The following is a 72,089-nucleotide window of genomic DNA, read 5'->3' as shown; positions in this document are numbered from 1 at the left end:
AAATATTATGTTTTATTAGTTCAGAATAGTTAGCAAATATTAGATAGCAAATACCTATCCAATAGCCACAGCCATATGCCAAGTATTTAGCCATATAACAACTCCAAACTCCCCAACAAACAGGCAGGAAAGATCCCACTTAATCCTTAGGAGAGAAGACCTGTCTGTAGCTAATTAGAGAGGAAGGTGTTCCTTCCTCTCTTTCCCATTTCTGCTTTATAAGGTATGCCGTAATCATGGGGGATGAGTAACTAATATCTCTGAGTATTTGATCTTAAATCCTCTGGCTGAATCTTCCGATATTCTTACATAAGGACAAATTAGTAAGATTTTCCATTTATCCATTTTTGCTCCTTCTGCCTTGATTATTTACTGGGCTTGATAGTGTTGTCCTAAAATTTTGATTCGCTACCTTAGAGCAACCTTTGAGAAAACAATGCTATTAGAAATATTGACTTCATGTCATTATTGACTTAATGTCCAATTACTTTACATTATTGTGCATTTAACTTACATTAATAACTTAATGCAAATCAAACCATAAATAAGAAATAATAATAATAATAATAATAATAATAATAATAATAATAATAATAATAATAATAATAATAATAATAATAATAAATAAATTGTCTGTAAATTCTAACACATTGAGAACTTCACTGGGTGTTTTTATCTACCCAAAAGCTCTTGAAATACTATTTGCACAATAAGTCATTAATGTAAGTTAAGGAAAGTCAAGCCCTTCTTAAAATGGTGAAAACTCAGGCCACTTAGAAACAGCTACTTCAAAGTATTAGCAAAACCACTGATTTTTGATTTTGCAGCATCTATTAACAAAGATTTTAGCATGAGTCACTAAAATAAAATAATCAAAGATTGCCCTGCTCCACTTCTAACTACTGAAAGCTGTTTGCCCAATGTGTAATGCTTCAATGAAGAGAGTGCCACGAATAACTGAGACAGCACAGGTTTATATCAGTTTAATGATGTAACTTATTATTTATATATGGTTACTTTTCAGAGAGATAGTGCAATAAAAATATGATCGCACAAATTACTTTCAAGTTATGATCCTTAGAACAAATCAGCACAGATTATTCATCTAAGTCACAAAAGGCAAAGGCAGGGACCGGGAAAAGGAATAACTGCCCACTATAGAAGAAGACCAGACTTCAGACCATTTAAGGAACCTGAATGCACAATCCCATGGCATCGGATGAGATGCATCTGAGGGTCCTCAGAAAGCTAGCATATGTAGTTACTAAGCCACTGTCATCATATTTGAAAAGTCATGGAAGTCTGGTGAAGTTCCAAGTGACTGAAAAAGAAGAAAAACAATCCCCAGTTTTTTAAAAAGGAAAAAAGGAAGACTGGGGAAATACAGAGCAGTTGGTCTCACCTCTGTGCCCAGCAAGATCATGGAGCAGATCCTCCTGCAAACTCTACTAAGGTAAATGGAAAATAAGGAGGTGACTATGTACAGTTAACATGGTTTTACTAAGGGTGGATTGGGCCCAACAAATCTGGTGGCCTTCTATAATGGGGTTACAGCATTGGTGGATAACGGAACAGAAACTAGTATCACCTACCTGGACTTGTGCAAAAGTGTTTGGGCAATCCCAAACATGAATGGGCAAGGAGTGGATTGAGAGGCCAAGGAGCAAGACTGAGAGGACGAGGAGTGGATTGAGACCAGCCCAGCAGTCAACCCCACCTGGAGCTTTGCGTTCAGCTCTGGGGAGCCATCACAAGAAGGATATGGACCTATTAGAGTGAATCCAGAGGAGGGCCATGAAGATGATCAAGGGGCTGTAGCACCTCTTCTAAGACGACAGGCTGAGAGAGTTGGGATTGTTCAGCTTAGTGATAGGTCACTTAAGCTGATGAATATGAATTGGTACATGAAGATTTGCTAACTGTTTATGTTTGGTGACTATTTTACCTATTATTTTCATTTTAGATGATTATTATGCTCATTCACTTTCTTACCTTTGAACTTCCAGCCAAGTGACCTTTTTTTTACACACCTCAGCTGGAGGTTTCTGCCTCAACAGTTAGAAGGGAGACATAAGCAGTTCATTTACAGGCCTGGCCTGGGAGAGGGGAAGACAGGAATGGATGTAAACCTCTTCCAAGCACTTCTAGAAAGGGAATTTTCTTTGGTAGGAGAAGAAATTCTCTCTTCCTCTTTGGCAGTTCATTTCCATACTTCTCTCCAGATGTTTATATCTCTTGGACTTAAGTAGGAAAAATCAGTTGGGAGAAAGGAAAATCAAATTTTCATAGGTCTTGCTATGTAAAATAAATAATCTTTATTTGAAATGGAGGGATTGAGTATTCTGTGGTTCTTTCCCAGAGTTTAGTACCTTAGCACCTTTGGTTAATTATAGTATCTGATCCTGGAAATATCTGATCTTGTATGAAGCATGCCTTTTAATCACCAGCTTGGAAGTCCAAGATTTACATCTTCCAAGGTTAACTATACTATGACAGTAGCAGTAGAAAAAAAATCGCCTCTTCAATTAGCATTCAATTAAATCAATATATCAGTAATTATTTCACATAAAGCTATTTTATTAAAAGCTCTAGGGACATGAATTTATAGCACATATATATAATTAAGGATGGCATGTACATTAATCTCATAATACAAAACAGAAATGAAGTAACTCAATATGTTCCTCACTGAGGGATTAATAATTAGTCTACAAATTGAAAATTCCCATGAAGTTTCAACAGAGGCAGAGGTCAACAGAGACTGAAAAATATTTTCTGTGGGCTGTGCTTAAAGATTCAAATGTGAGGAAAAGCCAGTGAGGAGAATCAAACAAAATGAGACACTGAGAAAACTGTTGTCGTGATTAAGGCTATTAGCAGCTGCACATTGTGGGGGCAGGTGAATGGAGCTGGTGTGGAATTGCAAAATCACATCTGAATAAAATGAGTCAGTGCTGAATGACTGGGCCTGTGGTTACACTGACAAGGGACAGAATGTCACAAGTTAGTTTCACAACCCTGCTTAAATTGTGCTTCTGGACACTGACCTCATCTTGCATGAAAGGCTGCTGTGGTCCCCGTGGCATAACTCTAGCCTCTGGCTACTTCGTCATTTCTCCAGAAGGTTTTGTCCTCAGAGAGTTTTGTACATAAAGGAGCCACTGAGCAAAAGGGAATCAAAGAGGCTCTAATAGGAGGGGCAGATAAACTTGTATTCCACTCTAATAGGAGGGGCAGAGAAACTTGTATTCCACTTGTATGACTGAGATAGTACTGTAGTATTAAAAAGTAGATACCAGTATTAGACAGGTGAGCATGGACAAAAATCTGATGTTACAATGTCTATATATGTTACTAGGGGTTTAGAACAATGACAGCTTAAAATACATTAAAGAATTATCCTGGCATATCCAAAACATATGTATTTTAAGGTCTGTTATAAACGTATTGATCTAACACCTTTTGTTTTTAGGGTACAAGTTACAAAAATAAAAGAGAAAATAAATCTGTTAACAGATTTACCTTCTGTCTGTTTTTCATGCACTGGGGAAGGACTATCTCCTGGAATGAAATGGATTCTGTGATCTTTGATGATAACTTGTTTCCAAGTTTTACCATGCCGAGGATTACAAAGTCATTTCCTAAATCCTGTTTGCCAGTATAGAACTGGTTGGTATCTTTACAGTAGAGTTATTGTGCCTTCCTTTTCTCCATTCTCCTTACATTACATCATTTATTTATTTTTTTTTAATCATTCTTGCTGTTCTCTCCTTGATTTTCCAGTTTGCCTATACATTTCTTAAAAAACTCCTGCCAAAAATGGGGTACACTGTTCCAGCAGAGGCCTTTCCCATGACAAATAAGAAAAGAAAAATTATCCTTCACATATTATTATATGCTAATGAATCACAGAATTACATCTTTTTTTTTTTTTTTTTTTTCTTATCAGATTCATATTTGTTATTAATTTATTTTTGTAATCTTGTAATCCTCAAGGATTTGCATCCTGTTCTTCCACTCTTCTGTCTGGCCATGCACCTAATTCTTTCCTGCAAGTGTATTGGCCAGACTCCTAACATGCTGAAATCCACTAGCTTTATAAATATATGTTCTATATGTTCTATTCTGTTCCAAGTAGTTCAGGAAGGTGTTAACAAGCACCAAACCCATAACAGGTATTTATGGGATGCTAATAGAAATGTCTCTACTTCAAGAAGAAATTATTGCTAATGAATTTGAGAATCACTTTAAAATAGATATACACCTTGTTATGATTTCCCGTATCCCACATTTCCTTGGCTTGAGTATGGGAAATTCATTGCAACAGTGTCGAAAGACTTCGAGCCAAACAAGAACACATGTTGACTTTCTTTTACCCATCGGCTATGAGAGAGATTGTTTCACAGTGGTTGAAAAGCATAATGACAAATATGGTAGCACAACATCATAATTTATGTGTCATTCTTCATGTTTTGTTTAGCCTTGTCGTTAGTGGTCTGGGGAGGAGGGGGTGTCCACATTTCATAGACATATGTATTTATTTAACTATGGGAAACCAAAAATTTCAAGTGAAGGAAATATATTCCTAATGAGGTACAGTTACAGATATTACCCAGCATGAAGCAGTGTAATGCTATTGCCTAATATGCAGGAGAAGCCTTTATTCAGCTAATTCTTGTTCTAAATGGGGGATTGCATATGGTAATACGTAATTTTATCTAGCAAACCTTCTGCAAATGAAACCAGAAAAGGGTTTCCATGCTATAACTGCAGATCTAAGCAGAACTCCACCATGCAGATGATCATAAGAAGCAAAGAATAATGACTGAAGGCTGTATGAGAGGATGTAACAATCAGAATTGTTACAAATGATGGCTAGGAAAGAGAAAGTCCAAAGGAATGTTTCAACCTAGAAGGAAAAGAAAGTGAACTAATTTCAGGTTTTCCTGTTATATAGCTTTTGTTCCCAGGTACCTCCAATCTATTAATGATTTCCTGCTGTCTCAGGCTCATTTCCTGGTGTCTCGGTGTTCATTGTCTACATTTCATCCCTATCCTCTCTTGGTAAATGGCTAAGATTTTCTGCAGGTGTTCCCCACCAATAAGTGAATTTCTGGGCAGCAATCTATATTATCTTTTACAAAATACTGTGACTAAATGCAATTATCAGCATTGTACAAATTTCAATTGTTGCACTGCTAATGACTCTAACATTTTTCATTTTAGGCCATGTTCTCACTTGCTCATTTCTCTTCCAATATGTTACTGCATCATAGTTGAAATTTTTGCTTTCATATATCTTAAAATTTTCTACTGTAAAAGAAAACATTTTTGTCAATAATAAGCATGTCATTTTGAAATGTTGCACTCCTTCTCTTACCATTTTTTAAATGTATATGAATAAAACCATAAGTTATATACATAAAACCATAAGTTAAAATAATGAATGAATATCAAGTTCTAGAACTATTTCAGCTTTACATTTGAAAGGAAGATTGCCTTGCAGCCAAGATTTGATGCTAAGGTCTGGAGTTCAGAGTTTTTGTGCAACCTTAAGTTTGTTAGATAGACTTGAATTAGTTTATCCTTTACTAGGTTTTCATCCTTTTATTAGTTTTGTGTGTGTTTTGTGTTTATTCTCTACTCAGTAGGAACATAAAGCCCTTCTTTACAGATAAAATCTTAAACCAAAGTCCATAACTAATAAGCAAAAATGGGAGATGTTCTATGCTACAGAAAGGAAGATGCTCTGTTCTACATTTAGTATTAACGTTCTGTTTCCTTATTTATTTTTTTCCCCTCTGGAAGACATTCAAACAAATCACAGATCAGCTGAAAAGACAGTTGGACTGTGGGTTATGCAAGCTAAGACTCTCAAAATGAGAAGAATTTTTACCAACAAAATCTCTGTACAAAAAATTTGTCTTTCACATACACATTTTGTAACCTAATATGCAGCAGAACAATCCAGATAAACTTTGCAAAAGTGACAGTTTGTGTGAGGCCTGCAAGCAAATGAGTAGACTGCTGACTAGGGCCTGGCAAGAAAACTGAGCAGGGTGTAGCGAGACGTACTGGGCATGATGTGAGAAATTGCCTAATATAACAAATAGCAGTATGAAAAGCTGTCAAAATTCATAGCACTATGAAGGATGGGTAGATCTCACAAGGGAGTCATCTGAGAAAACATCAAATTCTACTCCTAATTAAAGAGCACTATTGGGAATTTTCTGGGGAGTAAAATCTTGAAAGGATGACAACATGTACATAGTTTTCATTTTCATGAAAACTTTCAAGGCCAATATCACTAGGTAATGTATGAGGAACACCAGTTTTGAGTACAGATGTGCAAAAACTGGAAATGCTATTGAAACAATAATTAGACATTTTTATTAGTATTATCTGGGATAACAATAGAATAGACAAAAGGAGTTAGAAGAATGGAAAAAAGGGAAAAAAAGGTATGATCAGGTGTGCAAATTAAGTGGCCCAGGCTGTTGGGGGGGTAGATACTGGGCACTCCCAGCTCATTTATTGCCCCTGGGGAGGACCCCAAGCCAAACCCACTGTTCTGCCCATGGAGCAGAAGGAAGAAAGATATTATGGATATGGAAAATATAGCTCTCCAAAGAAATTAAACATTAAGTAGTTTTTTTTTTTAGTCTTGATTCATCATGTGAGATGTCGTTCTGTATGTATAGTTACTGTCCAGAGAGATTTTTCTTACTCAGTAGTCTAACATTAATATGAACTCCTTCCTGTCTTCTATTCTTTTGATCAGTTCAAGGCTTTTCAATACAGTTTTATGTCCAAGTCTGATTCAAACAAACAAAACATATTCATTTAAAAAATGTCACTTTTTTCAACGACAATTGTTCCTCTTGATGTATCCAAATGTCTTTCAGTTCAGTTTTCCTGTCAAAGTCTCGTTCAGTTTGCACATTTTCTTATCTCTAATCTCACAGTCTTAAACAGACAGAAATGAAAACTTAAGAATTTTAGAAGTACTTCACCAACATTTGCCTCAGTTCCCTGTAATCTGGAGATGACCATCTGGTTAATATTTCACAACTGAATATTCAGTAATTTACTTTAAATAAAAATCTCTTCCCCTTCATTTCATAATTAATTAATACCTGCTGAAAATTCTGCTCTCTGCATTTGTCTTGTGTGTGTAGACAGAGCAGTAGCATATTCCTTTGAAAACTAAATCATGGAGAAGAGAATATATTATATAAATTATTTTGACTCATCCCATACCAAACATGAGCTATTAAACTGAACCTGCATCCTTTCTCCAAAAAAGACAAATGCTCTTACATTTATGGAAGCTTTTATCTACTGAAGATTTCCAAAATGAAATTTTCATGAGTGTTGTCTGTAAATTGCTACAAATTTTCAGAAATATGCCATTTTTACCCATTTTGTGAAGGAACATCTTTCTTTCTCTTCACAAGTACACAGAGTATATGTTTGTGCTTAACTTGCTTGTTCTTTCTCCCTTGGAATGTGCTCTTTGATGCCATGGTTTTCCAACACTTTCTTAGTTATATCTCCTCAGAGGATAGCTACCATATTTTTGGGGAGAAAAATTGCCCAATGATGGCAAAACCATTGCTGTATACATGTTTTATATTGAAGGACTGTTTCCCCTATTCCATTAGTTATTCATACAAAATAGGAAAGAAGAATTCCAAGGCTTTTAGTAACATCTTTGAATCTAAGTTCATGTTTTCCCATAGGGCTGAAATTTAATCAAAGGATAGTACATCATCCTGAGGGAGAAAAATAGCAAAATAAAAACGTGTACAGATGTGTTGCTTGTACTTTTGCCATGATGGAATGTGTATTAGCACAAAAATTTGCATCAGTGACTGAAAGTACATTAATCATGGTATTGTGAAGTCAAAATGCTTATACCTCTAACTACCTCTTGTTAGGAATTATATATTGACTTCAGTGATATTGCTGGGCTAAGAAAAGGCTACTTCTGTGAAGAAGGGCTAGCAGTACTCTTGCTGACTCTACTTCTGTGAAGAAGGGCTAGCAGTATTCTTACTGACTAGCCAAACCCCATGATTTATTTTTTTTTCCTAGGCTTGGAATATTTTTATATTGTTAAAGGGCAGTTTTATTTTTGTATAACCACAAATGAGACATTTTATCCTTTAACATCCTGACTGTAAGTATCTACATCTATTGCTAAAGGCTTTATAGGTTAGAATCTAGCAAGAAAGTTAGATTTCTGAATTTTTCAACATTCAAGTTTTAGCATTTCTCAACAGATGTTAGAAAACTCCTGTACCAGAAAGAGTCCAAGTGTATGATGTACAGCAAACTCTGGCAAGCAACAACATTATTTTCAGCATTTGAATCTTCATCATTCAGGAAAGCAATATTATTAAATGACTATGACTCCAAATAAGTATGATGGTATGATGACAGTTATCATTAGCATCACAGATACTTTGTGTTTTACTGGAGTTTAGGTGAAATATAAAATGGAAACCAGGTCCAGAGCAAGTGCTCCAGGCACTGGATCTTCCTCCTCTTCTGCTGCATCCCTTGTCCGGGGGCAGGGAGACAGACATTCTTCAGTGATTACTTGAATAGGAGCCCCCACCCATTCACCATCACTTTCTGAAGGGGACCAAAGACAGCCCCTCCAAAGACCCAGATTGCCAAGATATTTAGACACTTGAGCTTGCAGATAAGTATGTAGGGATATTTACCAGAGCACCTTTCACCTAATCTCCATCTATCATAAATGGGGTCGACACTCTCAAAATTCCTGTGCATGCCTGACTGCATCTCTGGATGCTTAGGGCATGCTTGCAGGTACATGCAAATAAAGGCAATTCTGAACTTGCAAAATTAAAGCCAGTCCTGCTACCAAATGTGCATGGCATACAGAGCTGTGGGTGAGCAAACATATCCTGCCTCCGAGCAGCGAGGTGCCCCAGCACAGCATGTCAGCTAGGGTGCAGCAAGGCACCAACATAGTTTACTTAATCTACACCAAATCACCCTTGCATCCAGCTCACCACAACTGCAGATCCCAAAGGTCATATTTAGTCCCACTAAACATACATTGAAATACTTCCATAAGCAGGATTTGTGCTGCTGAGGCAAACATACTTCTGTTAGATGTAAGACCAATCAAAACACAACAATTTGATATCAAACAGTGTCTAAAACCGAGTCCTTTCATGCCTTTGCTTAATATTATCTCTCTTTTGCTAGCCCTGCTTTCTACACACTCACTATAATTACAGTGAAATAATTCCTCAAATGTTCCTCATTTATTTACAATAGTATTATCAATATTCTTCTATAATGCAATTCCTCCCAGTAACATGTACTGTATTAAGATATACCTTTTAGATGTATGCATGTATTTATTAATTTATTATTTTATTTTCCTGTTCTAAGGCTACTAGGAGCACTTCTATAGCAAAATTTAAGTTGAATATTTCCTAGACTTCCTTTGTTACGTAAACCTTTAAATTTGAGACTCCCTCTAATTTTCCAGTGATATATTGTCCCCAAAGCAATTCAAGTGTTCCCATAGAGAACAAGAAAATACTTAGTGTAACCCAAGCACAGCCTGCAATCAGGCTTTGCTTTGCATAGCAAATATCATGTTTCATTGGATTTTTTCTGTCCTTTACTTGATATATTCCAGTAGCTTGTTAGCCTTTTACTGTAAGCATGTGTTAGACTTTTTTTTTAATTTTTCTTTTTCTGGAACTCATCAAAGTTTCCACTGATTTGTAAAACAAATTAACAAATTACCTTTTGGGTGTTGTGAGGTTACTAGAGGCTAGATAACATAGTGGAAAGAGGCAACATGACATCAGGGAAAATGAGTCCGGTAGGCTATTGAGTATGGGAATGCAGCAAGAGGCATATTTGTACCACTGAATTCAAAGCTAGTGAAAGGGAAATCCCTGGGCTGGGTATGACAAAACCACATGAGATACAATAAAATTATCCTGCTATCTGAATTTGGTATATGAAAGTAACTGGGTTTGAAGTACTTCGTTTTTAAAATTTGCTATGTGTAACTTTTTCATCTGCATATTCTACTACTAGCTTGGGATTTAAGCAGTGGATTCCTAGACACTTTTCAGTTCATAAGTTAACACACTGGACTGGGTCCAAGCAAGGAATTTTTTCTGAGTTCAAGCCCAGTGCCTGGGAGAGCATTCATTCACTTTCTGGCCTCATACATCTAGCCTAGTGATACAGTGCTTCCAGGGGTCACCACTCTGGGGCAGTTCATGCAAGCACACAAACCTGTGCTTACTTTTCAAAACAGAGGTCTTAAGCACCAGGGTACAGCTTATTCTCTTTGATGACTCATGATTCATCCCCTCATTTAAAACAAAACATTTGGCAGTAAAGTCCTAAGGAGCTGCCATGCTAGATGACATGTTTGAGGGGAAGCAAGGCTGTTTAGAATGGCACCACGTTCAGCTGGAAAAGGAAGACCTTCTAGAGTCAATTCTTTATTTTACTCAACCTTTGCTGTATGTGAAGGAAATATATGTAAAATAACGTTGATAGAGGTGACCTGTGTACAGAACTCCCGTATTCCAGTGGGATGCTCCTCCACTGACAGATACAGGGTATTTTCTCCTCCTTGTTCATTTCCAGTATCCTGTGTACTTAACTCTCTGATGGCAAAGCTTCCACAAGAGAGGTGCTTTTGAAGCAATCCCACAGAAGATAAATATTGATATAAATCTCTTCAGATTGAGGAAAGATCCAGGTCTCCTCTTTCCTTGTTGAGGGCAGATTTCAATGTAAGAGATGGCCGTCACTGTCATAGCCTTTCCTGGCTTCTTCTATGACTTTTATAAGAAATAATGCCACTATTCCAGCTTAACATGTTCTAGCCAAAACACATTCATATTTTTCAGGCCTGACAGTTCAGATCTGCAAGACAGTTTAGGCAGATGAACATGTGGATTTCAAATGAATTATAAGATAGGTGTCAGTTTACTTAACTCTGAAATGTTTCTGGTAGCATGAACCTATATACCTGGAAAACTTAAAAGTAAAAGAAAAAATTACCAACAGAACTTGAATGTTTCTAGTTTTAGGTGATCTGATAGTTGAAATGGGGTTTTCTGAATCACACTTTAGGATTTATGAAGCTAAATTCCATTTAAGTGTCATGTTAGATGCGTAAGCCTTTTCCTGGATTTCAGCCAGCTTCCTGGCTAGGAAGCTATTTGGCCTCATGGTTTAATGGGTATCATACTGTGTGAAAGTTATCAGCACCCTGTAAAACAAAATAAGTAAGCCAAGATCTCTCAGTTCCACAGAAAAAATTCCTCTAACCTTCTGAAGCCCTTTTACTTTTGCACTGGTATATCTAGGCACAGATTTTTTTCCTCAGTTAATTAATTTCCTTTGCTGAGCTTATTTGTAACATTCCTTTGATAAACGTCAAGAGAAGAGCTAATTGCTATATTGTAATGATATATGGTCATGTTTAAAGAAGATTTTAAAATTTTAGGCCTTGAGAATATAAGAATGTGGGGGGAAAAAAGTAGTCTGTAAATACCTAAAGTCTGTCTCAGCATATTGCATTTACATGGCTCTGATGTATGTGTATGTCAGTGATCTGCCCAGATATAAACTGTAACTCCCCTGAGAATGCTTTCAGTGACGCACTCGAAGAAATGGTATCCCTTCTCAGAGCTTTATAAAGAAACTGTATTTAAGTTATTTGATTTCTGAGAAAGCACAGACCTCTCTCCTTCACAATGAGCTGTCTGGAGATTGTTCTAAAAAGAATGTCAGCAGAAGAGGCTTCTGACGTCATTCTTATACAGAGTTACAATTAGTCCATCTGAACCTTACTGTAATGTAGGTGAAAAAGACAAAAAATGAGGGGAGACTGGGAGAGCAGGAGGGGAGTGGATTCCTAATCTTTGAGCTTGTCAAATGTGACTGAGAGAATTATGTGTTATCATTAGGGAAAATGGTAAAAAGCTGGCTGTTTTGCTAGCCTTCTGCTTTGCTAGACTTGTTGAAGACTAGCAGTGCCTTTGTCTGATGGAAAGAATGCTTTTATTGTCCATAAAGTTATACAACATTTTGCAGTGGACTGGCATTCCCATTATGATTACGCAGCACAGTGTGCAACACCTGGAGACTTGCCTTAATTTCTGAAGTTCTCAGTGTAAGACACACAGAGTACAGAAGAACTATTTTCCTTCACAATAGGTCAGTCAGTAAGATTTGCAGTTGACAGCAAGTATATGATGAAAAGAGAAAGGTCAAGTCAGCTCTTTGGGTATAGGAGAAGGCAGGCATCTTCCAATGTAACTTGTGTATGGCAGGAAATGGCATCCTGGGAAGAGGAGGGCCCATACCCTGGATTTTAAACTGAAGGGAGGACCACAAGGAGCCATTCATAGTCAATGAGTCTGTCCCTATTATCCAAGGTCCTTTATGGGGTTAAATTTCCTGGCCACAGGATAAGACATTAAATATGACCACATTTATCAAGTGTAGCTGTGTTGTGATTTAACCTGGCAGGCAGGTAAGCACCACACAGCCATTCACTCACTCCCTCACAGTGGGATGGGGGAGAGAATCATTAAAAAGGTAAAATTCATGGATTGAAATAAAGACAGTTTATTAGGACAGAAAATGAAGGAAAAATATTACTAGCACTAATTAAACAAAACAAAACAAAACAACTGATGCACAATGCAATTGCTCACCAGCTGCCAACTGATGCTCAGCCAGACCCCAACCAACAGCAGCCTCTCTGGCCAACTCCCCTATTTTTATTTTTCCACATGATGACGTATGTTATGGTGTATCTCTTGGGTCAGTCTGGGTCATCTGTCCTGACTTTGTCCCTTCCCAACTTCGTGTGTACTCCCAGCCTCCTCACTGGCAGGGTGGTGTGAGAAGCTGAAAAGTCCTTGGCTAAAAGTAATCACTGCTCAACGACAACTAAAACATCAGTATGTTATCAATATTATTTTTCTCCTCAATCCAAAACAGGGCACCATAGCAGCCACTATGAAGAAAATTAATGCTATCTCAGCTGAAACTAGGACAAGGTAGTTTGAAGTTCATAAGGATCACAGACAAACCTTAGGTAGGTGAGATGAATGCTACTTCATCCCCAAGGTCCAGTTCACACTCCACTGAGGTCAGCTGTGAGTCTTTTTCTTGACTTCAGTTAAAACTGGACTGAATTATACGTATTCCTGTATCTCCCTGTGTCAAATAGCAAGGAAGTAACTCCTACCTCACTGAAATGATTCTTTGAAAATATGTGAATACAAGTCAACAAGAGATGACTCCAATGCAAAAATTTCAAATTTCTCATGATGTCTTACTTTTAGCTGAATCTAGACAGGATAAATTACACTCTTGCCAGTCAATTCCACATTGCCTGTAATGGGTATCAGAATGCCCCAATAGTACCAAGTAGGGCCCCAGCAACAGTTGCTTTTCTCCAATGAATACTGGAAAGATCCTGAGGCTTCATTCAGTACCCACTGAAATGTATTACAAACCCTTGGCTAAATACAGTGGGGTCTGGATGATGCCTCTGTCTACTGTGCTTTTCAACTAAATAACTTGTGGTAACAATTAACAGTACATGTGTAAGTCAATAAAAACTTAAACTTCTCAAAGGTTATTTGTTGGTCTTTTCACATATATAGGCTTAGATTCAGTGATGAATAGAGTTTGTGCTATTAGTGTGAACAGAATTTGGCCTCAGGGAATTAGACAGATGAACTCTGGAGTCTGACCTTTAGAGAAGTGAAAAAATTGCTAATATCTAAGCTTTTCACCTGATGTATACAATTCACTGCATTTTCTGCTAGTACAAATGAGGTGATTCAGTTCACAATCAAGAAGTCCTGCATTTGCTAACCTCTGGCACAAGTACTCTTCTGAGGCAAAGTTATAAAGACAACTTTGTTTAATCAACTACACCATCTGGAATGTGGTGTCAGCTTTTCTTTGATTTTTTCAACAGAAGTTTGCCTCTAGATTATTGCAAAGAATAGCTGCATTTTGAGATGGCTGAAATTTCAAACATTCTGCTTTTGTGGGAGTCACACTACAGAAAACCTTACTGTAACTGAAGTAAAAGGACAAGCATGAAAATAAGGTAGAATCAAAAAAAGTCATGTTGTTATAGTGGAATTAAAATCAGGAGAGATCAATCAGAATCAGAAAGCTGCAGTTACCAGTGAGGAATTCAGTTTGATGTGTCACATCATCTCAGAAGTTTGGCCCTTGGGTGTTAAGAAGAGACATGTCATTCCTGTATCACAGGCAGATTTAGTTGTAGGGTAGTTACCTTGCAAAGTCTTAGGCATCTTTTGACCTACTCAGAACTTCATATGCTGGAGGAACCATGTGTTTGTAAGGTCATAAATTGCTGTGCAATTTCAAAGCCTTCAGTGCTTAGCAGGAACTGAGGAGGGAAGTAAGAATAACAATTCTAGATTCAGGGACCTAAATTCTACTCAAGTTCCATTTTCCATAAATGTATTCTAATTAAAACCTCATTGTTGATGTTGCTCAGAATATTGGCAAACTTTCAGCTAGCATAGAGATTTCTGAATTATGTTGCTATTGTTTTCAAAAAAGCTGGGAGACAATGCCAGTAATGCAAATGTTGTTCATTAGTGTCATTACTTCATTTTTTCTTTGATATTTGGAATAGGGTAAATGCTATTTTTGTCTCTCTTTAGATGGGAAAGGAATTGATTTCCTTTCTACTAAGATGCAGGAGATGTGATACAATTTGTAAAAATATTATCTTACCAAAGGTTAGCATATTTATCTACCCTTGTAACTTTGCATCTATAAATTCAGGATATATTTTGAATTATCAATCTTGATTTATTAAGGGTTCTGGAAAATTTCAACCATGTGATTTTATTAATCATTGGTTAAACATTTCTGCAGACCATTTCAAATGAAAAAGAATTATGTCACTTTTTAGTGAAGTGACAATGAGATATCTTTACCTTTACCAACTTTGTAAACGTCGCCAGATTGTAAAGGACCTCTGAAACCTTTAGTGCTGAACTGAGGCCAATGTACTTAAAATGTGTTTATATAGCTTCAAGTCCAGAAATTTGCTCATTCTGTAGGTGAAGTGTATAATTAGACTATGATGGGACCACCAATGAATTCGTGGTGGGTGAGTGACTGAGTGACTAAGTTTGTACTTGCAGTCATATTACAGCCTAAACAGTTATACATACATACGTATATATATATAGATATATAATAATTATTATTATTTTCTCCAGGAGCCACTGAATGACCAGTTACAGTATAAAATTACAGCAATCAGTTTGTGCAACAGGGTGGCTTTTCACTTGCAACTATGGAAGTGGATAGGCAGAGATAATGATTTTCTAGTTGAAAAAAAAAATGGAGGAATGCATCAATAAAAAAATGTGGGGCTTTTGGTTTCTTTTCAAAATAATAAAAATAACATGTTCAGATTCATAAAAATATCTTATAAGAAAAATCTTCATTATTTAATATAATTTAATCAAATCATTTTTCATTCAGAAATCTCATTTTCAAAAATAAACCATAAAGTTCTGAAAATTCTGAAATAAATATTTCCTCTATGTTTTAATCAAAATCATTGTTTGAACTTGATATCACAGAATCATAGAATCATGTAATATCTCTAGCTGAAAGAGACCCACAAGGATCATTGAGTCCAACTCCTGGCTCCAAACAGGACCACCCACAAGATCAGACCATGTGCCTGAGAGCATTTGTCCAAATGCTTCTTGAACTCCAGCAGGCTCAGTGCCATGTCCACTGACCTGGGGAACCTGTCCCCATGCCCGACCACCCTCTGGGTGCAGAACCTCTCCCTAACCCCCAGCCTGACCCTCCCCTGTCCCAGCTCCATGCCGTGCCCTCGGGTCCTGTCGCTGTCCCCAGAGAGCAGAGCTCAGCGCCTGCCTCTCCGCTCCCCTCGTGAGGGAGCTGCAGGCTGCCATGAGGCCTCCCCTCAGCCTGCTCTGCTCTGGGCTGAACAAACCAAGGGACCTCAGCCACTCCTTATACACCTTGCCCTCCAGACCCTTCACCATTTTAGTAGCTCTCCTTTGGATACTCTCTAACAGTTTTATATCTTTCTTAAACTGTGTCACCCAGAGCTGCACACAGTGCTGGAGGTGAGGCTGCCCAGAGCAGAGCAGAGCAGGACAATCCCTTTCCTCGCCCGGCTGGCAGTGCTGGGCCTGATGCACCCCAGGGTACGGTTGGCCCTCCTGGCTGCCAGGGCACACTCTGGCTCGTGTTCAGCTTGCTGTCAGCTGGAACCCCCAGATCCCTTTCCTTGGGGCTGCTTTCCAGCATCTCATCCCCAATTCTGTACATATAGCCAGTGTTGCCCGTTCCCAGGTGTAGAATCCAGCTCTTGCTCTTGTTAAACTTCGTATTGTTGGTGATTGCTCAGCTCTCTAACTTGTCAGGATCTCTCAGCAAGGCCTCACCACCTTTGACGGAGTCAACAGCTCCACCCAATCTGGTATCATCCACGAACTTGCTCAAAACCCCCTCAAGTCCTTCATCCAAGTCATTTATGAAAACGTTGAAGAAGACCAGTCCTAAAATGAACTCCTGGGGAATCCCACTAGTTAAAGGTCACCATCCTGATGTAACCCCATTTCCAAGAAACCTTTGGGCCCAACACATCCAGCAATTTTTCACCCATCTTATTAGGCTTTTATCTAGCTGTATTCTGGTCATTTTGTCCAGAAGGCTCCTGTGACAGACAGTATCAACAGATTTACTGAAATCCAGAAAGATTACATTGACTGGCTTCCTTTCGTCAACTATATGGGTGATCTTGTCATAAAAGAAAATAAGTTTGTTAAACATGACCTTCCCTTAGTGAACCCATGTTGGCTGTTCCAAATGCATGTGTTGTCCTTCAGGTGTTTTTCAGTAACTCCCAGAATAATCTTCTCCATAATTTTACCACATGTGAAAGAGAGACTGACAGGCCTGTAATTACCAGGATCTTCTTTCTTGTCCTTCTTGAAAATTGGGACTATATTTGCCAGCTTCTGATCATCAGGGACCTCTCCAGATTCCCAAGACCATTGAAAAATAATTGAGAGAGGTCCCGTGATGACATAAGCCAGCTCTCTGAGTACTATGGGATGAATGTCATCAGGCCCCATGGATTTATGTACGTCCAGATGGAGCAGCAAATCCCCATGCAAGTTTGGGGTTGACTGTGAGTTTATCATTCTTGCAGTCATGGTCCTCCAACTCAGGGCAGCTGGGATCCCAGAACCCATCAATGGTGTTGAAAATATATATTTATATATAGGATTAATTTAAATCACATTTTAATTACTGTATTTGTTAGTCATCTAAATAATTTCCCCCCTCCTCCCCCCTCCCCCCCCCCCCCCCGGAAGAAATGCAATTTAATCTTCATGAATTTTATGTCCTTAGAAATTAGATTAGCTAATGTGACCAAAAATACATGGAAACAAATGATCACAATGTTTGTGAAGAATCCTCAGCAGTAGGACAAATGACTCATGAAGCTTATTATATCTCAGCAAAGTCCTGTATGGAACTCATGAGACAGAGCTGTTGGTCTGAACATTAAAATGGATCACCTGAGATTTTATGTTCTTTTTTTAGAAGGCAGCTAGTTTTTCATCAGTCTTCTTTGCATCCTCACTGCACTCCGTGCTTTTGATATAATAATTACAGTTTCTGTTCAGAAAGTTTAGCTTGATGAGCCCCATATGAACTAGAACACGTCCAGATTGGTAGCAAGGGAATTAAAAATAAAAGTCATATCTATATTTCTTTGTTTTCCTGCTTTCATTTTCCTTGACAGCATGAGTAGAGGGCGCATTGCTTACAGAGTATTCTGTAAGATGAACTTTGTCTTTTAAATGTTTCTGTCCTCTTCATCCAACAAATTGTCAAGGAATTTGGGAAATATGCTGATAGTCCAAACCGGTCAAAATGTACTCAACGCCAAAATGCTTGAAAGTCTGGTTCTTGGCTGTGATTAGAAGTTATGATGCTATCCCTCACTGGCAAAGAAGGAGCTTTGTGTCCAACCCCATGTGGACTAATAGGACTCCAACTGGTTTCCTGCTTGCCCTGTGTAAGACATAACATGTGACCTGTGTTTTGAGATGGATGTAGGGCTGCTGATGTATGTGTTGGGCCAGCAAACTATGTGCTCTAAAAGATGTCGCTGGTCCAGCCATTGGGTTTGTACCTCCAGAGTTATACAGCCCAGTGGTAGAAAGCAGCTCAGCACGAGCAGTTGGCGGGAGTCCTCTGATGAAGTATCCACCTGCCTACTTGTCCACTGAGTCTCCTCTGGATCTGCAAGTGCTGAGCTGAAATAACTTCCTTGTATTTGAGAAACTCCAGGCTCTTTAAATGATATATGGGATTATGGGAAGCTATAAATCTTTTTCTACAGCTAAATGTAACAATGTTACTGTTTGTATAACACTGTGCGTCAGCTTTTCTTGACCACATCTCTGTCAGTGCTGAATTGCTGAACTCTGGAGCAATGGCTGCATGGAGAGTGTGACTGAAATAGCGCCAGACTCCCAGGCCAGAGAAGGGGACTTTCCCAGGTTCAGCTGGTTCTCAAAGAATTAGCACTGTTTGTATAAGCAGAGACATCAGAACTTGAACTAACCTCTAGCAAAGTGACTTCCTTTGAAAAAAATAAAATACAAAAGAAGAAATGTCCATGAACAATGCCCAGCTGACCAATCCTTATGGCAGAATATTCCCCCTCACAGTGTGGAATTAATTTAATTCCCACTTGTGACCACCAGCACCTGAGCCAGTATGAACAAAAAATATCAAAAGCTAATTCTCCTTTTTCAGTGGCAAATCTAAACTGATTTTTTAGGGGTTTTAGGGCTAGAATTTTTCCTCTTCACCTGTGAATTTCGGATCAGTGATTAAAGACAAAATGCATCACTATTATAAAGTCTCTACTTCTCTGTTTAGCTTTTTCCCAGTTGAAACTAGAAATAAAAGTGCCAGAAACCTTGTAAGAAATATACGTTCTGAAATTTACAACCTAGTTCCATAAACTAATATATTAAGTAAATATAACATTTAGATAAGCTTTTGTTTTATAATAAAATATTTGGCCGATATCAAGGACATGTATGATCTAATGGTTGCATGGTAAGACTAGTCTTTGACTATGAATATATTTTTGAATGATCCATAAACTGCCCATATATCACTTAATTGGGGAAGCAACAGTGTAAGTATGATATTTATTCTGTTCAGATTATTTCAAAGGAGTATCAATAAAAACTTCTGCATAGCACGCAATCTTGGATTTATTTATTTATTTATGTATGTATGTATTTATTTATTTATTTTAATGCAGCTACAAGGCTAACAGGTAATGGGTTAAACCAAGCAGGATGGTAATCTATTTCTCTCTGCATCTGTCAACTCTAGAAATGGCTGTAACTCCTCTGTAAGAAATAAGAGCATTCTGAAGCATACAAATTCTAAAAAATCATAGCTCTAGGATAGCTTTTGCATACTTTGGATGCTTTTCCAAAGATGTTTTGCAGAAAGTGAGGTTCCACCATTGAAAGTGTACTTTCAGGGAACTGTGCTGTTTGTTGACTTCCCTTTGCCTAAATGGACCGCTGCTGTCAGAACAAGAAGTGATCTGTGCTAGAATGGTGCTGGGATTCTCTTACTCATACAGGGAGAGAAGCAATCCAGCTAGGTGTACTCCATCTGTCCTGGAGTTAGTAGAAGGAGTACGTGAAATCAGTCTTAAAGGAATGCAACACCAAAAATAACTATCTAAAACTAATTAGAGCTACAAATTAAGTTTAGGTCTCAGCACGGTAAGTTTGAATACCCAAGAACGGAGACATATCTCTATTAAAGAAAAAATTGTGCCATGTGAGCACTGAGACAGATGAAAACAGTAGCATGTTGATAAGGTATGTTTGCAGAGCCTGTCCATGGACTGAGTCCTGAAAAATTGCTTGCAGACAGAAGGGAACAGACTGAATGAACTGCCTTGTTCAGTAATGAGGCAGTCTACTGGCTCTAGGCTTAAGCATGAGACTCAGGCAGACCTCTTAGAAAATAAATGGGAACTTAACTGTACAGATACGCTCTGCACTTTGAGCATTTGCTTCCAAAATGATGTAATAAGATGCAGATATTTCAGATATTTATTTATTTATTATTTATTATTTATTTATTTTTAAAAAAAGTTTATTTTTTGAACCCAGCAGTTTTTTGCTGCCACATTTGGCAGAAGGCTATATGGAGGTGATTATCACATCAGACATACAGTTGCTGTTTTTAATAATGTGACTGTAGAATTCAACTGAAGAAATAAAGCACAGGGACAAGAGTACTTGATGGCAGTAAAAAATGGCACATATGAGAAACAGGGAAGGCAGAGAACATGAGGAAAGGAGATCCCCTATCTTTAATGACACTTGCATAAGGGCTTGTATAAATGAAACCTGACATTATAAATTCTTCATGTCAGTATGTATTTTAGGACTGTGATTTTCTGTAAAACTTCCTAATTGTAAAGGATAAAAAATTATATGTCTATCATATGAAAGGAAATAATTACATAGAAATTTTCAATCTAATTGGAAGAGTAAAATTTCAAGAAATGTAGTGACAATCTGTGTTTAAAATGCAGGGCAAAAATAAAGCTGCACAAAAACATTTTCTAATAGGAAGTCTCCCTTCCTTCCTTCCTTCCTTCCTTCCTTCCTTCCTTCCTTCCTTCCTTCCTTCCTTCCTTCCTTCCTTCCTTCCTTCCTTCCTTCCTTCCTTCCTTCCTTCCTTCCTTCCTTCCTTCCTTCCTTCCTTCCTTCCTTCCTTCCTTCCTTCTTTTCTCCCTCCTTCCCTCCCTCCCTCCCTCCCTCCCTCCCTCCCTCTTTTTATTTATTTTTTTTTTTCGGGAGAAAAACAGAGTAATTCTGCACATGCACAAAATATGTTGGCTGAGAAACTCCTATGTTGATGTCTCCTGGCAAGTGAATACAGCTACCTCACACAACTGTTCTCCTGAGCCAAATGAAGTCAGAATCCTAGACTCATACCAGCCACAATGCATTACAAAAACCCCCAACTTTCCATCCATAATTTTTGACTACTGCTTGTTGACTTCTCTGCTGAGCAATTCAATACTGTGAAGAGAGTGTGTTTAGCTCATTCTGCCTGCTGCAGTATTTACTGTTTTCTACACTGACAAGGAAAAACAGTCCTGGGGAAGTATCATTTTTTACACAATTGAGAGGCAAGATAAAGGACAGCTGTGTACAGAATTGAGACTACAGTCTGCTCAGGGGCCCCATAAAGATCCTGGAATCTCAGTTGGCTTTCATCTTTCCTAAAAGTTTTATTTTACATTCAACTTCATTATATGATTATGTGAAGAAATATTAATTTTGTCTCCAAATATGCATGGTATTTGAAGGAAAAGAAAAAGTTAAAAGCACTGAACTCTTTACCATAAAAAATTTCTTTAAAGAATGTGAACCAAAAAAGTATTTATTTATTTATTTTTTTAGTTTTACATAAACATGATGAAGAACTTTCTTGGGTGAGCATCAATTCAAGTCCTTATCTGTTAACAAATACTGTGCATGCATTGCAAAACCTTAGAGAGGTCAATTAATTTTAAAGAGGTATTTTCTCAGGACAGACAAGATGGATGACTATAAATAAGAACTATAAAAGTTAAAATTCACAAGAGAGACTTAGGAGCCGATAATTAATATTTAAATATAGACAGACCCGTTGTTCAACACAATTGCCCTGTTTCTTGGATAAATGGCTTCAATGTTATGCAGGAAATGAATTCAGTTTGGAACAAAGGGTATACTTCAAACAAAGGAAATTACTAGTCTTACTGCAGCAGATTATTTGATACAGTATGTTCGTTATTTTATGATGTTCATCTTTGCTAATTAAAGGTTCTGCTCTCCTGCCTTGGTCAGTTCTATAGCCGAACCAGCTCTGTTAACCTTGCATTGAAAAGTATTGTATTTACATTGCACACATAATATATGGATAATGCAGTATTATCAATGATCTCTAGCAGTCTTCGAGGCCATGAGGATTTATTATTTTTGTTATTATTATTATTTTTATTAATCATACTGAAGTTAGTAGTTCTTACTAGAAACAATGCTTTCTCTCCTATTACTTATCTGTACAGGATTTGCTGACTACCTTTCTTTACACAGTTTCAGGTTATGAACAGTCCTTTAAGCATTTTTACATTTTTACATCTAGTTAAAAATTGAGGCTGCCTAAATGTTTTGGAAATGAAGTCTAAATACTAGAGATTAAATCTGACACTGGATACCTTAAAAGACTTTAAAAAGATAGCTGAGTACACTGCACTTTGTGCATCAGACTTACGTTCATTACAAACTCTCTTCCTTTTATGGGTGAAGAACACTCACTCAGGCCAAGTGAGACAAAAGCAAATGCCCAATTTAGAAACATGAAATATCACATGGATAACTCAGGAGTTTTGCTGTTTACTGAAAAGGGGATTGACTCCAATGTAAAGAACCTCGCTCTTGCTCAGACTTAAGCATGACAGAAAGCCCTGTTACCAAAGGTTAGTGAGGCAAATGTCTCTTTGTGGGCCAGGCTGCCTGGATCTGCAGGCATAGTACACACATTGTGGTTGCACCAGCAGCTGCACTTCCGTCTTTTGTAAATAGTCAGAAGGTGTGGAAGAATGCATACATAAGCAAATCCATGATGCACTGAGAGCTGCCACTTCAGCTAGCACCATTTATAATGCAATTTCAGCTGAGATTACTTTCTGATTCAGTCTAAATTAACTGCTTACAAAAAAATATAATTATACAAGAAATTTAACTGTTTTGAGATTGGGCTGGATTAGGGGTAGGAGAAACCTTCCCTAGGGGAAGCAGAGTCTCTCATGATGTGAGCATGCATCATATAATATAACCTGTCATAAAGGATACGATCAGAAAATCTAGGGCAAAATATTATCCCAGAGTTTTCTGTCAATATGTTGGAACTATGCCTGCATAATGAAGACTGTACTGATGATCTAGGATGCTTGGTCTTTATTATGTAGCTGGTCAGAAGTGTCAGAAGAAGCACTGTAAATCAAACAGACATCATGTCTTCATGTCTTTTCAGGCAGGCTTATGGCATTTACCTCGATCAGGCCCTTGTCCCTAAACTGCCCCAGCTGAGGCCATTCTTTGCCTGCTTTTTTGTGAGTAGAGATGGATTTTTGACTGTGGGTGGGATCCCTGTTCTTCTAAATTGTCCTGGTCCCCTGCTTATTCACACCAGGTTACCTGATTCAGGGCAACACTGCTCCCCTTATGCACACATACCTGCGTTCTCTTCTACTGGAAAACCTGTGCACATGAGATGATGGTACATATCCAGGTTTTGTTCCAATTTCAGTAACAGCATCACAAAAGTACCATCAAGCCTGGAAGCAGGAAGTGCTCCCAGGTTCTCCAGTTCTGGTATACTTACCATATTTTCTATACCAAAATATTGCTTAGTTTTAATAGTAGAAAGAAGATCTAGTATATCTGAAAAGTGTTAAAAATGAACTGGATATGTCTAATGTGTTGAAAGCTGTAGTAGATAATAGTGTTTAACCATACAGGTCTCATGTGTGGCCCTTTGTAATTATCTGGACAAGCTTGTGCTGTTTTCTTATCAAGCCTGACCATCTGTGTTTTCTCAGCCTCTAGGCTTTCTGACTGCTGTTAGCTAGTAGCTATACACAGATGAATGAATAAGCTTCAGGGAGCAGTGATTCCTGAATACTGTGCCATATGATGGCAGCGTTTGTGCCCATGGTGTTCAGAGGGAGCTTCCCTTAAAGTGAGTTGGTTCATTCAGGTAGTGTGTGAAACCAAACCTTCTCTAAACATTGCAATTTGGCCTGTGCTTGTCAGTCCAGAGTGTCAAAAACAAGGTGAAATCTATGTTGCAGCCCAGCAGAATGATATGTTGTGAAACTGAGAGCTGAATGTTGTGGGGCAGGGAATGAGATCATATAAGAGGGTTTTAGGATGGATAGACCTTCTACGGCTGGCTCAAGTGTCCATGGACTGAGGCCACAGAGTGAATTATCAGCTGATGATAGCCATTTTTTTTTGTTCTAGAGGAAGCTCCAAACCCTAGGGGTAGACTAGCACTTCTATATGATGGAAAGTCAAGAAACTCAGAGGGAGATGCTTACATAAGTTGTTGATGACATAGACAAAAAGTGATCAGTCCATAGTCTGCTTACCAGTGGCTCTCCAGTTGTCCTGTGATGTTCCGTATATGCTTTCTGGAGAATGTTATATCATGTAGTATTTTTTGCTTTAATATTTGTTTTCAATAACACCATTCATTTAACTAACATAACACCAAAATAAAAAAAAAAATATATATATTTTTGTATAGAAAATAACCCGTTGTGTTTTATAGAAAAAAAAGCAAAAATAAAAAAAACAGAACAAGACAAACAAAACAAAACAAACAGACAAAAAATACCACCTTAATCAGGTATTTTCCACTATTTTTAAGTTATTACCATTCCACACCTGTCACATGACTGAAATCTGACAAGGTCATCTTAACCTCTTAAGAGTGTTTTTGAAAACATAGAAGTGACGTACTGCCAAGCTTCTAAGGATATTTGTTGTGATGAAAAGGATGATTTGGCTAAGGTCTAGAGGGTGGAAATAAATGCTAAGAGTGAATTAACTGGGTCTGTTTCAATGAACTCTGGAATGCATTTATCCAAAATGGAGATCTTTTCTTCCTTAGAAGCAACAACAGTAAATTAGATTCCCCAGTTACACTGCTCTTTCATAAAGTCTTTCCCTTGAAAACAAACTGAACATGAATGCTTTATATCGAGCTGTGTTTTGATTAACCATATATTAGACCATAACTCAAATGTTCACATTCACAATTTCTCATGCTTGTGTTTGAACATCAGTCACTTCTGCAGCTTCATGTAGGTGATATTCATAACTCTAGACCTCACGTTTTCCTGGATACTAAAAGGCTCAAGAGCCATAATCCATATACTGCAGAGCAGATGTCAGACTTAGGCACCTACTCAATTTCTAAGTCCATGAAGAGCGTGACATAGATCCAAACCACCCACCCTTTGGGATCTCTCACCCACAACTCCCTTTGTTGTAGTTAGCAAGTGCTGGCAGTAGGACTATCAGATATTTAAACCCACTGACACCATGTGTTTAAAAGCTTTATTCAGGTTCAGAATCACTGCTAATGAGGCTTGCATCCTCTTCAGGAAATATGATAAATTAAGATTAGAGGGAGTGCAAAAGGAAAGGAAAAATAATGTGATGTAATTCTACCCCCACTAAAATTAACAAAACTCCCATTGGTGTCTGTATGAATAGGATTTCTCCACCCAGATGATATCCACCTACTGTCTATAATGAACCAACTGGTAAATCTTTGTCCCAGAAACACCTACTGTATCTGGCAAATTAAATTTATGAAGTGACTTATCTTTCTGATACTGTGTGGCTTGGTTAATGAATGCTTCCACATCAGGCCTGGCAAAGGATTTGTGTACCTGAAATCTTGTCTGTTAATTGCAGTTATAGCTATTGCTCAAATAAAAATCTCTTGCTTTCCTGTAGATTCTTGAATGTGATAACTAAAAGAGAACATCAAAGCAATAATGGTATCATAGTGGGAAACCTAAATAATTAAATTACAGAAGTGAGGGTTTACTACATTGAATGCTACAGGGAAGAGAATATAGGGGAATCTCTGCTATGTATTAGGAAGGTCAGTTAACCTGTCTGCAGTATTATTCTGAGACCAGAAAATATTTCTGAGATGCTAGGATTGTGTATATCATGCCATCACCCCCATGTTTGGGTGAGCCTGGGTCATACAGGGATTTCCTCCCCATGCTGTGGTTTCCCTTTGGGTGCTGTGGTGACTAGAGCAAAAAGAGAAGCCAAGTCTGCTTCTGGTAGTGCCTCATCACCCATGAATGAATAAAAGAGCATAAGGGAATAGAAGAGATGCAAAAATCTGTTTTTCATCTTCAACATTTGTTACTTCTTACGTGGTAATTTTCCACTGCAAAATTATTTTTAATAGTGTTCACACAGAAACCACAGAGAGTTAGATCATAACCTCACAATCTGATTAGATGGCAATCTGTCAGTGGTACTAGAAGGAAAGTCACAAATGTCACCAGCTGAGCCCTGTCTTGATCCCTGTTTTTGGCCTGGAATTTTGGATAGGGAGAAAACTAAAGATTCAAAATAACTGCTTAGCACTGGGTCTGGGATCTTAGTGCTGAAGATGACACTCTTTTCAATGTATTACACTTTATCTTCTGAAACAGAATCTACCGTTCAAAACTAAACTGTTGAGCAGAAAGGAGGACAGTAAAAGACCAATGGTTTAGCTGGTTTCTTGGCATTTCTAAACCCTGGGCACATAGGCAACATCTGACACTACTTGTTTATATAAAATTTAGAGCAGTTTTGTTTATCTAGCACTTCAGAGTGGCTGGCTGTTGTCCTAAGCTTATTTGAATTACACTATAAAACTGGACTGTAAATTTTGATGTTTGCACTTGAATACACAGATACAAAATGCACAAAAATATGTTAATGTGAGAAATTCACTGTGACTGTGTACGCAGCTTGTATGGACAGATGAGGCAGACAGAGAAAAGATTCTTAGCGAACAAACTACAGATGCATTTACTTTGTAAGCATATACGCTGTGTCAGTTGCATATGCAATCAATAATGCTCCTTGGTGACTGTAGAATTTTATGCACAGAGCACTAATCCACTCCAGTTATGCCAATCCAGACCCAAAATAAACTTAACCCTAACCAAATTTTCTATCTGTGTCCTTCTCCAAACAGAGGTCACTCCTTACTAAAGAGTTTTGGACATCTGTGTTTGCCCTGACAGATCTCCACATCTCTTCTGGGCATAGTTTTCTATCCTGGGTATCACAGTAAGATGACAATCTCTAATGCCTTAGTTCATTAGAGATGCTTGGAGAACATCTAAGTAACAGGACTGGGCACCTAAAAAAACATGAAAACATTTTCTTCAGAGAGTGTAGTGATAGAACTGCTGACTTGATTTAATTGTCTAGTAGTAAGATGTCTTGTCCAAGAATGGAAAATCTGAGTTCTGTGTTTCCCCTCAATGTGAAGAATTTCAGCCTCTATTATGAGGCTGTTGCTACAGGGACAGATCTGAACAAGATCCAGTCCTAATGAAGGAGGTCTTTGTTCTGCCAAGTGTCAGATGGGATATTCAAAAAGATACATAAGAAGGAGGATACTCTAGGCTATGGCTGGTGCAGGCACATGAAAAAGATTGATTTTAGATCCTGATTGTGGCAAATTGTGGTAAACAGCAGTGAGTTACAAGGAGCATAATCCTAGCAGCAAAGTCCAGAACTGCAGAAGGTGCTTTTTGGTGACTAAGCTTCTGCTCTGGCAACAGTCACATTTTCAGTCATTAAATCCCTTCTTGTAATTTTCCCCACAAAAAGATTCTTTGTTTTTATAGATCTTTATTCTTCCTTGTGTATGAGGAGAAAACAATCACTTTTTCCTTACCCTGTATTTTACAAGGCTAAATAAACTAAACTCTTGCTCATTTTATCAGAAAATGAGTTTTCCACTCCTTCAATCATTTTTGTAGCCCCTTCCTGCACCTGTAGCAGTGTAAATTGGTCCTGGATGCCTGCATCTGGATGACCACAGTTGCATGACGTGTGTCTCATCAGTGCTCTTCACAATGGTGTTAATACCCCATTCTCCTGGGGACAGGTCCCTTGGCACATCCACACTGTACATGTGCCTTATTGTTTCTTTATGATCAACTAATACATCCTGATTTTCTCTTGTTATTTCAGTCAGTGGCACTCCTTTTTGCAGGCAGTTCTGGCTGTGAAATCAGGAGCTTACAAGCTTTCTGAACTTTGAGTCACAGTGTCTTTATGCCAAGAGCCAAATGGACTTTGAAATGGATTTCTGCTGCCTGATTCTTGGGGCAGCCCTAACATCCTGGCTGCCAGGGGGGTGAGGTTACTAGGACTTTCAGACCAGTAAATTTTTGAACGATGAAACTAAAAATGCTGAATTTTATAGTCTTCCACACTTCTGCTGACATAATTCTACTTGATTTATAAGGAGCGCAAATGGTTACATGGAATAATTCCTCATTGCACTGGTGTTTGAAAAATACATTGATTGTGGGAGAAGGAGGGAAATTATATATCTCATAAGATTATTTATTTATTTATTTATTTTAAACAAATGTAATTGATTCTTTAAGTATTTTTAGGACTGTAGATATCCCTGTTTGAACAGAGGGATTGGACCACATGACCTCCAGAAGTCCCTTTCAATCTCAACCATTCTGTGTTTCTATGAGGTATCCTAAACTATTATGGCACTATTGAGACCCCCCCCCCCCCAAAAAAAAAAAAAAAAAAAAGTAACAAACCTATGAGGCCATCTACACAGTAAATCAAAGACAATAGATTGTTCAACACCATAGTATATTTCCAATTGCAGAGGTGTTTCAGGAAAGTATGAGCAAGCTCATTACTGTCATAAACAGAGATTCTCATCCTTGTTATGGCTAAATCAGCTGTCTTTTTTGATGAAAGAGTACTTCATGGAATATGTCTCCCTAGTCTGTTGGCAGCTAAACTAGGAAGGAGAACAGAATATGGGAAAAAGGCTCTGAGACTAGTGTGAGAGAAAGACTGTGGGAAGATACCACTTGCCTGGGCAAAGCATTATTGACTGTAACAGTGGAGAACACTCCAGCCTTGGCTAGGAGATTGATAACATGATCTAGTAAGACTTTTCCATCTGTAATGTCTCAGAGTTACAGCTGGAGAAATAATAAATACACACTTGATGTACAGCTGTTTTCTTCCAGACTGCTTCTGTTTGGATTGTGGCATGACATCTCTCTAGCTCATGTTTTCAGAGTCCTCGCTGAGGACTGGAGGTGGCACACAGTAAGCACTCAGGTATTGTCTCAATAGAGTTAGGGCATTTTTGAGACACATGCCAGGAGACATGATCTTGGAAATGTTCCTGGGGCTTCTGCAGACTTATACAGGAGGTATGTGCATTGCAGTGGTCCCATGCTCTTTTGCCAAGTTCTCAGCACCACAGAATAAGATTTCCCAAAGGCATTGCCAGTTTATCTGTAGCTAATTTCATATGAAAATATAAAAGAAAAAAATATGCCAATATGTATCTTATTTTCGAATGTTCTTTTGCCAGCATTCCTATTTAAAATTTGTACTTATTGTATTCCCTGTGTCTAACCAGCTGGGACCAAGAAATGAGTTGTCCTTCCACCTTCACTGGAAAGAGCAGTCTTTCCGAATTAGATCATAGCTGATTCCTTCTAGAGTGGAGCAGAACAGGGAGACTTTGCAGTCTCAGTCACCACTGCATCTACATCTTCCACTGCTATGCGGGCACTTCATAATGGAAGTGTTTACAAAAGACAGACACAAGCGCTGTTAATTTCTTCAGAGGAATGGATGTAGGTGTCTGTAGAAAAGTGGATCTCTACTTGCTGCTGAGAATTGCAGGGGCTGGATTTGCCAAATTATGATAGATCTGTGGTGTCAGACTGACAGTGACAGGCAAGCCCCTTAGCTCTGAGTGTCTGCAGGGACAGTGAGGACCTTAAGTGATCTCTTGGACATCATTCACAGTACAGTCAACAGCCTGAAGGGCCTGGGATAAACTTGTGTAAATTATATCTCAAGTAACTGCTGACTGTGCCCCTGAAAATTTCCCCATCTCTTGACAGTACTTCTTGCACTGATGTATTTTTCTCACTTAATAAACATACTGTTTTAATTGTGTTTAATATCACGTTCACATCGCATGGCCCTGACTCAGGCCATGTGTTTATTTGCGGAAAATAAAGCTGCTGAAAAAAACTGCTAAATATTCCTTTGTGAGGAAAAAAAAAAAATATCTAATTGGACTAACAATTAGAGGGCTAACTGACTGTGATTCAAACCAGACATGATTGAAACAACCTTAAAAAGTGTCAGCAGGAGATATAATGAAATGCATGATTATAAAGCAATCATGGAGTAAGCAGCACTCCTCATAGTTTAAACATCTGATACATCAAGATCAGCAGAATCTTTTACTTCACATCAGTGTACCCCAGCAGTCACTGGTCGCAATATTGCTTAACAGCTTGGACAATGGGGTGGAATATATCCTGCACCCTGCAAGTTTGCAAAGACTAAAAAAAAAAAAAAAAAGGATTTATCAATATATCAGATGGATCTTCTGCCATTCAGAAGAGAAACTGACTGACACGGTTCCCATGCAGTTCAAAAAAGGCAAAAACCAAGCCCTGCCGCTGGGGAAAAATGATCCAGAGCAGGCTGTGAGCTAACTGGCTGGAAGGCAGCTCTGCAGAGAAGGACATTGGGTCCTTCCCTTCCCTTCCCTTCCCTTCCCTTCCCTTCCCTTCCCTTCCCTTCCCTTCCCTTCCCTTCCCTTCCCTTCCCTTCCCTTCCCTTCCCTTCCCTTCCCTTCCCTTCCCTTCCCTTCCCTTCCCTTCCCTTCCCTTCCCTTCCCTTCCCTTCCCTTCCCTTCCCTTCCCTTCCCTTCCCTTCCCTTCCCTTCCCTTCCCTTCCCTTCCCTTCCCTTCCCTTTAAATATTATGGTAGCTAACTTAAAATAGCTCAGCTGGGTTTAAGCATGAGGTATATTATATAAAAATATATAAAAAAAAATGAGTTCCAACTACTGTAGTCCATTGCTACATCTGTACTATAAATAGGATATGGGAATTAAGTGAAGCACTGGACACAATAGTTTGCTGTTAGAGCACTCTGTATCATGGCTTTGGCCCATGCCATTTTGCACTTTTTGAGCCAATCCCATGCATTAATCTGTGAAGAACAGGTTCCAGGAAACATTCCAACAGTTTAGAGAAGACTGCAGAGATGTGGCTTTCTCTCTTCCTCTAACCCTGACCCAGTAGGCTTTGCATTCTCAGTTAATTCTTGTGCATTTTACCACAGTGCATACCATAAAAATTTTCAGTGTCATGTAAAGACACAATCCACAATATACCATCTTATTTCACACACTCTAAAACAGGAGTTAAAAATGCCCTCTTTTTCTCAAGAAAATTAGGTCTTAGGAACACCAAGTAGTAAAAGAAGCTGAGGGCAAAGTGCTGTGCAGTGTGGATACAGACTGCATGTGCCAGTATATATAACTGTAAGAGCAAATTCTCTGGTTCTGTTTTTGTTTAGTAGTACAGATATGTAAAGTACAACCAAAAGTTAAGAAATCTGAGCTTGCAAGAGATGCATCAGACCAGAAAGGGAAGTAGGAGTGCAAACCCCAGCACCTTAAGTGGTACTGTAAAACTAAAAATACTGGGTGGTACCACGTATCTTTGAAATATGGTGGGCTAGATCTTCAGCTGCTCTATTTCCCTGCTACACAGAGGTGAAGAGATAATAAGACTGGGGAGGGTGGAATTTACACTCCCTGCGGCGACTGCAGTCTAAGGACAAGGCAAGCCCCCTACAGCACAGAGCAGTGTAAGAGACTGCCAGATCCATGGCATGTTTTACTTTGCAAATGCAGCTGTCTAAAGTCATACAAGCAATAGGATATCACAACATAGAGGATGGACAGTAATTTACAGCATGCTAATCTCATTGATCCAAATTAAGTTCTCACCTCTTTAGATTTTATTCCTGGACAATTTTTTCTGTGCCATTTCAGTATACTACAGGAAAGCACAAACTTTTTTTCTTGATATAAAATTTTAAGAATGCTGACCTTAAAAATATAATCTCTTACTTTTCTACTTGGGTGTCTCATTTATATCAGCAGGTGCTTCACATGAAGATGTCCTCCTAGAGTTTTCTGAACACATATAATACTGCATCATATAACTGTTAATAACTTCAGCTGTCATGACCATTTTATGAAACTCATGAAAATGATTGAACTTCATGATCCAAAGTGTTAGGGCTGACGTCATTCCTCTGGGTTGTACCTTTTGTTTAATGGGGAAGAAATCCATAACAGAAAGCTTGAGCTTTGTGGTCTTTAAAGGATGCCTTTTAAAGCAGAAAGAAAAGAAATATTTTCATATGATATGACATTAGGAATAAATTACTACAGCTGTAAAGGAGACTGCAAAATCTCCTAAATAAAAGCTTTCAATCATTAATGTGTTGTGTTTCCCATGGTGTAGTACCAACTTGATATTATTTTATTAACTATTTTTACCATAAGGAATTATCCTCTTCCCCATGTATAATCTGTAGTTAATATTTCTTCTGTGCTAGCAGTTAAACAAAAAACTCATGTATAACTGATTTTTTATTTAATACTGGTTAAAATAGAGGTAAACTACAGATGTGAACATTTTTTTTATATATTTTGTTCTTGCTATACTGAAAAAACAACACTTCACAAATATTTGCAAGCCTTTATGCTGTCATACCTGCATTTTCTTGAAATGTTATGGAAAATACATTTGGATAAAAGTGACAAGAAGAATATGACCTTCTGAAATCTTCAGTCCTGTGGCTTATGCAGAAGAGAAAGGGAGACCTTTTTTTTATTTTTCATAACTGAACAAGAGGCCCTGTGCTATCATGAATATCAAAAAGACTTGCTACAGCACACACAATCCAATTACAATGGGGAGGCCCTACTGTAAAATTTCCCTTCTCTAGTTAATATATAAGTGAATATATTTCTCACATTGAGTGGCATATAGAGGTATTTGTTTGTCTGATATCTACTGGCAAAGAACTTGTGAAAATTTAACTTCCTGGTTATATGTACTTGAGAAGATGGAATTCTGCTCTGGACCACTCTCAAGGCTACCTAGAAGAACAAAATAAAGAACAAAATAACAAGCTTCACAGTCTCCAAATGAAGTATGTGTACAGCCAGGAGGATGCCTTCTTGAGAACGTGGTACTTTGTAGTAGGCTTACTTGCTGTCATACCACACAAAGTACCACCATCAAAATAACATGATGTCAATTTTTCTTTGATGGCGTTTTGATGTCTGATGTTAGCTAGAGATGAGAAAACCATACAATACATGTGATCTAGAAAACACTGGAATGACCAGGAATTCTAAAGAGAGGATTTCATTTGTTTATTTATTTATTTATTTATTTATTTTCTGTGACTGTTTCCATCTGTAAAACTGAGACATTTACATTAAGTTTCTTTGTAAAACACTTGGGGATCTGATTTACAAATACTAATCTCAAAACACATGCTAAAACAGAAAGAACACCTTCTTGAGATTTTCATAATTTATTTAAATTCTGTTAAATCTCTGGATGGATTTTAGAGTGTTCTAACCAACTTTATTGCTAGTCATAAACACTGGCAAAAACAGCAGTGTTAAAGAAATAACTTTTTGTCAGTTTGATTGATACTAGTTGTTAACCAATCTGAGAGTCTGAAAGAAGAATGCAACTGTACCTATACAGTGTTGTTGTAAATAGTATTTTATTTTATCTTTCCTTAAATTCAATGTATAACCCGAAAATGTTCTGTCTGGTGTTCTCTCAAAATTTTTTTTTTTTTTTTTTTTTCTGGAAAATAGCTAATATCAAAAGTCTCCATTTCACACAAACAGAATCTAATAGAAATATAAAGCCTCTGAGAAAATGTAAACCATATTTCTTTACAAAATATCAGATTAATTTTTTTAAATATTAAGATTTTTGAAGATTTTCAATCTTTTAAAAAAATTGTTCACGGTATATAAAATATGGAGTTTGTATGAAATGTCACATTAGCCTTTCAAAAACAATTAAAAGAAAAAAAACCAACATTGAATACACATGGCTGAAATAGACTTTTAAATGCACTAATAAAAATAGTTACTCAAATATTGCTTTAGAAGAACATCAGAGATGACATTTTTATCTTAAAAGAAGCAGCAAAAGACTAAGAGAGCAGGATTTAACCCAAAGCCTGGTGTCTTTATAAACAGCAACGTTTACTCTTCTCACCCAGTTCCAAGGTTGGCAGGATATTATTTAATCTTAAAAATGTGAACCCTGACAGAAAAAGGTAACATAAGAAATTTGATGCTGATGCCCATGTGATTTAAAAATCAGGCTGCATATTGCAGTACTCCTGTTCAGCAAAGGCTGAGAAAAAGGGTGTGAAGGGTGTGAGACATTTACTGCTTCATATAAGGGAAGAATCAGATACTATTAAAATGTTGTTGTTGTTTTCCTCCTGTTTTTAGGTTTTCTTTCATTGTTTCCATGTAGTCATGTTCTGAATGGGTAGGGTACATCGATGGGAATGTGTAGCAGAGCATGGGGAGACATGCAGGTGGATGTCAATCATATATAAATTTTTGAACCTCTTAGTCACTTACAGATCAATTTGGAAAAGAGATATTCAACACAGAAATTAGAAATCTATAGGAAACAGAGTATCACTGATTTCTTAGGTATTTGATCATTTCTCAAGTCTCCTTCAACAGTAGTTGTGGTCAGAAGGTATTTTCTCAAAATTTCAGTCTTCTCCACTGGCATTAGGTGTCTATGTACTGCTCTGAACTTAATCTGAAAAACTTTTTATTGAACCATTTACTCATTAGTCTCCACTTACTGTTTTTGTGGTTTATTTATTTCACAGAATCACAGAGTCACACACAGAATCGTCTAGGTTGGAAGAGACCTCCAAGATCACCTAGTCCAACCTCTGACCTAACACTAACCAGTCCTCCACTAAACCATATCACTAAGCTCTACATCTAAACGTCTTTTAAAGACCTCCAGGGATGGTGACTCAACCACTCCCTGGGCAGCCTGTTCCAGTGCCTAACAACCCTTTCAGTAAAGAAGTTTTTCCTAATATCCAACCTAAACCTCCCCTGCCGCAACTTTAGCCCGTTCTCCCTCGTCCTGTCACCAGGCACGTGGGAGAATAAACCAATACCCACCTCACTACAGCCTCCTTTAAGGTATCTATAGAGTGTGATAAGACTGCCCCTGAGCCTTCTCTTCTCCAGGCTGAACAAGCCCAGCTCTCTCAGCCACTCTTTGTAAGACTCATTCTCCAGACCTTTGGGCTTTGTTGCCCTTCTCTGGACTGTCTCGAGCACCTCCATGTCCTTGTACTGAGGGGCCCAAAACTGAACACAGTACTCGAGGTGTGGCTTCACCAGAGCTGAGTACAGGGGTACAGAGTACAATCACTTCCCTAGCCCTGCTGGCCACACTGCTTCTTATACAAGCCAGGATGCCATTGGCCTTCTTGGCCACCTGAGCACACTGCTGGCTCATATTCAGCCGACTATCAACCAATGCTCCCAGGTCCTTCTCCACCAGGCAGCTTTCCAACCACTCATCTCCCAGCCTGTAGCTCTGCTTGGGGTTGTTGTGCCCCAGGTGCAGGACCCGGCACTTGGTCTTGTTGAACTTCATACATTGCATATTACAGTTTTTATACTTCAGTGACACTAAAAGAGAGTCTGTTGCTGTGACAACTGTGAGGTCCTTCTCTATCAACCCAGTGATTGTTGATATGATGATATCCATTTTGTGGCCTGTCACAATCTGAAGGCACTCTGTTAAAATGTCTTATGGATGAAACATATATTATCCTAGTCTTGGTGTATGGATACATATGCCATTCTAATTTCCTGGACCATTGTGATTGTCTTTCTCTCATTGATATGCCTCTCCTTTTTGGGTAGCAGAGAGCACAGACACATCCCTCCCCTAGCACTGAATCACAGAATGGTTTGGGTTAGAAGGGACATTTGGAGATAAACTAGTCCAGAATCCATGCCATGGTGCAAGAGCATTGTTCACATAGCAACATAGAATGATTTGACTTGGAATGGATTTCTAAAGTCTGCTCTCCAAAATATTGACTGAACCTCTTATAATGACGTATCAGTGAAGAGAACATAATAAAGTACATGATTTAATGACAGCAAAAGATCCTGGGGAAAAGTGACAGCTTTAATTCATCCTCTGGGCAGTACTGAGAGGCCTCATTCTCACCTAAAAATTCTTACCAGGGTTAGAAGCCATCCTTCCACCCAAGCGCTTGTCCTGGTTTCAGCTAGGATAGAGTTAATTTTCCTCCTAGTAACCACCACAGCACTCTAACAATAGATAGTAGGGTCACCTTATTGAGATACTCAATAATCAGCCCAGTAAGTCTACAAAACATAACAGTGCAGTGCTCAGGTATCTTTACCACTCATAAGGAAATTGAGATGATAGTGTTCACAGTATGTTATTATTGAATTAAGGGAAGTTTTAAATTCTTTTTAAGGAGAATGATGCAGTTAGAGCATTAATTTTTTCTAGGTGAGAAAGGGAAATATCTGCTTGCTTCTCTGAGGGCATATTTTTGATCTAAAAACTACACTAACAGTTTAAGAATATTTACAATTTGCTTTCTCATAAAAAAAAAAGATTTATTTACAAATAAAAGGACATTTAGACAAATTGTTTATTGAGTATTTCTTTCAAAACAGAAGTATAAAAGCACAACAGATAACTTTTCTTAAACTTTGGTCTGCAGAATTAAGGCACTTTGAACATGTTTTTTCTTACTCCATGAGTAATTGTTTTCCAACTTTAATTAATAAAGGCAAACAATTTTTATGAGTACAAAACTAGAGTTATAAAAATGACATAATTTACAGACAACATCACATTAGTACCAGACATTAGCAAAGCATGTTTTGATATAAAAGCTTTCAGACCTAGGCTCATTTTTGTAACACCTTTTTCCACGCAGGGATAGCTGTTTACATGCATTTTAATTATCCCTTCTATAATCCACTTTAATAGTTAAAAGACATATTTAGGGAGAAGTCAGAAAACATTTAAGGATTTCAGTATATATGTTGTTATAAGATTCCTATGGGAATTTTTTTTTTCATATAAATAAAGGTCAGCATGATCTCAAATACATTTTAGGAAGCTTATAACATTTTCTTTTTCCCTTGTTAAGAGTTTCCATTAGCCATGTTACCAGAAGGCATTTGGATATGTGATGTAGAACAAGAAAAGATACATTTGTCTGTTTAGACATATAATACTTGTCTATTTAGAAAAGGTAATGTTACTGGTGTCAGTATTACATTAAAAATACTATGAATTTTGACTTACAAAAAATATACAATACTACTGAACCAAAAGTGCTACATTAACACTATTATTTCCTTACATTACTTATTCTAAAAGTCATCTGAAGTGATTTTTTCCCTAGGAATGATCTAATTTCATTTATATTTCTCATTTAGTAGAAATAAAAATAATAATAAAAAATACATTCTGCATTGTTCCCTGCTATTTTTGAATCCAATCGTGCAAGCACTTACTAGCCAGCTTAAAAGGGACTCCTGGTTCTACAGAAGTTGATGGAAGTTTTGTTTGTGCCTTTATCAGTTCCAGGATCCCACCTTGCATAATGCTTACTATCAAGAGCAATTACAGCACCTTGTGTGAATTATGCCAGTAGTGAGCATCTTCATTTTCACATCTTTTAGTGGATTCATGGTTCAGTTTACATTGTTATCAAAACACATTGTTTTCTAATGTTCTTTTTTTTTTTTCAAAACAGTTTCTCTTCATCTCAAAGACCAGGCCGTTAATTTGTAATTCTGTGGATTTTATCTTGAAAAGCTTTTAAGAATAAGCTAGTCTTGTCCTCCTTCTTGTTGCTCCTCCTGTGGAAAAAAAAACACACCTATGTAACATTATATGTAATATAGTTAAACAAGATACTACATTTACTGGTGAAACAGATGTGAATAAGAAAGAATGATGCTGAATCTTTAACTGTCATAATGGCAGGTAGGAAATTATAGTGATCTCTCAGCTTCTTAATTGATCCAAATAATGTGCAAACAGTGAATAAAAATCCTGCACTGGGTAATCCCACAGTGCTGTTTTCACAGTATCAGATTCCAGAATCAGATCTCACTTTGACACCTTGTCCTGGTTTCAGCTAGGATAATTTTCCTCCTAGTAGCTGGTATGGTGTTGTGTTTGGGATTTAGAATGAAAATCATGTTGATAACAGGCTCACATTTCAATTGTTGCAGAGCAGTGCTTACATTAAGCCAAGAATTTTTCAGCTTCTCACACCTCCCCACCAGTGAAGAGACTGGGGGTGCAGTTGGAAGTGGACAGAACTGGGACAGCTGACCCGAATTGGACAAAACAGTATTCCATATCATATGGCATCACGCAGAACAATTAATATGGGGTGGCTGGTCAGGGTGGGGGGACCACTGTTAGGACAGGCTGGGCCAGTAGGTTGTGAGCAATTGCATTGTGCATCACTTCTTTTGTACACATTATTATTGTTGTTGTTGTTGTTATTTCTTTTTATTTTCTGTCCTATTAAACTGTCTATATCTCAAACCACAAGCTTTTACTTTTATTTATTTATTTTTTTCCGATTCTCTTCTCTCAGCCTATTGTGGGGGGAAGAGTTAGTGAATGGCTGTGTAGTGCTCTGCTGCCTGTCAGGTTAAACCACAACACACCTTTATTCTATTGTGAAATACAGTTTGAATGAAGCACATAATATAAGTTCTTTGCAGATAGAAACATATATATTAAGCTTTTTTTTTTTTTTTTTTTTTTTTTTTAAAGCATAAATGTAACTTTTCTTTATGGAACTCTGTTTTCTTAAGCTTCTGCGTACCCCCCACCCTTCCCTTTTACTTTAAACATATCTGAGATAAATATTTGATATAAGTTAAAATATTTAAAAATATGTTTTGCTTTTACCTTGTGTCCTCTTGTTTGCTTGTACTTTCCGTACAGGTGCTTCTAGAAAACAGAAATATTTCAGTCAGAATTTATTTTCTATAGCCTAGTTGAACTAAAACTCATTAAAAAAATTGGAAACCTATAGTAGACTTGTAATGTCTTTTTTTTTTTTTTTAAGGTTTTCCGATGAATTTTGATCCATTAGCATGTTGACTTGATCACCTGAAACATGAATGCTAATAACAAATACAGTTCACACATTTCCATGATTTGTATTCTTCCATCAAATATTACCTACATTTCAAAAATATTTTAAAATTTTAGTAGTATGAATTATTCATACTGATCTGTTGTAGATGGTTGCATGATGTAGACAGGGGCCAGGACATTGTGCCCATGCTCTTCACACAGCAAAAACCATCTGACACTGTCAGTGATGTGCAATCATGTTGATGTACTGCCCGGGACTCTGTCTCAAATTTTGGCAGAGGAAGTTCAGATTCCCTTGCAGGGCACACTATAGACATTTATTCAAGAATTATATATAAATTATGTACTTGAATCTCAGCCATTGTCAGTTACATTTCCAGCTGCATTTGGGCCTTGATATATAACTGCACTGTAAGTCCACAGTATCACTCCACATTTACAGGTCAGCTTATTTTCTCAGAAACTTCTGTTTTAAAGGGTACAGTGAAGCAAGGGACATTGTATAGGTACCACCCTCATTAGGAGATATGTCTGTTTTCCAGAAGACTGACTCTCTGAAACTACAGGCACTTTTTCCTTTTTTTCATCAAACCTTGATGTAATTTTTAAAACCAAGTGTCTCCTCATCAGGGGAGAAAACACTTTACAAACTTTAAAGAGAATTTTTCTCCCACAAAAATGTTACTGTAGTATATTTCCTTCTTTACAGACTTAAAGTACTTTTTTATTTGCTTAACTAGCCACATGCAGTTGCCTTTTCATCTTGAGGTACAGGGTATGTAAACTCAGTGCCCTGATATATAGGTTTCATTACAGCTGTGGTGAAACACTGGGCTTCTGCACCAAAGTATAAGAAACTTGCAAGTTCTTCACTACCTTAACAAGGAGAGAACATGGCCCATCCAAACTTGTATGTTTTCATGTAAAGCTCCATGGCTGAAAATCATATCCATCTCTCATTTTCAAGCAATAGTTGACTTCCCTGCATGCCTTGTACTACCCAACACTGAAGTTTACAAATGATTATGGTATACCTTCAGTATTTGGCATAAAATTCAAAATGCAAAAAGTAGAAACATACTTATTTATTAAACACTACTATCCACGAGCCATATTTTTATTATGAATTTGTATTTCAAAGGCTGACAGAATAAATACATTCTTACTCTACATCATTAGAATTAGAATTGGAAAAGGATGTATATTCAAATACAACAGGAACTCCAAGAAAGCTACTATTTAATTTGGAATAAAGACCAATAAATAAATAAATAAAGATTGTTAAACTTGAAAAACTAATTTCTGGCATATACCCAGGCTGAACTGAGGCTGAACTGTATTTGGCTCCTCATGTTGGACCTCCACACCATTCAGCTTTTTCAAAACCAAGAGTTCCCCTTATTAAATAGGATAACAGTAGAGAAATTCTAAGACCCCATAAGATTTACCCATTTCCAGAGATCATATTCCCTCCACCCCCCTCTTAGCAAGTTGATAACTCGACAGATCACATTGACAGGTCACATTAAAACTGACAAGAAATAACTCAAGTTAAAAACAACTCACGTGGTCTTCTTCCGGATGTGCTGCTTAGAGAAAATGCAATTCTTATGGTGCATGTTCTTTCATATGTTTTACCTAAGCTTTGTGGTTTAGACATTTCCTCTTGTCTACTATGCCTGCCAAATCTTTTAGTTACTTTTAGACACAAGACAAGCCTCAATATTTTTCTCTGCAACATCAGTGAAAGAATTCTTTTCCAAAATAATCAAAAAACTCTTCTTGCTAAAATATTGGCTTCAGAGTGAAGTAATTTTTGTGAATAAAAGCTACAAATCCCCACCTAGAATGATCACTTCAGACAAGTGAGGTCTTAGTGATACTGGATTTTTAGACAAACTAACCTTCCAAATGGACTTTCTTGATTTCTCTCTCGATAATCTGTGGCTCTCCCTCAATTACTTTAGTAACCTTGGTGTACTCAGTTCCAGCTACAATAGGCATTAAAAACAAATGAGTTAAATCTGGGATAGCATTTTTTCATATGCAAGGAACCATCAGTGGAAACAATGTTGTTTTGGGGGTGTGGGTATATGTAGGCCACTATGGCATTCATGATGTAAAGTCCTGCTGATTTTCTTGGCCCTGACACAGGTGATGCCTTCTCTAGGGCTGAAAGTCATTCATTGCAACCTTGGCTTGTAGTTTGTTTCAGCAAAGACTGCCAATTGTAATAAGCAGTGCTGGACATTATATGAGTTGAATTACAGCCCATATAAAATCTTTTATTTTAGACAATGGGAATACATCCATTTGTGTCTGGACTCAGATTTAAGTGCTTAGGAAATTTTCAGTAAAACAATCATTTTGATGTAGACATGAGGGCCATAAAGCATTATCACCATTAATGCTAACAGCCATAAAGCAGTGTGCGTATCTGCTTTTATTGGCTGAAAGCATGGTAAGATATTACAATGGAAAACAAGGGTATCTGACTGAATAAATCATGGGAAAGACGGGAAAAAATCAAATTAAAACAAGAGACAGAAATCTGCCTATTTATCCCATTCTGTAAAGCAGGATGCTTATGCAAACTAACATATAATAGCAAGGAAAAATAGCAAGAATTCAAGAGACAATATTGTCTTTTCCATATTTACTGCAGAGAAATTATTTCTTACTTTTCTATACAATGATAGGATCACTATAAGATTTATCTTTAGAGACTATATCTATTTAATTGAGTATCTCTGTAACTGAAGACCTTTGAACATTCTGGTATAAATTTTACTCCTGCTCTTTATAGCCTCGTTAAGACCACTGGAACATAGTCCAACAGATGGACGGATTTTTTTTTTTTGGGATATATTTTCTCATTTTCAACTCTCTTTTTAAATATTTGCTGCTGAAATAGGCAGCCCCAGAGAGCAACTCTCACACAGATACAATGAAAAACCCTCTAAATCATATTTCTCTCCAATGAGTACAGAAAAATCCTGGCTAAGATTTGATTGTTTAAAATAGCAGAGAGAAATATAGTCATATTCATGGCCATATCATGGTTTGTCTCTAAGACTAGCTGCATTATCAACTAACATGTTTTTGTTTGATGAAGAAACTGCTATGACATTCAGCCATCACTAAATTCTTGTGATTCCGAGGTTTAAGTTACATATACAGAATAGTGCTTGTGAAAAGCTACAAGATTTAGTTCTGTGTACACATGGTTGAACTTAGTATGAGCTACTTAAGTAGTATTTGAGTTAGTAACTTATGAGAGAGTGAACATTATATGAATTCGATTCAGCTAATTTATGCCAGGAGAAATATCCATGCATATTTTGAGCTTCTCATCAGGTTTACATTGACCTTTACTAAAAGCACAATACTTGAATTCTCTTTTTTTATTCCCCATTGCTATTATAGATAGTGATTCTAATTTATACATTAAGCAGAGAACATTCCAAATTCATAGATATATTAATTCCATAAGCACAAGTTTGTTTACCAGTTTTCTACAGCTACTGGTTATATACTGCCAAAACTGTTAGAATTAAGAGAGCAAGAAGGAAAGAAAACCATTATTTGGAACATTATATTTGAAAAGGGTTGAGGTTAATGCCTTCATATCTGTCACCTGTAAGCTTTGAAAGAGGGATGCTAAACATGCCTTTAATTATTAACTTGAGGGCAATGAATATTCATTTCTGGATGACCGGTAATATGGTGAATTTGGCCTATTACAATATTTTCTATTTCATAAATGTTTTTTCACAGATTTAAATTTGCTGAGTAAAAGGGTTCTCAGCTAGTGGAATAAATCTTCATTGCTCCCCTGGGTTTTAATTAGATAACTTTTTAAAGACTGAGAAAACAATTAAATTTTTATCGATTTTTCATGACTGATATCATACCAAAATTAATTAAACTTTGGCACTTGTTTACTTTTTATGTGCATCTGGCACTTCGTATATGTCATTATATTTATTTATTTATTTATTTATTTATTTATTTTTTCCAATTGAAGTTTCCTTTCTGGTAGATCAGTCTTTAAAATGTTGAGCTAGACAAATCTGAGAGAGGTTTCAGTTATCATAACCTGTTACAACAAGGTTAGTTGTAATACACTGAATTACCTCCCTGCAGAAGTCTTTTGATTTCCTCATCTTCGAGTAAATGACCATCACCTTCAATAAATTTGGTCACCTTGGTAACCTCTGATAGGATACAGGTTATGGCAAAAAAAAATTGATTGACAGAAAACATTTGACAGCATATTAATGACTTTATCCTGTTACAGCATTTTGCTGAATTACAAAAGTTATCTGTGTATGTTCCACGGTAAATACTGAAAACACCATATTGCATAACAAGCATAATTTAGTATTTATTAGACCTAGACAATCTCAGTTCTAGAGCTGACTGGAATGTGAAGATCAGAGATTCAAACCAGAATATTAGGTTTGGACATTTCTCAGTTTCTCAGGCTTAATCTCTAATTTTGCAGTGAGCATATTTGATGAAAACACATTTGAGTATCTGTTCAGTGATTACTTAAGTAATATCATGCTGGTTTTATTGTTGTCATTGTTGGTTTGTTTTGAAAAGAAAATAATGATACTAACCTTCTTCAAGAAATTTCTTTATTTTTTCTTCATTATCTGAACCACCAGCAGTAATTCTGGTATATTTTATTTCTGGACCTAGAAGAAAGATGTTTTTTTAAAACAAGGACTTATGTTAGATATAACTCTATTGACCTTTTTTTTTTTTCTTTTTTAATTTAACCCTTATGATGATTCTGTCTTTAACACGCTTTAATGAGCTTTTATGTGTTTTTTGTTGTTGTTGTTGTTTGTTTGTTTGTTCTGTTTGCTTGTTTTATATTTCAGTGTGTCCTAAACTGAAATGTAAGAGGGCTATTAATAGCTTAGAAGTATTCAGACAAGTAGGTAGGCAAATTTAACATAGTAAACATCTGCTCAATTTTAATAATTTTGTTGTATTAGGTCACAGATCAGGTATTTCCTCATTGTAAAATGGTCTGGATCCACTGTTGTAAAAAACTGTTATTAATGTTGTAACAGCTATGAGTCATTTGAGAGGTTAGCAGAGAAATTCTTTATCAGTTTCTATTACAGAGAGAAGGAAATTTCAGGAATGCTGGCATCATCTACATGATAATGACAATTTCATGTGGACTATTATTGAAACTTGCCGTTCAGAAATAAGAAAATAGTATTTTCTCTCCCAGAAATTTTCTGTGTTGAAAAATTGTCCCTGAATTATTCAGAAACTACTGCTATCTTTTTCACTGTTATAATCATTTCATTCAGTTGCTTTCACTGTAGTAAATAGTTGCATGAGAATAACTTGCCTGGTTTCTTATTTCTCTCTTGCTTGAGAATTTAATGACTTAAATTATTTTTTTTCAAAATAAACTCAATACAAAGACTTTCTGCTAAGTCAATATTTCTGTAACACTGTCTTTCCCTTGCAACTGTTTTTGCAGACAGTATTTTAACTACGGTGTACAAGATAGTATTTATAGTATTTATCCAAGGGAATCAAATGTGTTAGCAGAGACTGTTTAAATATGCCTCAATCTACTCACTTCAATTTCTGTAAATTTTCTAGGATTCTTAAACATAAAAATCTTCACAGTACATCAAATATAACTGAAATTGCCCAAGGAGATTGAAAGCTACTGTACAAAATGGCAAAGGGACAGATGCTCATTAATTTTATTCTACATTAGCATGAAAAAAATGTCTGCCTTGTGGATGTCAGAACAAGATAGTCTCGCCTTAAAAAGAAACATAGTATTTTTATTTTTATTATTATTGTAATTTTTTGTATATTGTATATTTTGTATATTGTATTTTTTTTTTTCCTGAACATGTTTTCAAGGAAACATGCAAAAGTAGGTATCTACACACTGAAGGGCTAGCATTGGTCAAATGAAGCCTACCTGGAGATATACAATGCAAGTAACCTAAAATTCACATACACACACACCAAAATAAATAAATTAATAAATAAATAAATCTAAACTAAGACAGACTGAAAAATGCAAAAGAACAGTGTTAGCCTGAAATAGTATACACGTATATGTATCAGACATATATAATTCTATATGTATATGTGTAGCAGACACAGTGAAAATCTGAGCTATACATGGCAGTGGGAAGTAGTAGGAGGAAAATTCACCTCCTCAGGAAATGCAGTTTAGGCATTAGGACAGGACTTAAGATGTTCTACTTTTGTATATAATGGAGAACTTCACTCAACATGAATTACCTTGAATAATTCTTTCTTCTGTTACTTTTTTCTCTGTCACTTCCACAGGTCGCCCGTCAATGATTTTGGTGTATGTTTTAATAACTGGTTCTACAAGGATTTTTAAGTTGAAGATATTAATAAAGTGATTAGCAGTGTTACACTTGCTGGTTTTGAGACACCAAAACTTAATGAATCACACAAGGAATGACCACAGAATATTTTAAGAAAAAATAAAAATGCTAAGAGTAGACCAGGAGCTGTTTGTCCCAAATTTAAGATGACTACATGCTATTTTATTTGAAACCACCCTAGATATGAAATCCTTGAAGCTCCTAGCAAAGCAGGAAACAAAGTTGATTTATTTGTCTCATAATGCTGCCTTTCTATCACAGGAATTACATCCTGCATTTTTGACTGCAGGACAACAATCAGCAGATAACTGAGACAGACATTATGTCAGCATGCAGAACATTTCTAACTGTCTTGACTGTAGCTATTAGGTACAGCTAAGGAAAAAAAATAAAATACAATTGCCATACTTCCAGAATGTCCTGTTAAAAATAAGTCTATTGTCTAACTATCATAGAAACCACCTGCACTCAAGTAAAAGCAGTCCAGGAATAATTTATATTTCAGATTTTAATTAATGCAAATTGAGTTGCTGAAAGCATACCAACCTCCATGTATCACTTTAGTTATTGTCTCCCCTTCCCTGACTATTTTGAACTCAGGTTCCCCTTCAATTAATTTAGTGAGCTGTGTAATAGATGGGTCTGTGACACAAGGAAAAAACAGCATGTTATAAATAGTCATAAAAATATTTACGGTATTCCATAGGACTGAGATGAAGCTAGCATTATCACCCCTACCCTAAATAAACCAGATGACCATAATGGAGAAGCCATAAATCTGAGATGGAGATGACCAGAAATCTGATGAGCCATCTGCAGCAGTGGCTGTACAATCTTGTACTTCCTCCCATGGTGTCTTAAATTTAGATCCTGTTGTGCACTTACTATTTACAAATTTTGTTTTTGTTTTTTTTTTTTTTTTTGTGTATTGGGTATTTTTAACATCTGTTGACAAGTGTCAGGCAAACACAGATCCTCGGCAGCTGAAAGGAAGCTTTCTTGTATGTATATTGGTAAAATGCCTAAAGTGAGGCATTGCTGGAATGTTCTGCTGGGTTTTCTTTCTTTCTTTTATTTATTTATTTTTATTTTAAGCTAGCAAGACTTAGGCAGCGGGCATATAGCCTAAAATAAAATAAAATAAAATAGATTGAGAGATCAGCTGTGTAGGTTGTAAGGATATTTGTCAGCCGTAATGGCTACTGCTCTCTGAGTTTCATGGGAGATGTCATCTTGATTTCAATGGCCAAAACAAATAATTTGGTAATCTCTTATTCTTGCACAATCCCCACAGATAACACTGATACAAAATGTTTGCCAACCTCTGTTTGGCAGGCTGGAGATAGACACCTAAAAAAAAAATGAAGAACATACCTCTGATGCAGTCGATTAACTGAATAACATAGTGTTAGTTTTGTAACACTTCCCCTATCCCTTGCTCAGAAATATAACACAGTCCATCTTTCACATGTTGTTGTGGTCCCTTAACAATATTTATTTAAAATATTTCTTTAAATTATATCATGTAGAAGTTGAGTCTGCACAGAGTTTGTTGTTGTTATTGTTTTAATAATCAGGATATAACAATAGCTTTTGATTATATATGCCTGGGATTGAATTGCTGAGAGCAGTATGATTGAGGCTTACTAGTGTCCTCCAACAGTAACAAATTGAAGCATACATTTTTGTTTGCTTTTGCAGCAGAAGATGATTGTATAGGTTAGAACTTAGAGCTAAATAAATCATTTATTTGCTGCAGATGTGATGATATGACAGGACCATAATGATTTCCAGTTATCACAGAACTCAATCTACTCTCAGTTTTAAACAGCTGAACTATTGCTTTTTGTTTTCTAAGGAGTCTGATTTTTTATGAATTTTTTATGTTGAGATATTAAATGCCAACATGCATTGAGAGAAATTATATTAGTGAAAAAATGTCAAAGATATTTATTAATATTTATAAATCCTTCACAAAACAAAACAAACTCCTGATTTATTTTACCTTCCTATGTGATTTATACAGTAGATGCATGCAGAACCTGTATTTTCCTGTATTTCCTAGTCAAGGACCAATCTTTTAAACATTCAATACACTAAAATTTGGGTTTCAACCAGATTTAACTGTTGAGATCTCTTTGAAGTTGTCTATGTATGGGCAAAGAATCTACTCAAGTAGATATTCTATTCTATTCTTCTATTCTATTCTATTCTATTCTATTCTATTCTATTCTATTCTATTCTATTCTATTCTATTCTATTCTATTCTATTCTATTCTATTCTATTCTACTCTACTCTACTCTACTCTACTCTACTCTAAATTATTTTTTTTTATGAAATCTCCCATCACAATCTGCTGGAACTTCTTGATATATGTTGCAAAAATTAACATGTAATGTTGCCAGATTTTTTTATACAGACAATTGTGGGCATATGTGGTCTTGATGGGAACTGCCAATCACTACTGTTACTGCTAGCAAGCTCAGAAGGGCCTAAATTGGCATTACTAGGATTATTTCTGAGTCATCAGCAGGAAGACTACTTACTAAAGATCATTCTTTGGACAGGGTGCCAAAGCAGAAATACTGGCAGTGGAAAGGAGTGACTCTTCAGTGCTCACTAACATATTATTTTTTTTTCCCCTCATTGGTGAAGAATGCTTAGTTGTACATTTGTACAGATATATACAAACATATAGCTCAGACAGTCATTTATCATTTTTTCTCATCTTCCAAATTCTATGAAAGTTGCCTAAACTCTCTGCCCTGTCTCTGGATTTAACCTAGAAGAACAGGTACCTCCAGAAAGTGATTCACCTGCATTTTATAAAGATTTCTAAAATACCTTGGATAATTTACCATGTGGAATCATCTGGTAATTTATATTGATTTGTTGCTCTGATTTCACGCTGGAGACTAGACAGCAAGGTTTTATATATATATTTTTTTATATATAAAAGATAGTATCTTGTGCTAGCTGGGACAAAGCACAGACAAACTGTAGAGCAAGCAAGCTCGTGACATTTCTGCTGGGAGAAAGTCCACACAGAAACATTTAATCAGTTTGGATAAAATATCTGCAAGATATTTTCAAGTGCCTTTGTTCTCAGTTGAACTTTACCAGATTCTTTTTTAGCATTTTCATTTCAGAAGAAAACTGGAGCACAGAAGTGGTGACACTGGTCTAGTGAAACTAGTGATGTTTTGCTTAAGATATGAATCACAAGTGTTCCATGGTCCCAGCCCAACTTTATGTTCTCTTCAATCCCACAACTAATCTTTAACTTTTGCAACAGAGAAATTGAAAAGAAATTTTGGTTAACTGTCCTTTCCAGGCATCTGACAGATATTGGTATTTAGAACCGACTGAAAACTGTAGAGAAATTAACAGTTTGTTTGTTGTTGTTGTTCTTGGTTTTTGTTTGCTTGTTTGTTTTTAACTTTAATGTATAACAATTCTACTTCATTTTTTAAAATAACTATTTTAATACAAAAACAATGGAAATGTTTTAATTATAGAATCCACCTTTCTATATACTTTATAGAAAATATAGTATTATTTGGGGCATTTTAAATACATTCTTCAGGGGAAAAAAATGATCATTTTAAAAAATGCATCTTAAAAATGTCCATAGATTTTTTATTTTTATTTTTTAAAGAAATCCAGGTGGGGAGAGCAAGCATGGGAAATCTTTAAATACAAAATATTTCAGCCAGTTCTAATTGCAATATTTGTATCTTTGCTTTTCCAGCAAAGTACAGAACAACCTGGAGCTGTTATGTAAAAAATACATTCTGTTAAAGAAGTAAATGCAATATATATTCTGTATATGTATACCTTTATGAACATATACAGAAATATATATTGGAAGGGCCCCATTTACCTTCCTTTCTGATGATGGGCTGGACGTTGCTTTCAATTATGTTAATTTCTGAAATTATAGAAAATGGAATATAAAACATCCCATTCCTACATTTTCTTTATGGTAATGATTGGTTAAATTAGGTCTGGTCATCAAGATGTAAATAAAGTCACAGATATTAATGGAAGGCAAAGTAAAACAAAAGGTGCTAGAGTATGAGTCTCAGTTCTGTTTCCTAAATGGTGCTGTACACACGAGTTACCTGCACAGTCTACTAATGTGCTATTTTCCTTTGTTTGTACTTCATGAAACACAGAGTTAATGAAATCCATGATAATGTAAGATACATAATAATAATGGCTTGTACAATTCCCTGCATGAAAATCTGTATAATTCCCTGTTGTATCTTAAACTTGAATTCTAAAGTTCTAAAACTTCTGAAACTAAACTTCTGTTTGTTTCATTGGGGAGTGCACCTGGTAAACAGAGGGCTTTTACTCCTTACAGAGGAAATGGCTGAAGCAACTGTCTCCCTTAGAAAACCCATATATGCATATATAGAAAACAGGTGGAAAAGGTACACTTTGCTCCTCTGGAAACATTTATGAAAAAGAAAGCAACTCAATGCATAGTTTGGTCAATCCTGGAGAGTCTGTGAGGCAGTACGACTGCTGTGCACCAAGCACTGAACCTTGGCTAAAAAATGAAAAAAAAAGTATTTCCCATACGTATCTTGCCTATCCCAAAGAGTAGAAATGGCTTACTTTAGGGATATTCCCTGTTGAGAATCTGGAAAGGGAAAAAATACATACAGTAGCACAATAACCAAAAACATTCTTCTTTGATTCTTTTCCTGTCATTCCTTTGCCCACTTTACTTCACCATAAATTGCTTTCTTTGTGATTAATAAAGATCTACAATTCAGATTGGAATTGACAGCATTTATAAATCATAAATCTCTTAAACCCATCTGGAAATATATAAAATGAACTTACTGTAAAATGTCAGTGGAATCTCTTTGAAGGTGCTGTCACGAACAAACTACAAATACAAAAAAGTAATTTCAAAATTTGAAAGAGCACTTGTGTTCTAATTTTCTAATGATTGTGCATAGAATTCACTGCTTCACTGATCTACAAGTTAGGTTATGCTATTACACTAGGTTCTTTCATTCATGTTTGAAAGATAATGTAAGCTCAAAAGGGTATGTAAATGAAATAGACAAGGATGCTTCTTTTTTAATCCATAGTCATTGAAGCTGATGGGTTAAATTGCATAGTAATTGAGCTAGTTTATATTTCCCTCAAAAAGGGATTGCCTCAAGTGAAGCAAAGAGTGGATTTAGGCCAGTTCACACTGGAGTTGCCCATATGCAAATGTTCTACAATTATGTGGTGCTGAAAAATTTAAGTCCTAACTGTTGAGTTGAGTGTATCATCCAAATTACACTTGGGTAACTGGGAGCTACTAGATGTGTTGCTTGCTGAAGAAACAGAGAGCCAGAGAACCATTTTTGAATAATGTACAAGGTTTCATAGAACTTGCCAAAAGGACAATGGGAACATCATTTAAAAAGTACCTTGATTTGTATGTACTTGATCAACTTCTTCAGGATTGTGAGCAATTGATCATTTCCAACAGGCAGGTCTAAGAAAAGAAACAGGTACGTAAGATGAAACAAACATCTCTATTCACTTTACTTTCACTTACAGTGCTAATGCAATGTAAAACAATCTCATAAATTCACACTCGTGTATGTGTACATATATGAGTGTTATGTATACATATACATTCTTCTGTATTGAGGGAAAGATAGCCCAAAGCATCTTGTCTTCCATATATTTGACTTTCACATAATTTCCAATAGTTGCCATGGTTTCAGGCATGGCATAAAATGAGCAGTGATGTAAATTTTTTGTTTCCTATTTCACATAGGAATTGTCTCTTTAAAGTAAATATCCTTTTAAAGTTCTTGCACCTACATAACATGTAGACAAATTCAGAAATGTGTGTAAATTCTATGAACTAATACGGACCTGCTGGATACAGGAGTTTATCAATAACATGAATGACACCATTGGTTGCCATGAGATCAGATTCTCTTGATTTCAGTTCATTAACCAGAAGAGTATCATTCACCTGGTAAAGAACACATATTATCAGAGACATTAAAAAACAAACTGAATCCCTTAATATCACTTTCAGATATATGCATCCCACTCTTCAATGTCAAATTGCAGACAGAATATCTAATTGCAGACACTGAATGTCAAATCTCCGTTACAGGGTTGTGTCAGGAAGACTTTTTTCAACACTTAACTGTTTTCAAGTAGAGCTTCCCTCCTTGGATAGTTTTAAGAATGTTTGTCACACCAGGCTCAAAGCCACTTCCAATGAAAACTCCTTGTGTCAAGTGGTAAAGGAGAATGTTTCTGAGAGCATTTTTGTCTCCTATTTGAAAAGAAAAATAAGGAATACAAATTAAATATAAATAAATAAAGTAAGGCATAAAAAATAAATTGTACCAGATAGTTCTTTTTTTGGGAAATACTAATGATTCCCATAGGTTTGAGACAGAATTAAGCATACTATGAATGAAACTAACAGAAATGCATATATATTGAACCTTTTTTCTTTTTTTTTTTTCCCGTTTTCGTAATTTTAACAATCTTATGCCAAAAGGGACTCAACATAATTATAAACATGCTATGAGAACTACTATATAAAAGAGTAGCATTTTCTTATTATTTGGTATTATTTGCTTTTCTTTGCTTGCCTCTCTAATCAGAATTTTTCATTCCTTTTCTAATTATGCTCTGTAAACACAAGAATTTCAGAACCGCTAAACAGTCTGCAGCATCAAGTATCACCAAGGTACTAGACAAATTGTAACCTTAACACCCTTTCAATTAAAGGGAACTGTAGCTAACTGCTGGCAGAGAAATTAATATAACTATTCTCTTGGGCGACTCCCTTCTGAGATGAATGGGGATAATTGACAACTCTCTGTACACACATATTTTCCCATCTCAGGCAGGACAAAGTTGCAGGAAGAACAGAAGAAGGCCATCTGGGATACTGGTCTTGACTATTCTTGCAGTCAAACTGTGAGAAGAAAAGTTGAGAAAGCGGAAACAACCCTATTGTGAGTGTGTTTTCTGTATTTCAAAGTTTGGTTTAATTCCTATTTTGGAAGAAAAAGCCTCTAGAAAGGACTAGAAAAGGACTAACAAAGCACATGGATTCTGGAGTCCAAGTTAGAGGGGCAGGGAACCGTGGAGCTCTGTATCCATGGAGGTTCAGAGTCTTGGATGGAATATCCACAGACTGACCAGGAGACAAGGTACCAAGCAGAGCAGTTTTAAAACACAAGTTCTTGCCATTATGTGGAATATTGACCATTCTATTGCATGTTCTTTGTTAATATTACATGTTGACATTGATTTTTCTTTCCAGGAGTTTCAACCTTGATGAAATGGCAATGAAAATACTGTGTGGTTATAATTGTTCTCTGGTGTCTCTCAGTGAACATTTTCCTTTTTCTGCCTTTGATTGCTAATATCAGTGCAATTCACTTCACTACTAAAGTTCAGTTAAATGATCCTCTTCACCTACTAAAATTAGTGCTGAGTTTTTGTGACTGGTTTACTCATAGACAGCATTAAGTTATATACAAAGTCTAAATACAGCCATTTGAAAAAGCTGGTTTCACAATCAAATTTCCTTTGTTCTTTGTCACAATGGCCAGTGGTTATAAATAATATTTGTTTTTTTTAATCTTTATTACAGATTAATATTTTTATAAATTCTTTGGAAAAAAATACATATTTAAAAGCTTATTTTTTATAGACAAAATAATATTATGTCTTAAAAGAAAGCTAGGGTAAAATTCCAAAAAGCAAACTGATATTAAAAAAAAAAAAAGAAAAAGGAGGTTAAAAATCAAAATTTCAGCTGCCATAGAAAGTAAGTAGAAACTATGTCACAATGGTAGGAAAAGCCAGTACATAAAAGCCCTTGAAAAGCTGAACATCAAATATAGTTGTATACTGGACTGTAGAAATAATCCAAAAAGACATAGGGCTAGGGTGCATCAAGTTGTGAACTGAAGACACAATAGGCCTGGTAAAATCAATTTCTTTTTTTCTTTCTCAAGAAAAGAGAGTCTTTAAGACAAAAATTGAACTATAGTGTTTACCTAGTTACTTCAATTCACAGCCCTGAGGTGAGCTTCATTTGATTTTATAGCTATCTAATGTTGGTCATTTAGGTTATCTGTTAATTTACCATTGATGACAAGAGACACAGCACACTGGAAGATAATTTATACCGCAATCATAACTTTATATGGCTAAGAGAGAATTCAAATTAACAGTGGCTCATTAGTGAGTTAAGGTCTGTGTAGTTATGCTAAGGAAGCTGATATGAGATGGACTCTTTGAAGCCATTAAGGATTCATGGGATTTGGCTCATATCTTTTAAATTTGGTCTGAACAGAGCAAAAACAAAAAAAAAGCTTTCTGGATTCAAGGTGACAGCTCTTCCCAGACCTGTGCGACAAGACAGATTCACGTTACCCTCAAATAAACTAAAAATATTTATAGTGTTGTGGCCACAGTCTAACCCTCTAGTGGGAAATCCTGCAGGAGAGATTCAAGTTATCGGTCTGCATTCCTTCTTTTACAAAAATGAAAGTGTAATGGCATACATTAAGATTTATATATATATTCAGGATCTTTTCTTTTTTTTTTTTTTTTTTTTAGCACAAGTGATGCAACAGATCACTGGGTGGCATCAGAGAAGGGAAAATACAGGAAAAGAAAGGACAGCACAGGAATGGTAATTCAATACTACATATTTTTATAATGTGATGGTTACAATAAGTATCTACATGAAGAACAGAAATTTGATGAGACTCTGCATTTTGATATATCTGAAGTAACCCTGAATGTTGTTATAGAAGTTGAAGTTAATTAAATGAATGCAGATTTTAACTTGGAAGGTAATTACACTTTGGAATAACAAATGAGGTTAAATTTAAATAATGAGGTTAAATTTAAATTAAGCTTTGATTTTAAATTTTATTTTATTTCCCCAAATGATACTTTCTCTATCACTGAAGAAGGAATTAATTTAGGGAAATACCATGACCTACTCTTTGCAGAAGGTTACCTGGTTTATCAGACATCTTTTGTTTAAGAAACACACTCGCTACCTTTCCCATTAATTTCATTCTTGTTTATACATGTAGTATTGGTATGTTACTTACTTATCAATATATCCTTATCATCATCGGTCAAACCTTTAAAGGCATCATTAGTTGGAACAAACAGAGTCCATTCTCCAGGCCGTGACAGAACATCATCTAAATCTGCAGCTTTCACCAGACTGAGGAAAACACTGTTTAAAAAATACAAACCACAAATACATTCTTGAAGTATAGCAGCTATTTTCAAGTCCAGGCACTTAGTCTCCTTATTTGTTCTGAAAGTACATCCATCTTTAAACACTCCTAAAGTTTACCAGAAATAAAGACAGTGGAGGAGATAAAATGAGAAAAAGGAAGACTGTCCTAAGAGTAGCAGACTGAGAAAAAAAGACTTGAAAAATAAAAAGCAATGGCAGCCTGGATCATAGAATAATTAATGGAATAAAAGCCCTACAGATCAAAGAGATGAAGGGAAGATGACAATGGTAGTTGGTCTCTCTGGAGGACTGACAAAGCTGCAGGTAGAGGACAGAAATACACACTGGGAATACAGTATATATACAGCCTGCAATCATGCTGCACTAATATGGAATTGTACTACTGGTTAATTAAACCTTCATACTCTGATGCATTTATAGCTCTGGATGTGTCATCCAATACCTTGTGACCCCTTGTTCCTCTCTTGCCTATTTAGCAGTAAGGAACATCATTTATTTATTTATTTATTTTCTTGAGGAGGTAATAACCTCTTTCTTGCCCTTCTTGCATCCCAAAAATCCAACATGGTCCACAACTATTTTTCAGACCAGTTGTACTTTATACCTCCCGTCCATATACTCCTACCGTATGTAGGAAAATCTCAGTGCTATCAAAATGTTAATCACCTGAAACGCTTATCATTTCTCAGCATTTCGTGCAATGTTTTTTCTGCTGGCTTGATGATCTGTCTGAAGACATGAATAAAACCATTCCTTCCTTCTTTACTTCCTCTGACCATGCATGAATTTTCAACACATACAGCCTGATTAAAAGAGAAATGAGACACCTAAGTGCATCTATTCACAGAATGATACACACTTAATCATATTTAAGGAATGAAATGTATATGTATTTCCCAACAGGCTCCTGAGTTTAAAAATAATATTTGTCTGGATTTCTGACAGTCAAATTTTATGTTTTTGCCATAAAATTTTATGTTTTTTATGTTAAGTCTGGTACGGCTTGAGAAAACAATAGTTATTAAAATCTGGAGTAAGTTAGCAGGATGCAAAGATTTCCAAACTTGATTTTCTGGTTTCCCTCTTGTTACTTAGTTCTAAAAACTAATTGTATGAATTTATAACTAATTGAGTGACAAACGCAGAATCTTGCATTGTTTTGCCAAAGAGTCTTCTATGCAAAATTCCCATAACAAAAATTGGATTTTCAAATTATTTTTTTTTCCTAACTTAAAAGCTAAAAGAATTTTCTTTGGCAGTGATAATAGTAGATGTTGAAAGTTTCATTCAACTTTGTCTGTCATTGTTTTATGCATCTTCATTTTCATAGTTAGAATACACATTGTTAAAATGTCCCATTCACTTACTGTGCGATACACAAAGACTCTGAGCAGTTTTCCTCCAATTGTCTCCAGCTCTTGTCCATTGTATAGTTCATTGAGCCCAATTTTCACTTTTATAATGTGATTCTGCAGGATTGTTTTAAGAAGGCGTTGATCCATCTGTAAGGTGTCATCTACAATGCCAATTAGATATTTATATATAGTTATTTATATAGTGAACTTCATTCAAGTAAGGTTAACTGTGGACACCTGTATTAGAAGACTGTGGAAATACTAGATATTTCATTGAAATGCTTGAATGACTTCCAATGACTTGGAAGGATCTGTGTAAACAAAAAATTAACAGTTTCTGTAAATTGTGCTTTCTCAAATATAGAAACAATCTTTTGACACACCCCTAATTATTACTAGAAATAAAATGCCAGATGATTTATATGTGTGCCTGCTCCAGCTTCTAAATTACTGCTGAAGCTTATTATTTCTGAATGTGCACCTGAAATCCTTCCCAAATTTGCTACTATGCGGGTGGTTAATACACAGATTGTTGAGGGAAGAGCAGGCTGTTCATGTGCTCATTCCTGCAGATATGCAGATGTGTTCCAATCATATTTGTATTGGTCTCTCTCTGCTTTAATGTACTAGAAAATACCAATCTCCTTGTATATTTTTTTTGGAGAATAATCAACTTGTGAATTTATGTAAGTAATGTAAAGATTAAGAGAACTGGCAATTCATTAGTATCTTTCCTTTCCCACAGCCTGCCCATGTGTATTTTGTATCTTATTTTACTGAGAATATCTCTGTCAACAAATGGTACCACTAAAAAAAATCTGTGCAATCTGATGATTGCATTTGTTTTGTCTTTCTACTCAGTGTGCATTTTGAAAGGATGAAATAATTCATTCTAATTCTCAATTACTCGTTTTCCTTGGGACTTAGAATCAGTACTGGGTCTTATTTGGAAGACTGTCAGAGTAGCATATATTCTTGTTTATTTTGATGTTCAGAGTATACTCTTTTAATGCTACTAACCTGAGAAAGCACCATTCAGAGGTGCCAGAAGAGTGTATTGGCCTTCTGGTCTTAGAGAAGATGCCAGTCCCAGCTGTGCCACCAGGTCTGTAAAAGTAGTCTGCTGAGCACCCCCAAGCTCAATGACCTGCTTGGCTGCAAATAAAGGAACAAAAAGTATTTTAACACACCTTTTATTTCTCTTCCTGATCTGGATTTTTCATGATTTCATAATCTTATCACTGGCAATACATGTGAGGCAATCCAAGTGAGTTCACAGAAAACATCTTCAGTTTAAGAAGGTTGTCATGGACATTACTAACCGGAATCAGGAATTAGCACTTTATCAATGAGGTGGATAACGCCATTGCTTGTCACAATATCCTTGCGTTTCACCATCTTTACTCCATTCACAGTCAGAGTTTCACCATCACAGCCAACTTCAAGCGTGTTTCCTTCCAAGGTTTCATAGACAGCTCCACCCATTATGGCTTCAGAGCACTGAAGAGTATTTAAAATGTGGAACTTCACAAGAGCTTCAGGGAAAAGAGCAAAAATTTCATACATAGGCGTTTGGATACATATAGTCATATAGTTCATATACAGGTGTTGTGGAACATTAAACAACTGATGTAGTTAATGAAGATAATTAGGTTCTTCAGATGATCTTGTTATTTCCCTGGCATATTCTTTCTTACTAGGTCCTCAGTAGAAGGCACTATATTACAGTACTAATGCAAGGAAGTCAACAAAAATATTGCTTTAGTAACATCAGGGTGTTAAGTACTGAAAAGTACTCATTCTAAGCAGAATTAACTTGGATAGAGGTTCATGATTTAAATATTTACTGATCAGAAGAAAGATGGATGACTGGAAGCAGGAGTGGCCTGCATTTTTGTTTAAAATGAGATAATCTCAGACTCATTTGCAGTAAAGAAACCTTCAGTTTCTGAATTGTCCATATGAAAAAGTTACTCATGAGAAAGCTACGAATGAACCCCCAAATTCAGATAGCTTTTCATTTCTAGAGGCAGGAATCTCTAATAGAACATTAGAGCTGAACATCACAGTTCAGCTAGAGACATTAGAGTGCCTGTATGTTTATAGTTTCCTTTAAAATGTTCTGGAAAGTAAATTTTCAGTTAATTTGTATCATTAGGTAACTGACAGTCAGAAGAAATAACTCCTCCTCCTGTAAAAGTACAGGTGCTGAATTTCAGGACTACAAGGATAATGTGGTTTCTACATCCTGATTTACTAACCTGTATTCTTCTTCTGCAAGAAAAGTTTACATACCTTCAGAGGCCACCTTGTCACCCATGATCCTTTCTAAGATTCCCCTTGGAAGACTCTCAAAAGCTTCATTAGTAGGAGCAAAGAGTGTGTAATGACCAGGCCTTCCAAGAATATCCAAGACATCTGATGTGATTGCAGCAGCCTAAAACATAAACATTTGTTATATATGCTGGTTATTTAAAGCATTAGCTTAGCCATGTAGACACAGGAAAAAAAATGGACAAAAAGCTCACACTTTTTATTCCCTAATTTAGAATTCTGACGTAGTCAAATCTTGCTCTTAAAGAGTAATATTGAGTTTATACTGAAAATTACAGATTTATTCATGAGAGCTCACAGGCAGCATTTAACATAAAGCTTCTCATGTGTTTTCACTTAGTATCTAGAGTTCTTTACTGTGACAATGAGATCAGTGTTATAGAAAGATGTGTTAAAAATGAAATGATGAACATGAATAAAAAAATAATTCTGTGAGAAAAGATGTACCTTGATATGATGAGTTCACTCCTTAAATTAGCACACACTAATCAATAAATTCTGATAGAACTGACAACAGGGCACAAATTATTATTTCCTAAATTTTTAAATGAAAAATGTGAACATGTAGGTTTTGACACATTAGATTAATGCAATGCTCTATCAACAAAATTAACTTCTACCTGGAATAATAAAAAATGTGTTACAGTTGGAATAATAGGAAATAATAATACCTGAATAATAAACCTGGAATAGTAAAAAAAAATGTGTTAAAGTGTTTTTTTTTTTTTTTTTTTTTTTCCAAGCAGAGTTAGACAGATATGTAAGTAAGTAAAAAGTAACAGGTAAAATGTCATCTAGGATTAGGTGAAATGGTCTTGCTTAGAGTTCATGGAAGTTAAACACAAATAGAACACGTAGAAGAAAGAATGCAGAAGAAAATATAGAAAATGTAGGAAAAAAAAGTTTCTTTTTTTCACCTGAAGAGTAGAAAAGACTTGCTTTAGCCCCAGTTTTTTAAAGGATTTAAATGTATATGGTTGCCTGAAAGTGCAATGGACTGGGTTTAGAGAATTCAGGCTGTCTTTTCCACCTTTATGCCTCTGCATTTGAAATAGTTTTGTATTTTAAGAGGAGATGGAGAAGGGAAGAGAACAAAAGCTATTTGCAGAACTATAACATATTTTGTTAAATGTGCAGTGTGAAATCCTATTATGCTAAGAAGACACATCTTCTGGAAGAAGAATAAATTAGACAGAATAAATTGGACAGAAAGTAAGCTGGTTCTCTCCTGCAAGAAAAATTCATGTTTTCCATGGTGTTCTGAAACTTGCTATGAGCAGATTCTGGAAAAAAATATATTTTACCATTTTCTGTCATGCATTTTGAAATTGTTCTTATTTATCTAGCACCAGACACTGCAACTTATGCTCATACGTTGCATTACCTCACTACTTGAAGAAAGGGCACACTTTTTAGATACAGTGACATGATTTGTCCTATTGATGAGGTACAAGATCCACAAAAGAACACAAGAGGACTCCTTACATAAAATGCACTTTCTCTTTAAATAGCTAGCTTTGCAGTATTAGTAGGAATCCTTTATTTGATTTATTTGTCTTTCTCTGTTATTGAATACTCTTCTTACTTCCAGGCCTCATACACAAATAGAAAAAAAAAAAGAAGAAACTACAAGACCAGAAAAGTGTTTCTATTTTTGTCCACTTACTCTGAGAGATGAAAGATCATCCTCTACTTCAATGAAATCTTGAATGGTATTTCCAACCGGAGTCAGGACACGGTCAATGACATGAACAACACCATTGGTAGCAATCTGGTTGCCATGGATGACCCTGGCACAGTTAACGGTAACAACCTATGTTTGACAAATAAAGCAGTAGATGATTAAACATTCACTTGATCATACACTTGGAATCGGATTCTTACAGACTGGCCATACATGTATTGTACATAATGTGTCCACTGATGTTCTTTCTGGTTTTATTTTAAATATCAAGTAAAACCTTGCAGGATTTAAGCGGCTGACTGAACTCTTCTGGAAAGCACTGGATAGCAGCAGATTAGTGCAGGGTACATTGATTTCATGTTTTATTTGTCATTGCAATCCTTATTCTTCAGACTTGCTTTCCATATCTGGTTAATATGATGATCGTATTGGTTTTTACTGATGTAAATTGTAGGCTAGCATAAACATTTCCATGCATTTTAAGAAAAGACAGGTAACATGACTGGGAGATTTTCAACATTTATAAAAATAAAATTATTTCTGGAAAGTAATGGATACCTGTATCGTTGCAACCTTAAACGCTTCTACCATGCACTCCAATTCAAATAAAATATCTGATATAATTAAAGGCCTGATTTAATGTTATTTTGTAAATAGATAAAGAGCACTATCAAATTTTGCTTTCAGATCTATGATGATGATGCATTTTCACTACGAAAGGCTTTGTCTTCTATGGAGCAAGTTCATTCTCATTTGAACTTTGATTTTTAAACAGCAAACAGCATGTATTTATTAGTTCTTTCTTGGTGATTAGCCTGCACAGCAAACTGATTTTTTTGAGACCATTTAACTATTTTATCAGTGACAACTGACTTGCTAGATGTTAATCTTTCCAAAACCAATATCCTTAGCTATAGAAGAAAATAAAGGAACAAACAATGGCTAAAATTGAATTATTATATTATAGAAAAAAATATAGAAAAAATATAGAATATATAGAAAAACTCATGTAAATAGACTTACCCCATTAGGATAATGGTTAATAAGCAATTTCTGGCCATTATACATGGACACCAATGTCATGCCATTCTTAAGATCTTTTGTCAACATGCGCTTGTTTATCATATGGTGGTGGAGAGCATTATATAATTCAATATTTACATTGTCAACCAAATTCCTGTGAATTTCCTGAAGAAGAAAGGATTTTAATTAATTGGATTTTTCAAGAACATTTTTCCACTCAGGAAGATGTACATATTGCTTTACCTTAACGTATGCTTTCAATGTAGTTGACATATAATTCCTATATAACTTCAATGCCTATCAATCTTTCTCTGTTTAGATAATGCTTTGGTCTGACTTGCTCACAAATGGAAGACAAGAGGTCTCATCACAGAGAAGTAATTGAAAGTGTTTTGGCTCAATGTTTATTTTAACTAATAGCATTACTATAAAGGAGGACACTGTCAAAACATGAATGTACTCTATATTATGTAATTGCTGGAATTCCTGTTGTTTTCCTCAAAACTATGCTAAAACTAACAAGATTTAAATTTGACATGCAAGTGCTTAAACAAGAAATGCTTACTGTTGCTTAGTATTACTGAAAATAAACTCAGATGTTCTAGCTACAGTAATGCATGTTATATGTACATTTCTGTATTATAACTATTGCCCATTTATATCTAAAATTTCATTATCATTTCCAGACTAGTTTATTGCATCCGAAACATTCCCTGAAATAAACATATACTTAAAACACATGCTCAAACACACACACACACTTACTGAACTTAATTGCTCCCATGCTTCATTGCTTGGTGCAAAGAAAGTGAATGAACCTCGTCCCTCAATCTCTTCTCTCAGTTTTGACATGTCAGAATATTGCTGAGTGGAGGTAGCTCCCACAATACCAAGTGTACCATATACATGATCAATAGGAGCAACTAAAACAGACATTAGACAAAAATACTGTAAGTTCTTCAGTCAGTTTCTCATGATCAAATCTAATTTATTTTGTTTAGACAATGGTATTGGCTTTATGAAACTATTTAAATCAATATTAAAACAATATGCTTGTATTAAAATTCCATTATCAATGTAATCCAAATCCATCCAAACACATCTGCTTGTTATTTATTTTCTGGTTTGCTTAATGAGATGAAGAATTAGATCAAACAAAACCAAATATTGTTATATTTTCTTTAGAAAAATATCTTGTTTGTGCCAAGCTTAACCTGATGTGGAAACCTATCCATTTGGGACCCTTGAGAAAGGACATGAGTCACTTCTATCTACAGCCACAAAAATTGCAATGGAGTGGGCATGGTGAAACAGAATTCTATTTGTGAGGCCTCCTCCAGTGCTTGGCTTGCACAGACATTGATTCAGCCAGAAGGTAATAAGACTATAGACTCACAGTTAAAGCACTGCCACATGAGAATAGGATGCATATCTCCTAATTCTATGCATCTACAAGTCAGCAATTGATGTGTGAGCTAGTTGTCCTTGGCTGTTTTTACAGTTGCAGAGAGGAACAGGCAACTTTAGAGTATGACTAACCTCTTTCCAATGTAAACATCTGAAGTGACATGAATTCTTCTAAACAAGATGAACTCTGTCTTAGATGGCCTTACTTTATTATAGAATGTAAAAAGAGCAGCTCAGATATAGAGTTCTAAAGCATGCCATTTCAAATTATTCTTTCCTGTTGCAATTAACTTTATTTATGCAAATAGATCACCAAAACCAGGAGAATTAAAATTTCCTGTCTTCATTTTAACCCCTTCTAAGTTTATTTAAAGTCTGTAACACACTTTTAGTTAATAAGATTCAAGTCTTCTCAGGCAAAGAAATAAACAGAACTTAGATAAGCCACATTTCATGTCCTAGATTTTTGACGTCACTGGTATGCTTTAGGTTACTCTGGAGTGGGAGGGGAATAGGAATAAAAATTCACCTTCAGTAGGTTTGGGAACTGAGAAGTCTACCACTTCTTTCCAACCCAGCAGCTAGAAGCAGCCTGAGAATTCAACTTAAACTGCATGACCTCATTCAATGGAGGCTCATTTTTAACTGTATTGACAGAATGCAAATGAACCTTTCTATTCTCAGGCAGTCTTATAGAACCATAGAATCATTAATGTTGGAAAAGACCTCCAAGGTCATCTGGTCCAACCATCCTCTTACCACCAGTCGCTCAATAAACCATGTCCCTAAGCACCACATCCAACCTTACCTTGAACACCCCCAGGGACGGTGATACCACCACCTCCCTGGGCAACCAATTCCAATGCCTGATTACTCTCTCTGAGGAGAAATGTCTCCTTGTTTCCAACCTGAACCTCCCCTGAAGCAACTTGAGGCCATTCCCTCTTGTCCTATCACTAGCTACCTGCGAGAAGAGGCCAACCCCCAGTTCGTCACACCTTCCTTTCAGTTAGTTGCAGAGAGCAATGAAGTCTCCCCTGAGCCTTCTCTTCTCCAGACTAAACAACCCCAGTTTCCTAATCGGACTTGTGCTCTGGGCCCTTCACCAGCTTTGTAGCCCTTCTCTGGATATGTTCCAGGGCCTCGATGTCCTTCTTGTACTGAGGGGCCCAAAGTCTCCTCTGTTGTAATGCTTCTCATATACTGATTCATCCACATGCAAATAAGCCTGTACCTGCAGGACATCCTCTCATACCATCCATCTTCATATATCCAGGACAGCACTCATATAAGACAGTTCTGTGGAATATAAATGAAAAACATAATTAAGTAACATACAGGACAACTGTACACAAATTTCAGCTCATAGCCTTGTCTTTTTTTTTTTTTTAATTTTTCATTATTAATTTTGCACAGCTAAGTATACATTCTTCTGACATTTGTGGCCTTTTTATCATTTGACCTATTCTGTATACATTACAACTTAGTTGTTTTAGTAAATGCAGAGCTTTTGAATTTGCAATATGACTGCAGTCATTAAGTTTAAGTGATAGGAGGGAACATGGGAAGGAATGTCGATATCATGCAGAGTTATGAAAAACCATGTAAATAAAATAGCAGCTGAAGAAAATCAATTTGAAGGGTCTATTTTGAAAAGATTAAATGGGACTGAGGAAAGACAAAAAAAAAAGGTAGCAGGGACAGTGAGAGGAACTGTTATAAGCTGGGTTGTAAAAGGAAATAAAAAAAATAAACTGAAAATAAATTTAAATGACAAAACTTTATGAGGTAATCTGCATTCTGGATATAGGAACTTAAAGGGTACTGAAGAAGAAGATTCTGTGGATTGTATGGTGAAAGAAAGTGGGATGGCAGAGCCCCAGTGTATCAAAGAAGACTTTGAAGAAGCTCAGGAATGAGGGAGAGAACTAATTAAGAATAGATATAAAGCAGGTCATAGAAAATAAAATGACTAAAGACAGAATGGCTGGACTTGAGGGAAATTTCCCTGGTAAATATATTAAGGATGAAAACCAGATTGTAACAAACCAAGAACAGGGTTAAAAGAGCATGCCATCACAGTATACATAAAATTTATCAATAGAACAGACTAAGTGTTATATAATGATATCAATAAAATATACCCATTTTTGAGCATGTATAAGCTATACAGAGCAGCAAATCAGGGCTAACTGATAATTCTGTATTTTAACATTTAAATTAGCTCTGAAGTCAATAGGATATAATGTCTTCTTAATTAATATAACAGAAACAAAAGCTCTACCATAGCTTTGCTTGACAATTCTCTCATAAGAAAGTGCAAACACTGAAATTCACAGAGTTATCACTGAGTTGATTTTGGCCCTTACAGGCAGGGAATATCAACAAATAATATCAGGTCTAAATTATATAGACCTTATCAAGGTCTAAAGCATATTTTAAACTTGCTGACTTTACATTTCAGATATTTCTTTTCAAACTATGGTACACTGGGAATGACAAGGAAAATTTGCCATCATAGTTTTACATAAAAGTATTATTTTTATATCTGTGGCTGATGTTGGCAGTGTTAAAAGAGTTCTCAACAGTAATTCCTTGAAGACTTGTGCTGAGTCTTTACTACTGCATTCCAATTTTTAAATTGATGACTCTTCAGCGGGAGTTGAATAAGCTTCTCTCATTTTTCATAAGCTAAAGTTGACAAACATTAACCACAAACTCATTAAACTGAACAGCTTACTCAAATGAAAAGTTGGACTTAAGAACTTCACTATCTAAACTACTAGAAGAGATTTAAAAAATGAATGTAGACTCGAAGATCAATAGCATTACAGAGCATTATTTTAAAAGTCAAGTTTGGAATTCCATAATTTACTGTGGTTTGATAGAGCTGTTAAATAAATAAATATTAGAAAACAACAACAACAACCAAACAAAACCTATCATTTCTATTCTGTCATAAACACATATGTACATGACATTTTCACATTTCTGGCATGTTCATCTGTTTAGCAGACAAGCCATATATTGAAAGTATTTCTACAGTTCTTAGTTTGTTTCTTTCTGTAGGGCAATTCACTGAATGACTCTTTCCTAGGAATACAAGATGAAGAGAGTTTAAGCTACAGATTTACTAATTAACAAGGAAATTAACCTTATACCCTTCCTCCTAGTTGCATCCTTGTCAGAAGCTAATAAAACAAGTCACCTGACTTCTGCAACAGGAGTCAGAATGTTTGTCCAACTATGTGAATTGCTTTGTCATGAGAAAATTGTTCTTTTCCACTGAATAGAAAATTCTCTACCCCACCCTCTGAGTAGCTATAAGAGACAGCAGTCTTCATTAGCTTTTGGAGAAGCAAAAGAAGTTGAGTTGCAAGTATAGCATAAGATATGGAAAGTTTTTTCCTCTTAACATACCCAACAATTAATGAAGGGCAGAAAATTTGCTGAAGAACATGATTAAGAAAGATGTTTCTTGACTCAAGCGTTACAAGATCAGTGCCTTATTTACCATGTAGCTTGTTATGTACAACCAAGGCTTTTTTCAGTCATCAAGGGTTGCTGTAAATTCCTACTAATCATTATTGATATTCCCTTATGGTTGACAGCAATTAGAGATGATTCTGTGAAAGCTGATGTATCAGATGTGCTCAAAATGTAGTGAGGAGGACAGAATGGAAGAAGAGGGGTCCATAGAGAGAATTCCAAGATAACTTCAGAACAAGACATAACTTGATGCAAGATGCATTTCCTCAGCATCACTCATATACACAGTACACGTGAGAAGTGCCATCTTACACTGTAAGTCATCCTCATCTGTATCACCCTACTAGCTCAGTATAAGATGGTGTCCATCTTGCTGTTGTTGCTTTTGTATTTTTTACTACCCTCCTGTTCCTAACGCATCCAAGGGAATATATTCCAAAGGAACAGAAGATAGAGATAGACTATTTTATGTCCTTGTTATTCTTGGTTAACAGAGCAGTTTTCAGCTTATTCAGATGAGTTCTGTGACTCATCCCTTTCTACTCCTTGCTGGCATGGAGATAAAATACTGTCTAAAAACAGTGGAAAGCTTTCTGGTCCAACAGACTTTGTTTTTAGCAAATCTTTAAGTTGTATCCCTATTAGAAATTTACAGCAGTTGACAGGAAATGTAAATGTAAAAAGCTTTCTTAAATAAACATTTTATAGATCATATATACATTCATGAATGGCTTGTTAACATAGAGATATCAGAGATATTGACTTGAGAAGAGCCATTGTCCTTTGGATTACTGTTCTTACTAAAGTAACACCTTTAGTCAAATCTCCATCTATGCTTTGTGAACATAATATAAAAATCCAATTAAGAGCTAAGACTAAATTATAACAGATGTCCTATTACAGCCACACACACACAAAATAAAAAGGCCAGTTCTACCTATGACTCTATTTAGTTTCATACATACTGTTTTCCCGTTCTAGACTTCCTCTCTGAGTACTTACAATGGTAGGAGTGTTAAAAGAGGATGGAGATACTGCTTCTCACTGTCTGCCATTGGTTGGCTGCAGAAGGTTTCCTGCTTAGTGCCTTATGCTAGCTCTGTCAACTGTTTTTCAGTTTATGTTACTCTAAATTCTTGTCAGAGAATAGAACAGAGTCATATGAGTTCAAACTGTCTATTTCTTCAAATTACTTCTCCTTACACTTCAAGCTATCTCTCACTACACAAATCATTTTACTTCTGGAGCTTAGTAAAGTAATGAGTTCCTTCTCAGATTTGTGCTGAGAGCAAACTTTTGCTCCTGGAAAGACACAACATCTATCTAGGAATAAAACCACAGGAGTAAGTTGGTTTCCAAAGCTGACTTTGAGAATATCCAAATTTCAGTCTAAGTCATTTTCAGGAAATATCCTTCTTCCTAACGTGTCTGTAGTGGAATAGTATGTAATGCCAAACAAATCAGTGGTATGGCAGACTTTTCTCAAAAGGTGAAATATTTTGGATGACTTGCAGCATGTCCACTGAGGAAGAAAGGAAGTCGGTATTATAATGCCACCTGGAGGAGAAGATTCTGATAAAGACTATAAACCTATGGGTACTGAAGGAACTGAAGGCAGAGATGGGGCAAATGACCACACACAGTCTAGATTGACTGAAAATTGTTCATTGTTATAATTTTTAATTACCCAAACTTTCTGGATAATTTGTATGAAAAATTGATTCTACCCTGTCTGGAATAGCTAAGAAAAACAAAGCTAAATTCAAAATAGGAGAGACTGGTCAGGATTCTAGACAGTACATCATATTTCAGAGGAAATTCTGAGGATTTAAAATAAGCAGATTGCTTCCCTTCAAAGGAAGTTTGTTGTGATTTGTGCTACTACCACTCTAGCTTAATGCTGTTACTTTCTTTCATATCCTTAAGGAAAAAAGTAATTAGCAATCCAATAAAGTTTACAATAGCAGAAAACTTAGGGTGATAGCTTGTTCCATGAAAATCATATTTTCTTTAGTTCAGGAAGGGCCATGGTATCATACTTCATGTCTAGACTTCAAAGCTGTGTCACTACTTGAAAGGCAAGACTGTGGTGGAATTTATGCCTCATTGTATTGTAAATGAAATTAAATTCCATTAACCCATGTTACACTGGCAGAGAAATAAACACATTTTCTCAGAAAGACAATGGGAGAAAACTTCCTCCTCCAACATCTTTCTTCAGTCGTTTCCCTAAGGGTCCTTTCCAATACTGTGTTATGACCTGTAGTGTCTTTCGGGAATCTCAAAAATGCAAAGCCTCTGACACCCAACAGGAGTACTAGAAATCACAGTATAAGTCTATTTCAGGTCTTTGCCTGACTACTGTCTACAAATTCCAGTCTGATTTGAACAGTGAAAAAATCACTGTATATGGAGGTATTTCGCCCACATGGACAATCATGGAGTTGTAATCAGTTTTACATTAAAACGTATAGGGATCATGCTTAAGAAGAACTGTGAATAAGATTATTTTATAAAGGGAGCCATCGTTGGCTTATGTGATCAATACTGTTAATCATTATTTTTCTTCTATACTAACCTCCTTTAAGGAATCCTTTGGCCTGGAAACAAAGAATCTTTCTTTCACTTTTCATTAACATCTGAAACAGTGATTGAGGTTATTTAGGTACGTTTTAAACACCTATCTTACTTTTAAAGGAGTTAAGTTCCTCATGCATGTAATATGCACCTTGTATCAATGTAACTTAATATCTATTTCTTAGGGCACATAATCTCTGAGTGACTATTAAAATTGTGTACTTGAACATTACACAGATATGTGGAAGATTCTTTACGGGCTTTCAATATGAGACTCCTGATATCACACAGTTGCAAATGAAGCCTAGACTCCCTGTTCTCTTGAGCTGTTCTGAAAATGTCATCCCAAACCTATCTGGATCCTGTAAGAGAACAATGGCAAAGCAGAAACAATAACTTCCTTTGACAACTGCTGGGAAAGTTATCCAAGCGATTGTGTAACAGCAAGAGAAAATGTGGTACACTGGAAAAACATTAGTTTAATGCATTGGGTAAGCAGTGTCAGTTGCTGTTAAATTAACTAAATTTTAAACATGACAAATGGGGCAGACCAAGTTCTGGATTGGAGTTTTTGTGTGTGTTCTTACCCTGAAACCATTCTGTGGTAGATGCAGAGGTAGCGACCAATACTACTGACTTTTTTTTCCACATGAAAAGGCAATGGTTTGCATTATCAGAAAAACTAAAAAATGAAATTTATATACAGATTCCAAAAGAATGTCAAACCCACCCAGACTTATTTTGTGTCCTCAAGTATATATATATATACACACATATATATATATGCATATATATATATTTTTTAATTTTTTTTCCTTTGTGGAAAGATGTGGTCTAACCACTCATCTCTGCTGGATAGTGTTGTGTTCTTTCCACAACTGGCTTCTTAGATCCCCCTGCATTTTTTGGTAGGACACTTAACCTCTCCTCATGTTTAAAAGAGAGATACAAAAACTTAACTCAAATAACTATTCCTTAAACTAATGATTTGAAGCCCATTCAATTTAAAAAGTGCTACATACCATGCTGTCATTTTCATGCCTTTTGTGATTATTTTTGGCAGCAATCATTGAATCAGTTACTTGAGTGGTTTTAGAGGTGGTTTTAGGGAAAGGGATGCTGTAACACTGTAAAATTATGAAGTTCATTATTCCTGCCTCTGCTTCTGAAACAAGGATTTTGTTTCAAGATTTTCACTGAGAAAATAAGAACTTTCTAATAGTACATTATCCCATTTCAATAAATGTTTAGAAACAGCAGATACTTACGCTTTCTTTCCACAGATGGCTCCCTGGTACCAGTTTCTGCAGGTGCTGAAGTATTTCTTTTTGGTTCCCATAACTTGCTGAAGGGCACAGACATTTGGGCTATGGGTGGGAGTGAGAAACATTTTAAAAAGGAATTTTTGTTCATATTTGGGAAAGCGTTATATAAAATAGCAGCAAACACAGTTCCTACTGAGCAAGAGTAAGAAACCAACATCTGGGTTCAGTTGCCAGGGCAGGTGTGCATTGAAGCAACTACAGTGCAAGCTCCTGGGACTACCCAGCTGTGTTCCTTGGCAAGTCCACCCTCCTGGTAGGGACAGATGATCCCCCTCTGCTCTGTCCTGACCCTCTGTCTCAATATGCCTTGCATTTCTTCCTTCCTCCTGGGAAGTGAATTAATTACAAGCCACTAGGGACTGAGCTGTGAATACCATCAAGCTCTTTTTATTAAAGTTTTTTTTTTTTCTTGCACACATCTGTGCAGCTGAAAGTCATGGGGAGATGGTGAAGAGAAGTGACTGGTTCTTTATGTAAAAGGGAACCCTGTCTTCTGTAAATCAATCAACTATTTTGATTACAAACCTTTTGGAGTACCGCAAGCACCTAAGTAAACATTCTGGGAATTACTGGGGACCAAAGGGTAATTGGCATGTAAATAAAAGGAGTCACAGATTTCAAACAGAAAACTTTTTCTTAGCATGGTAGTGTAGAGGAATTTCTTAAGAGCAAATTCCATGGAGCAAAGGTGTTTTGTCACTAATTCATATACTTTTACAGTACAGAAGTTCATCAGTTCAAAAGTTAGAACACATGCTTTACAACAATGGGAAGCCAGACAACTCTTTCTGTTCAAAACACACACACACACAGAGGGAGAGAGAGAGAGAGAGAGTTCAATAAGAAGGACAGGATGGTGAACAATTCTTTTCACAGAATGTTTTTTTACTTAAAAGACTGAAAGAAAATACGTTTAGACACATGCATTTCCCTGACACCAGCTGTTCAAATTAGTTCCATGTCTCTGAGCAGACTGGCTTGTAAGCATTGTCTTCTGGACACCCTGCTGAGCAGCTTGCTGCATTACTCTAGCAGGAGCAGAAGTTTTACAAAGGACTCCTAGTGTATTTTCCCGTGTCAGAAAGTAGAGCTCATGATTTTGATTAGGATAGAATAAAGAGAGTAAATGTTGTGGAATAGGTATCAATTCTATCCAAATATTTTAAAATGTATATTAAACACACCCCATATCCCATTATATTAATTATGAACTGCAATTGACTTAAATGATTCTAAAATGTATGTGTTTTATTCATCAGGAAGTGGGGATTTAATTTTTTTACAGGTTTTAATAAGTTTAACATTAATTTGACTCCTTTTGAAACTCCCCAAGAAACTTAATTCAGGAGCAGTTCTTATAAAATTAATTCAGAAAGAAAGTTATTCTTGAATGATATTAAGAATTCATAGTGAAAGAAAAAACACATTTAATATAATGTGAGAAGAAAGGAGAGAATAACTGTTAAGAAACCCACATTTAAAATGCAAATGAAAAAAATGCACTTACCCTTGGTCGCGTGCCCTTATTCGACTATGAGTTAAAATCTTGTCATAGTGAGCAGATGCAGATGCTTGTTCAAAAGAAGTCAAGAAAATAGTAGAAAAGGTGAGTAAGAAAAAGATCTTCATCTTTAGTCCTCTGTTGCTTCTGACAAGTCTAGAAGAGAGAACTGGCAAAGGGTCTGGAGAGCCGACAATTTATATACATGCTGGAAGGTGGTGGGAGGGAACTACAGGATCAACCTGAAACTTTGTACCACCCTCCTTAGAGCAGCTGCTTTGGCTGCCAGCTTCAGTAATCTAAATTAATACCATGCATTAGCAGCATAAACTGTTCTTTTTTTATCCCTGATTGACTAATTTCTTCCTCATTACAGAAGGCTTAGCATTTTATTCTGCTGACACAACAGCAGAAAAAGTTTGGGAAGTTTAGACTTTGACTTATGATTTGGTATTTTTAGCATTGAAGCATCCAGAAGTCAGGATCATTATGTGTGGCTTTGTTCAAACCCAGAGGAAGTTTCTTGCCATAAGAACTGCATTGCTTTCCTTTGTTTTCCATGTCCTCATAGTT

At 36.2% G+C, this 72,089-nt stretch overlaps 1 protein-coding gene across 15 annotated transcripts; it reads right to left on the bottom strand.

The window, feature by feature from the left end:
* Positions 1 to 36,611: 36,611 nt before the first annotated feature.
* Positions 36,612 to 71,750, bottom strand: POSTN (periostin). Of its 15 annotated transcripts, none has more exons than XM_005018339.6 (24): positions 71,523 to 71,717; positions 69,959 to 70,057; positions 63,859 to 63,923; positions 61,983 to 62,140; positions 61,218 to 61,382; positions 60,177 to 60,323; positions 58,472 to 58,613; positions 57,499 to 57,711; positions 57,197 to 57,331; positions 56,189 to 56,337; positions 55,488 to 55,624; positions 54,664 to 54,794; positions 51,715 to 51,845; positions 51,431 to 51,533; positions 50,974 to 51,041; positions 50,390 to 50,435; positions 49,416 to 49,463; positions 46,078 to 46,173; positions 45,419 to 45,508; positions 43,744 to 43,821; positions 43,255 to 43,335; positions 41,023 to 41,109; positions 38,927 to 38,968; positions 36,612 to 37,854 (listed from the first exon to the last, which is right to left on the bottom strand). In XM_005018339.6, the coding sequence occupies exons 1-24, from the start codon at positions 71,642 to 71,644 to the stop codon at positions 37,814 to 37,816; spliced, it is 2,574 nt and encodes an 857-aa protein (XP_005018396.2). In that variant the 5' UTR covers positions 71,645 to 71,717; the 3' UTR covers positions 36,612 to 37,813. The 15 variants fall into 15 exon arrangements, with proteins under 15 accessions (XP_005018396.2, XP_038030246.1, XP_005018397.2 ...); XM_038174318.2 differs by lacking the exon at positions 41,023 to 41,109 and adding an exon at positions 40,685 to 40,704; XM_005018340.6 differs by lacking the exon at positions 49,416 to 49,463 and having other exon boundaries at positions 71,523 to 71,750.
* Between the last annotated feature and the right edge of the window lie 339 nt (positions 71,751 to 72,089).

The sequence above is a fragment of the Anas platyrhynchos genome, chromosome 1 (genome assembly GCF_047663525.1).
Source record: "Anas platyrhynchos isolate ZD024472 breed Pekin duck chromosome 1, IASCAAS_PekinDuck_T2T, whole genome shotgun sequence".
Lineage (NCBI taxonomy): Eukaryota > Metazoa > Chordata > Aves > Anseriformes > Anatidae > Anas > Anas platyrhynchos.
Note: the sequence above shows the minus strand (reverse complement) of the source record. Positions and strands in the feature narration are given on the sequence as shown.

Bases quoted from the DNA above. Each gene is read 5' to 3' on its own strand.
- POSTN (XM_005018339.6), bottom strand. From the start codon at position 71,644: ATGAAGATCTTTTTCTTACTCACCTTTTCTACTATTTTCTTGACTTCT. The intron at 57,332-57,498 runs GTTAGTAATGTC...CTTTATTTGCAG, and splicing joins AGTGCTAATTCCTGATTCCG to CCAAGCAGGTCATTGAGCTT. The intron at 55,625-56,188 runs GTAAGTGAATGG...TCTTTTAATCAG, and splicing joins GAGTCTTTGTGTATCGCACA to GCTGTATGTGTTGAAAATTC.